General features: G+C 43.8%; 3 protein-coding genes across 3 annotated transcripts in view; 2 read left to right on the top strand and 1 right to left on the bottom strand.

Annotated features, from left to right (window-relative positions):
• The window catches only part of LOC311224369 (uncharacterized protein), an 18,947-nt gene extending 15,797 nt beyond the window's left edge, over positions 1–3,150 (top strand). Inside the window, exon 5 of the mRNA XM_084309336.1 lies at positions 179–3,150. Within this exon, the coding sequence (XP_084165462.1) occupies positions 179–223 (45 nt within the window). The 3' untranslated portion in view covers positions 224–3,150. The remainder of the gene's footprint in view (positions 1–178) is intronic.
• Positions 3,151–14,451: 11,301 nt separating this feature from the next.
• On the bottom strand, positions 14,452–27,981 carry LOC311223645 (uncharacterized protein; the record flags this gene model as incomplete). Its single annotated transcript, XM_084308418.1, has 10 exons — positions 27,952–27,981; positions 27,638–27,795; positions 27,197–27,278; positions 18,808–18,985; positions 18,528–18,601; positions 18,329–18,405; positions 17,685–17,785; positions 17,506–17,594; positions 17,259–17,423; positions 14,452–14,621 (listed from the first exon to the last, which is right to left on the bottom strand). Exons 2-10 carry the CDS (start codon positions 27,791–27,793, stop codon positions 14,452–14,454), a joined length of 1,092 nt encoding a protein of 363 aa, XP_084164544.1. The 5' UTR covers positions 27,794–27,795; positions 27,952–27,981.
• An 8,214-nt stretch (positions 27,982–36,195) lies between these two features.
• Positions 36,196–47,947, top strand: mmachc (metabolism of cobalamin associated C; the record flags this gene model as incomplete). The annotated part of the gene is made up of 5 exons (XM_084308008.1): positions 36,196–36,285; positions 36,948–37,145; positions 37,844–37,996; positions 46,465–46,641; positions 46,910–47,947. The coding sequence occupies 5 exons, from the start codon at positions 36,196–36,198 to the stop codon at positions 47,042–47,044; spliced, it is 753 nt and encodes a 250-aa protein (XP_084164134.1). The 3' UTR covers positions 47,045–47,947.
• Between the last annotated feature and the right edge of the window lie 24,142 nt (positions 47,948–72,089).

Below are 72,089 nucleotides of genomic sequence, written 5' to 3'. Positions count from 1 at the left end.
CTATTTTTAGGGTAGTTGAAGAATGCCTAAAAACTAAGGGATAAAGCCATATTTCCTTAAAAACTGTTTTTGAACAATCTGAAGTATTTCCTGTGTTTCTCGTGTATATTCCTACAGCAATCTTGTAGATTTGAGTTCTTCTGACTACAAGGAAATATTCTTTGTGTGTCTTGTGTAGGACGATATGATGGAGGACACCCCGTTATCCATGTACAGCTACTAATGGACCTACTGGAGCCACCAGACTCGCCCAGAACCTCTGCTTCAGTCCAGGAGCATGTATCAACAGTCCAGCCAAGTCTCTTTTCCTTCAGCTGCACAAAAAAACAAAGAGACCTGTACTAAATTCCAATCAGAAGGGACCACCCCTTACCTTGCACCCTGAATGGGTATAATTCCACTGAAAACGCTCCCAGGTAACACTTCTTTGAACCGAATGCACAATTGTAAGTGCTTTTGATTTCACAAGAGGCTTAGAGGTCACAACTAGAAGCTACAGTAGCTTCTCACCTCCCCTTGTAGTGCTCTACACAGGTCCCTATCGGCTTGATTGGAATTTAGCCCTGGATAGGTGAAAGCAAATTTCTGGAAGGGTTCTTTCTATATTGCTTTCACTTACCCAGTGTCCTGTCGTGGAGATGAAGGAAATGAGACGATTGGAGAAAAAACGCATTGGACAATAGCCTAATGAGATACCAGACATGGTGGGGTCCCCTTGCCAACAGCTTTGCCCCATTGAAGTGTCTCCAATTACGAGGCTATATCAAGTTCCACCCTATTCAACACAGTAGGCTTTATATTGTTTTATACCATGGTCTGGGTGAATACTGAATACTATTTTTCGATTGGCCGGCAGTTGTGCGTTAAAACTGTTTAATACACACAACGTAGTTCGGCTCAAGTTGAATCACCGTTCTTAATTCATCCGCTACCCAACCTGTAACTATAGCGACATTAAAGAGCACAGCTGTCAAAGCGTACTCATTATCTCACACCAATGGCCAGTGCAAAACTTTCACCAAAAATGTGCGATTGCTTACATTTTTATATCGTTGGCAAATGACCATGGTATAAGCGGAATAATCAACTTGTAGGTGTGTGTTCGGTGGTTTTTAGTCACTCTGCGTGGAGGCAAACCACCGTCCGCTGTGCGTCAGGTGGTTATTCGCCTCCACGTCGTGCCTTAAACGCGCACCTACTCGTTGATTATCCCTTACTTACATTCCAACATTATTTATGGGATCACATGCTAGATCTCGACTTTCCCATTGCTCAAGGGCAATTGACCCAGATTTATCATAATGCATGCATTAGTCATCAAGCAGGAAGTGATGTCATCAGCGGAGTCCCGTCACTGGGACTAGGTCCGCACCATCAGCACGCCGGGGATGCCTGTGGCTGGCCGGGGCAGGCGGAATCTGCGCACCGTTTGAAGGTGTGGCAACAGCACAGCTTGTACGTCAGCCACGACCACATAGACCACACAGCACGCCAAGGGAAGGTCGATAATACAGAGCTGATGGCTGATGGGTCATTCAGGCTTACATAAAGGCATATTGTCAACATTACTGTCAACGCAGGCAATTAATTGTCAACTAGAGATGCCACGGCACTTTTCCCTGTTGGCCAACATTGTTGTTTGTTTTTGTCCGCTGAAAATGACGTGCTTGCTGCCGCTCGACAGTTAAACTCCATTCAAGCCCTCGCCCATTACGTATTAAGTGGCACACCGGCGCACCTAAATGGGGCGGACCCAGTGTTCAGGTTGGGGGGAAGGAATCAGCACACCCTGCTAAACACTGATCTATGGTCAGTGTTCTGTTACCCTGACCGTGGTTAATGTTAGGGATGAGGGCACAATGAGCTGATGTTTGACCTGTATCCAAGGCCTGCTCGTCCACAGAGCCCTGTTGCTGGTCTAGTTGGCAGGCCAAAGAACAGAACAGGAGGATTGTGCGATACCTGTCATTACAGAGGAAGTACATGGCAGAATTCCCAATTAGAGAGAGTTAAGGTTGCACTTTATGTTTAAGGTGTGGAAGTAAATTTCTAAATACTGATAGTGAAAAATGTATGTATGTGTGCGTGCGTGTATGTGCGAGTGTTTGTCAGTTTGCATGTATGGTTTTGGGGAGGGTGGGGTCGGGGGTATTTAAGTCTTGAAGGTCCTGCTGGCCTCAGATGTGTACTAAGTGTGTTTCTATGTATCTTTCCTGCGTTCTCTAGGAGAGAGTGCCTTAACGTAGAGTAGGAAAAACGTCCTTTCTGTACTTTATGCATCTTCATTACATTCACATTCAATCCATCAAACCCTTTCAGATTTACCAGTCAATCCCAGTATTACAGTTGTGGGTTCCGTACAGAGCGATGCCCGAGGCCTGCACTCTGTTCTAACTCGTCTCGAGTCTTTACGAAAAGCCCCGGGCATATTCACCAGACAGACCGTCATTCATACGACAGTTTCCAAAACTGAAATTGGCTAGTTTCCTTTCAATACAATTGACCTATGTGATTGGAGGATCAAGAAAAGAGGGCAGGATTTGAGATGGGTCAATTCAGGCATCGTCTTGTGTACTGCAGTTACTATTGTTGAGTGTATGTAAGGGCAACTTTATGGAGCTTCTTTTTTTATTTCCGTTGTTCCAGTGTTTTCCAATGTCCATACATTAGAAATTCTATATAATGGACTGAGCTTTCAGTATCTCAAGTCGACAGGAATTAGCCTACTTGAATGAGTGTTTTGTGAACAGTACAATTGATGACATGCCAGTCCCTCAAACTGTGTATCACTATGCACTTGTATAGAAAATGAGAGGAAGACATGTATAGGACAATGGAATGACTCGCACCCATTAACTATTTAGAGCGTCTTCTATTTGGGAAAGCGCATACTGCAGGCGTCTGGTGATAAATCACAATTTACTTGTGATGATAATCCCTGTTTAACCTTCCTGCGAGTCACAGCCTGTCTTCAAGTCCCAGACTACATTGATGCTAGTGTTAAACAATGTCTCAACGCTGCCCTGTATTTGAGCTCCCTTTCATGAAGTGCCAAAAGTGTCGTGGTCGCAATTTGAGGTGTTGCCGTCTGCTGAGGATCACAGAGATATATATCTCTTGGATGTTTTATGATTAAAAGATATTTTGAAGCCATCATCTGGGGTTTGCTCTCTGATTTATATTACAAGCTATTTTAGTCACTACTGTGTCTTGTAAACATTTATTTTTTGTCACCAGTAAGTTTAAATGCAGCCAGAGCCTTGGGGGTGAGAACTACATAAGCAAATCTCCAGCACTTTCATTTAAACATTTACAGACTTTTTATTGTTGGAGCCAAAACAACAAATTTCTTTGACAGGCCATACAGTGAATCAATGCACCACATTACAAGTGGCAGCACAGTACAATACTTGGCAATTGCAATACCAACAGAAGCAGAAAGGATTCACCCTCACATGGTTATCACTTAACCAGGCAACAATGACAGAATGCATGACGATTTTCTTTGCGAACGTCATGTCAACCACAATGTTTACCATGTGTGTGGGACCAAGGCTTATACAAGGAGCTTGTGTTCGATGGAAGTTTGTTAAAAGACTGTTTTGTGTCTCCTGGAAAGTTTTTTTGTGCCACCGATTATTTACTAATGACAGTCCTCCTCTGTGGCTGAACTTGGGAACCTCTGTGGTTATCCTAGGCTGGAGTAATTACATCCCCCCCCCCCCCGCTCCAGAGCTGTGTGAGAAAGAGTCATCCATGGGGGGTGTCTGTCTGCAAACTGAAATATTCAACAGCCTGACACCAAGGCTGGCACAGAGTGATTCATTTCTGACTCGACAGCACGGGAGACTGAGCGGTCCAGACGGGAGAGTACGACAGTGGATGGGGCTCAGGTGGGTGTGTTGGAGTCGGTTGGTACCACAATATGGGTTTTGGCTCGTTTTTCTCTCATTCGTCTACATTGTCAGCAATATGGACCGGTCCTTCAAACCAATCCCAATTCTGTAGAAGTGCACAGTACAGTGCCATCTAAATGGGATGCTTTGTGTTTTTAAATGACTCGGAAATACTAGTGAGGATGTACAACATTTTAAGAGGTTATATTTTTCTTGAATTTCCCCTAAATATCTTTTAACACTCAAAACATACAGAATAAAACATAGCAGCATAATCTATATTTTACACCTTTATTTGTACACCTTTAAACATACATATATAATAAAAATATAGACTATTAGACACTCAATTATTAAGACTAACATACATACAGACAAACACTCACAGACAGATAAATGTAGACACCCAATTATTCTGTAACAGCATAATCTTAATCTACATCTTCGGTAGATTGAACAATCAAAAGTTTATTACAGTTATCAAAATATACCAGAACTTTGATTTAACTCATGGTTGTCACACAGATCATTTGTTGCTTTGAATGTCTCTGACCGAAAGCTTGCAATAAAAAATATATTTCTTTCCCACAATATTTGTATAAAAGTTATTACATTTCTTTATTTACAACAACATGTAAAAATAATAGACATTGAGAGAGAAAAAAACAAGCAGCTGTCTCAATCATGTGGGACCAGCTTCTCTCTTATATGGTCCCTAAATATACTCCAGATTTTCTCAAACTTGTCAGAGGACCTCATGCTTTCTAGTCAGTCTGAAACCTGAGTGTAACATCCGATATTAAATTATCATTTGTCATTTGTCAAATTATCAAGTCATTTGTCAGTAATATAATAGGTACTCATTCGGTCAATACTTTGCCACAGGATAAGGACAGACTACAAGGACACTGCAGCCAAGAGAAAAGGGTGCATTTCTCACAAGACAGCGTTTCGTTTTTTTTTTTTCTTTCTTATAATTGCTGTCCGTCTCCTCAGACAGACTTTGTTTTCAGGATCTTATCAGTCAGTACATGTGGAGACGGTTACTGTAGATTATTCAGTCAACTTCCATCAGCGATCTCTGTGGCCCTCATTCAGTCTCTAGTAGGCAGAGATGGGAGTAAGTCACGCATGTGCAAGTAACAATCAAGTTTCAAGTCTTAACCAAGTCCCAAGTCAAGTCTGCACCCGTTAGTTGGTCTCTACAACTAGGGATGGGTATCGTAAAGATTTGATCGACTACTTATGAATACCAATACTTATCAAGACATGATGTGAAAATTATTATCAGTACTACATTTATATTAGTTTTAACAAAATAGTTTTGTTGATTAAATTAAATAGATTGACAATACATGATGGGATCAATTGGTATAGATACTGTAAATGTCTGATAGTTGAAAACCTTCACTAACTTAATAGAAAAAGGCTATTAGCATAATATGTAATATGATTATCGCTACCTTTGCAAGCTGCAGTTGTTATATTTCTTTACTGGCTACTCGTCGAGCTTCGCCTATTGAACAGCTCGTTCATACCTAATGTATACATTGAAAGTATTTCTCATGCACCTTACATCTATCTGATAGCTAATCTATTTCATTTCCTGTATAAAAAGATGTAATTTTGTGTTGTGTTCATACGTATATAACCCAGTGGCGTGGCTGTGCTCCTCCTCCCTCGTTCTTTCATTGGAAAGTGTTTGCTCAAACGCGTCACTGCAGTCTGAGAGTTGGAGTAGTAGTTTTTTTTTTTTCTCAAAGCAAATTTTGTTTAGAGATGGCATTGCCACCAAACAAAAAGTCCTTTTCAGGACTCCACCAGCGCTTCCACCGCTCAGCCTCCACCGCTCATCACGGGGGTTCCCTGGACCGGCTGTCATGGCAGGCGGGTAAGCCCTCGCGGCGTGCGGTGCCGAGTTTGAGCCGCCCGGAGGCGGTGGCGGGTCCCTCACGTGTGAGGAGGATCCCTGACCCCGGTGTCCCCGTCAGTCTGGGCAGACCACCCAGCCTAGGTGTGGTCTCTCTGATGGCAGATGACTTGCGGCTCAAACTCTCCGCTCACGCTTGCTCCCGACGTTCGACGGTGAGCGAGAGTAGTGGGTGGTCGAGGGATGAGGAGGTAGAGCACACGGGACCAGATGCCTTCGGTGCCGTGGAAGAGCTGGATCCGGAGGAGGACCCATACGCCTTCCTGAGGCCACCGTCGGTGGAGACGGAGGAGATAGAGGGCCCCTTCTCCAGTGCCTCGCCCGGCGCGTCAGGCTTTACAACCCCGACCCCGCGAGATGTGAGTTTGGAGGAAGAGAGACAGCAAAACAAGCTTCGCTCTCTCTTCCCCAGGCTGATGGCGGCGGCTGCAGCCAACAATGTCCCGTTGCCGGAGCCCCTGCCGATTCCTGTCCCAGATGGCATGTGTAAAGATTGTAGTCTACTATCAATAAGACAGACGGTTAGATCTTTATGCTTGCTTCAGCCAGCTGTTTGTCTGAAGGTTGTACACAGGTGCCCTAATTATATAGCCCTACCAGTAACCACAGTAACAGCTCACATGATGTTATACTACCACTTAGTGGTAGCAGCTATGATAGCACTTATCATTACACCCTCTTTCCAAACAGGTGAGCATAACATCAGTCAAATAAATCACCTTAAAACACTTTGTGTCAACCATACAATAATAGATAACCTTCTCCATCACCAATATAAATAATTCAACACTATTGATACTATTGATTCAACACTTCTCTTTCCAAACAGGCGAGCATAACATTACTCAAAATAAACACCAACCACTTTGTGTCAACCATACAAACCTTCTCTTTCAACACTATCAACAATTCAACAATGTTCTATGAGTCTCTCAGGTGGTTTCTTAGGTCTAGAAGACCGTCTCAATGTATCAGCCATTGGGGAAGGTGAAGGAGGCTCAGTGTGTTGCATGTCTGCCAGTGAAGGAGGCTCAGAAGGAGGCTCCGTGTGTTGCACGTCTGTTGTATCACCACCGTGTTGTGATTGTTCAGATTCAGTGTCCTCGGTTTGCTTCTCTGTGTCCTCCTGAGTCTTCAACAGACTCCTCCTATTTCTCCTAAATAAAGTCCTTGCCTTGTAGATGAAACAAATCAGTGCCCACCTTTTGCCATGGTACAGTGGGAAGATCTGCTACCAGCATTGGCTCTTTGGTTTGTTTGTAGTGATGTTTGAGACATGTTCCACACTTCTGTATCCTTTCCTCAATGTCCGTATTGATGCCTGGCCAATACACTGCTTCTCTTGCTCTCCTTTTGCATTTCTCCATGCCTAGATGTCCCTCATGAATACGACGAAGCATGTCCTGGCGCATGGACTGAGGAATGACAATTCTATTTTGTCTCAGTACCAGTCCATCAGCTACACACAGATCCACACGCACTGGATAGAACTGTGGACAGACTCCCTTTGACCAACCATTTTGGATAAGGTGGACCACTTTCTGCAGCAGCGGGTCCTTTGCAGACTCCTCCACAATGTGCTATAACATGACATCCGAGGCAGGGAGCAATGCAGTCACCATGTCGACGTGCATTTCAACCTCAATTATGCAAGAATGTGTCTATCCAAGAAAAAAGGACAGGGTGTGAGAACAGTGCAAGAAACGGATGACACTGACAGTGATGATGCATTTTTTATTGATATGGTTTCACGTGAGGTAGATGCTGACAGCACACAGCCCTCAGATTTGCGGGATACAGACCATACTGTAAACGCTGTAGGTGATGACAGATGGATTGCGCCACTGATGGTCAATGGGACAATCGTAACCTTTAAAATTGACACAGGGGCTGAAGCTAACTTAATAAATTAAAGTGATCTTAAAGCACTTAGCGAGAAGCCTAGAAAATGCACAGAAAAAGTCACAAAACTGAAGGTGTACAATGGGCAGGCAATAACAACAAAGGGTGGATGTAGACTTAAGGTCACAGCGAAAGACCAGCAGCACAACCTTTTATTTACCATTGTGCCGGATGGTCATGATTCCCTCCTAGGACTAGGAGGCAAAGCGTCTGAGATCAAGCTCAAAGATGATGCTAAGCCTGTAGTGCACGCCCCACGAAGAGTGCCAGCACCTCTCAGAGTTGGCTTGAAAAAAGAGCTGGACAGAATGACACAAATGGGTGTGATTGAGCGAGTGGAGGAGCCCACAGACTGGGTGAATTCCATAACATGTGTTAAGAAAAAAAACACAAATGCTTTACGAGTCTGCCTTGATCCCAAAGATCTGAATGAAAATATTAAGAGAGAACATTATCAGATCCCCAAACAAGAAGAGATACAGAGTGAGATGACAGGTGCACAGTACTTTAGCAAACTAGATGCTTCGCATGGATTTTGGCAGCTGAAGCTGGACCCAGAAAGCAGCAAGTACACTACCTTCAATACACCATTTGGGCGTTACTGTTTCTTAAGGCTCCCGTTTGGCATCAAATCGGCCCCTGAGATCTTCCATAGGGCGATGGAGTCAATAATAGAGGGTCTGGAAGGCACAAGAGTATACATCGATGATTTGGTGGTCTGGGGAAGCACGCGCCAACAACATGATGAAAGACTCGAGAATCAAGAGTAAGAAAGAATGGACTAAAATAAAACCGAGAGAAATGTCTTTTTGGTGTTACAGAGATGACCTTCTTGGTAGACAAACTCTCAGGAGAGGGGGTGGGGCCTGACCAGTCAAAAGTGCAGGCCATACTGGACATGCCACCTCCCACGGACAAAAAAGGTGTCTTGCGAGCCATGGGAATGATCAACTTTCTGGGTAAGTTCATTCCTAATCTTACCTCCAAGACAGCATGCCTCAGAGAGTTGTTGCAGCACAACACAGTGTTTGAGTGGACTGCTCGGCCTGACAAAGAATGGAAAAATATGAAGGAGACTATGACTACTGAGCCAGTCCTCACATTCTTTGATCCTGCAAAACCAACAAAACTCTCCACCGATGCCTCAAAAGACGGCTTGGGGGCTGTGCTGTTGCAATTGAAGGGAGGCAAATGGCAACCTGTAGCATATGCGTCAAGGTCAATGACAGAGACAGAGCAACGCTATGCACAAATCGAAAAAGAGACTTTAGGCTTAGTGTTTGGAACCTCTCGTACGTTTCATTTTTTCTTGACAGGCAGTGCTCATCAAACTTTTGTATGACCTCGTCAAACTTGTCTTTGTCCTCGGGTTCAGCATACACAAAGGTGTTGAAGACTTCTATTGCCTCTGTGCCGGCAACGGTGAGTAGCATGGCTATTTTCCTCTCATCTGCCCTCCTGTCCACTCCAACAGCGGCAAGATACAGCAGGAATCGCTGTTTGAAAGCTCTCCAATTTCCCGTCAGCTTCAATGTGCCGGGCGGTTTAAATGCTTCCATCTTCTTGCGTTGCTTCTTACTTTTACTCCTGGTACCATGTAAAGATCGTAGTCTACTATCAATAAGACGGACGGTTAGATCTTTATGCTTGCTTCAGCCAGCTGTTTATTGTCTGAAGGTTGTACACAGGTGCCCTAATTATATAGCCCTACCAGTAACCATAGTAACAGCTCACATGATGTTATACTACCACTTCGTGGTAGCAGCTATGATAGTGGGACTTTGATTTTATTTTATTTTATTGATGGATTAAAAACACACAACAAGGATCCAAAGGATAACATGAGAAAGAGTAAAATCCTTATTTCCGTCATGGTCCCAGGGCTGTTAGGCCACAACAAAATACACGACAATAACACAACACTCATACATTTAAAACTTTATAAGACTAACCTATCGCTAAAATTGTATACCCCACAATAACTAAAAACTGATTGGAAACCCATTCAAACTATAGGGGGCTATTCTTCTATTCTGTCCATGAGCCACTTCCTGACGCTTCTCTTGAAGCTGTGGAGGCTCAAGCTCTGCTTGATGGGGAGAGGCAGCTTGTTCCAATCCTGGGCTCCAGAGAAAGTAAGGGAGCATTGGCCCAGTTTCGATCGGAAAGAAGCAGGCTTCAGGTTTGCTATGCTTGCTCTAGTTCTGTGGTTGTGGGATTCGTTGACCGGGGTGAAGTAGTTTTGGAGGTATCTAGGGGACCTTTGGTTTATAATATTGTGCACTATGTTCAGTCTGAGCTGGGTAACTCTGGCCTCTATAGGAAGCCAGTTTAGCTCCTGGAAGTGACTCCTCCCTATGTGGGTGCGAGGGCCAAGACCCATTACCACCCTTACTAGCTTATTTTGGGAAACCTGAAGCTTCTTTTTTATGTTCACTGACAGGCCCTCGAACCACGATACGCTACCATAGTCAAAGTGGCAGAGTACTAGGCTATTTGCTAATAGCCTGAGGCTATCTCTGCCAAGGAGGTTGGCTTTCCTAGCTAGGTACCTGGTGCGGGCGTTGACTTTGCCCAGTACTTGGGAGGCCATAGCCTCCCCATCTAGGCTCCCGTCTATCATACAGCCTAGATACTTCGCTTTTTTTTGCTGTTTTAGGGTTACAGCTCCTAGCTGGATATTAAACTCCCGTGCTTTCCTGAGCTTGGGCTTGGAGGCTAATAGTACTGCCTCTGTTTTACCTAGGTGAAGAGAAAGCCTGTTGTCCGAAAGCCACCTGCTGACCCCTGCAATTTCTTCACCTAGCATCTGTTCTAGTGTGTTCTGATCCTTGTGTGAGACTAGCAGGGCTGAGTCGTCTGCAAATAAAAACAAGTTACATGAGCATGCTGCTGACATGTCATTTATGTACAGTAAAAAAAGGACACTTTCTCCGGGAGAACCCACATGGCAGGCCGGACATGCTGTGCCCGGGTTTTCCCCCCATGGACGCCTACATTGCCCGGGGCCAGGTGGTGTCCCACATCAAGGGCCTGACGCGCTCCCACCTGCCTTTTACGCAGGTGGAGGGTCGGGTCCGGGGCTTGTGGACTAGCGTGCCACGGCTGGATAAGCCGCTGGCAGCAGTCCTCTGCCCCGAAATGATGTGGCACCCCAAACAGAAGCCGATGCCGAGGGGGAAATCGGCCCGGCAGCTGGCGGAGTGGGCCTGTCCCAGCTGCAGGGCATAGCCTCTGGGAAATTGATGGCACTGACTACCCTGATACACAGACACCTGTGGTTGGAGCAGTCTTCTCTGAAGGACAGGAGAAGGCTGCCCCTCCTCCTGGCCCCCCTCTCAGAGGACGGCCTATTCGGTTTGTCTATCGAGGAGGTGTCAGTGGCCTGCAGGGAGATTGCTCCTGGGTCGCCATTTCACCAGGCCGGAGACCAGGGAGTGACCCAACCCAAGCGCGTCCCGCAACGCTCCCCACAGCGCCAGCGCTCCCTATGACGCACCCCACAAGGCGGCGCGCAGCATGCCGAAAGATGGGCCCAGTAGCGCGCACCGCTTCCGCGGCGAGCCTAGCGCCTCCGCCTACCCTGTGCTCGGATGGTAAGGTAGGGACCTGCCAGCAGCCGCTGCACGATCCCCGACCCGTCTCGCCAGGGCATTTGCCCCTCAGGGCAAGCAAGGGCGCACCGCACGAGGCGCAAGGAGATGACTGCTGCGGAACCAAGCCTAAACCACCTGTGATTCCCCCTCCCTCCACCCCCCCCACCTGCATATGATTTTTGTTAAATTAAAAAAGACCCTCTTTGGTAGAGCGGCATTTTTTGGTTAAAACAACGTGCAGTCATTTCACTAATGTGTTTAATGTATGCCTCAAACAAAGTGACCTGACAAGGGTGCGTGTAATAAGAGAGAGCCTTGATAGGTGTGCTCGTCACTAAGGGGAATCCCCATACGCGTCGACATCAAGTCAAGTCAAGTCAAGTCAAGAGTTTTAATTGTCACGGCATACAGGTATACAATGAAATGCGGGTGGTCTTGCCCGCAACGATGTGCAATACAGTGGTACATATAATAGAATCAAAAGAAGAAACAACATTGTGCAGTAACAGATAGCAGGTAACATGGAGTGACATCTCGGTATCTGTACATAGTTATTTACAGCGCATGTGTGACATGCTAGTTAGCTTTGGTAGTGCAATACACTGTTCCTGTTATTCTAATTTAAAGTGTCCTTTCCTTTGGCCATAAGTGTGCGTGTGTGCGACATGAGTGTGTGCCCGCTCATGTTAAAGTGTTAAGTGGCTGCTCGTGTGTGAGCGTGCACAGTGTGCGTGTCGTGTGTGTGTTCATGTGTGCTTGTGTGTGGACAGTTCAATGTTCTGAGCACTCAATGTACATTGTTCATGGCTCTGATGGCCTGGGGGAAGAAGCTGAGCCTAAGCCGCTCTGTCCTAGTAGCTGGGATTTGCAGGCGTCTGCCTGACCTCAGCAGCTGAAACAGCTGGCGTATGTACGTACGTGAGGTCCCGCCCTGTCAGGATAAACTGGTTATACTGGTAATTGTCTGACTGCTTAGCTAAAATCCCAGCTCACGCTGTCAAATGGATCTGGCTCTGCGGGATAAACTAACATCATCCCCCTCTCAAAAGAGGTGGATGTAACGTCAGGTGTTTTTTCCCAGGTTCTGTATGCAAATCCCGTGTCAAGGGCCCCTACGGGGGACCGGGTCTCTCCTATCCTCAAATGGGGGAAAAACGATGGGTTGGGGCTTATCTTATCCATACGCCCTACGCCGTTCTGAGGTTTTACGAACCTAGCTCTGTTATCAGAGCCCGCAGCTGAACAGCTAAAGGTTGTAGACTTCCAATCCACATAGGTTCTTTATCTGGGGTGGTTGTAGGGTTTTTAGTTATAGTTCCATGCAACCTTTTTTGCTAAGTGTGCCAATCACACCGCTTGTGGTCGCTCTATGTGCGGTCACATTTTGGGAGAGGTGCATGTAGGTTCCTTGTCCTATGCCAGGAACGTTCAGACGGTATTTTCACATTCGAGTTCAAATGAAACTTCAGCCTTGTTAATCTGAAGACTTCAAACTAGGGATGCCCGATCGATCGGTATCGGCCGATAATCAGTATAAATATGAGATCGGTGAATTCCGATAATGCTTTATTTTCGCCGATCGTGAAAACCAATCGAAGACGTGCGGAAAACATGATCAAATTCTCAGCAGAGTTCTCATTCGCTGACTTCTCTCTCAGGCACACAGCTGCTGCTGCAGCGCACTGCCCCTCCCCCTCCCAGACTCCTCATGTCAACAAGCTCCGCCAATAGTCTGCATGAGCAGCTCCGTTAGCTAGGTAGCTAACGTTAGCTCACGTTAGCTCAGTTTAAATGAAATGACCCAGTAAACTAAATAGTTAATTTTAGTTTAATACATGATGCATTGTCTAACGGTATCTAGCTGGCTAGCTACTGATAGCTCCTGATATCAACAAGCTCCGGCAATAGTCTGCATGAGCAGCTCCGTTAGCTAGGTAGCTAACGTTAGCTCACGTTAGCTCACTGTTTAAACGAAATGACCCAGTAAACTAAATAGTTCACTTTAGAACCATAGTTTAATACATGATGCATTGTCTAACGGTATCTAGCCGGCTAGCAGTAGCTACAGATAGCTCCTGATATCAATGTCTTACAACATAATTGACATTATTCGTTTTTGCAGCTGTTGGCTAATTAGCTATCATGCTTCATAACAACACTGCGAACATCTTATACGTTTCAGACCCTGTTAGTCAGAGTATACACACAGACAGTGGAGCTGTTTGCAGATAGTGAGCATTTTGACTTGTTGCGTGGTGGCGATGTCTCGCAGATAATACACCTACAAGTATAATTATATAATATATATATTTTATTAAATATATATAGAACCAAAAATTATTGGTATCGGCAGTGTATCGGCCGATATGGCTCATAGACGATCGGTATCGGTGGCAAAAAACGTGATCGGGGCATCCCTACTTCAAACCACTGGTCAAACAGCAAGGAGTATCTATGTAATTTCCCCCCAGCACAGTTTAGACTGACAAATCCATACCAGGCGAAACCCACTTTCCGTAATATCTCTCCTTTAATTTAATATTCTGCTCATGAGAGGGGAGAGGAAGAGTGAGAGGGTTGATTCCAGCTCTTCTTCATACTGTAGGTGGGCTGGATAATTTAATCCCACAGATGAAGAACCCTATAAATCGGTTTGATTTGATGTTTTCAGATGAACAGTGTTTTAAAACCTAATTATCTAGAGTATGTTGGAGTGTTGTGTTCATGCAAGGTTAAGTATAAAAGAGGATGAGGTTAAGTACAGAAGAGGTCCTGCACTAAATGTCACCAAATCATGTTTCAAAACACTAACTTTTCATACTCAATATCTAGATAAATGCAAATAGGTTATTTAGCTTAATAAAAACGGTCAAGTCCTGAGTCATGAATACCAAGTCAAAGTCAAGTCAAGTCTTTTATCAACGTTAGCCAAGCAAGTCGCAAGTCCTCAAATTTGCGACTGGATTCAAGTCATGCGACTGGAGTCCCCCCATCTCTGCTAGCAGGTCTGGCCTGGCTGACAAGGCTGACGGAAACTAATTATATGGTTATTTACTGGCAGAGCGAATGGAAAACATCCAAGGTATTGACCGTTTTCCAGTCCAACGAAAGAGCACCTGATGAAAGGTCAGAGGTCGTTTAGGCTGAGGTCAGATCCCAATCCTAAATTCAAATCATCCCCACCATCATCATCGTCGTCGTCAAATTTGTCAAGAAGGTTATCTTCATCATCATCCAGATCACTTCTTCTGGGCCGAGAGCTCAGATGCACCCGTGGGAGCCGTTTTTGGTGAGGAGCTGGCAGGGGTGAAGAACAGAGAGTGTGTTTATGCATGTGTTTTTTTCCGCCTAGCTCAAAGGTTTGGTTTGGAACAGATTCAAATTGCCTCTAAAAACAGCGCAGGAGTGTGTGTGTGTGTGTGTGTGCGTGCAGATATGATCATCAGACGATTAGCCTGGCTGCAAGTGTCCAGATTGCTCTGGGAAACGTTTAGATCAGATTGCCATCACTTATGGGAATGTTGACCTACTGTTACAGTAAGTCTATGGAGATATCACCATACCACCACGCACGCACACATGCACACACACACAGACTCACTCCACACAAGCACAGGAAGTTCCCAGGAAGAGATTGGCCTTGCAGAGATTGTTTGAAAGGAAATGAGAATGTCATTGTTTTCTACACACAAGGACTACAATCCTGTTTGTTTTGTGGTGAACCCAGCTCTTTCCTCTCTCTCCCTCAAAAACATCACATCTCTTCATCTGAAGTCTTTAGAGAAAACCACGTCAACAGCTGTAGCTGCCAGGGTTCAATCACCAACAGACTGGTGCTCCTCCTCAGTGACTCACGCACGTTGAGATGAGTCACTGTGAGAGGAGGCGGGTCCAGATGTGTGGGGGAGTGAGGTGGGCAGCGTGTACTATCCCGACTGACAAACCTCACCGGGTCTCTGTGCCCATCCGGTGCTCCACCCACCACCCTCCTCTGGCGGCTTTTAGAGCGGGTGATCCGTTTGTCAATCCAAGAGGGTTTCTACTAGTGCCGTTATGGCTGTGTGGTGTTAAAAGGGGGTATGTCACCCTTTTTAAGAATTCACACCATGTTATTCCCGTGCCCCGGGAGAGTTCGGTAAATATTTGTGAGCGTTGCACTGCTCACTGTAAGGATCTAGAAGTTAGAGAGAGAACCATCCAAGCTTTAGGAGAGAATGTTGACTGAACTGTCCACAGCACAGGAATAGTAATAATCACTGCTGTCGGGTGAAAACATTGCATCTCCGAAAGGGTTAACTTTTCAGGAATTATGAAAACAACCTCATTTTCTGATTGACACACGTGTCATTATGTTAAATCTATGAATGGATTCACTGGGCCTTAGGGCCTGAAGCTCGTTTCCAACAGAGAACCATGTAAAGATTCATATTAAAACTAGTGATGCTCAATATTGGCTTTTTTACAGATACCGATATACCTATATTGTCCAACTCTTAATTTCCGATACCGATATCAACCGATACCGATATATGCAGGGTTCCCCTCCCCCCCCCCCAAAAAACGGAATAATTTCAGGTAATTAACATTACATATCTCTTGTTGTGGAATTAACACAACATTATGCATACTTTTGACAATAAATAAAATCAGAATTTGTTCTTACTTGCTTGCCTGGGTAAATAAAGGTTATAGATATGTAAAAAATAAATAAAAATAAATAAAAAATATTTAAACCAATATGTAAACCAATATATTCCGATATCACATTTTAATGCCAATATTGGCCGATAATATCGGACATCCCTAATTAAAACATTGCTAAAATTGGAGATACAAGGTTTTCACCAGAGGGCAGTGATACAGTATGTGGTCTTAACACTTTCAGTGCCGGGCCGTGTTTTCCTTTTTACCCCGTTGATGCCACAGTCCACGGCCCATGTAACGTTAATATCGCCTAATAATCTATGTTTTAAATTATGCTATGTGTCTAATCTGCCCATCGCTTATCAAAGAATCATTTTCCAGTCAACATTGGCAAAGCAGATTGTGTTTTTATCGCTTCATTTCCTTTTTATAGCATTTTGAAAACCACTCTGTTTCGAAGAAAAAACAACACATTCCCTGATAATCGCCTTTTACTGGAATATTCCAGAACGTTATCATTTGTCGGTCTATTTATGAATCGCTTTCAAATAAACGCTAGATGGTCGATAGTATATGTGTGCGCACGCACGCTCGTGCCGTGCGCCGATAATCGCTGCTATTATTTCCTCATGGCTTTTACAGTGAAACAGCCATATCACATATAGTGGAAACGCTTATATCTCCATGAAAACGAGTCTGATTATCCTAACACTGATAACATAGATTCCTTACCTGACATCAGATGGTATCCAAATGGTATATTCCAATTCCTGATCACCATTCGAAAAAATCGATAAGTATATTGATCCAACGTGTGTACAGTATAACCCATGCTCGCCACGGCTCAGAGGCTCCAGAATGAACTCTGGTAACTCCGGCTGCATCAGTGGACTGGAAAATGTGGACTGGAATATTTTTTCCCCCCATCCATTTTCATTGAGTCCATTCCAAAAGGGTGATTTACCATCTGGGAGACGATAGGGGGCGCTTTTTTCACATCTGATCGCCGGCGGCCCCTGGATCTCCAACGGTAGGCTTGCGTGATGCAATATGATTTCAGATCGCTAATAAAAAAAAAAAAATAAAAAAATCCAGAGAAAAGCCGTGACGTGGCTTTCAACGTCACAATCGTAAACCCGAGATTAGCCGTGAGTGGCGCTCAAAGTGTTAAGAGACTTTGGCCAAAAACTGGCAGATGAAGACTGGGTGGCATAATGACAGGTGTCAAGAGAAAGCAAGCCATCACAGTAACTAAACTAAACTACTTCAACAAGGGAGATAAGTCCTCACCAGCATCTCCCTCTTCCAGCCATGACAGGTCGTCTGAGCTGACCTCAGCCAGGCTGGGGGTGGGGCTAAAGTCCTCAGAGTCTGAGTCTGGCTCCGCCTCTTGAACTCTGAACCCTTTTGTATGGCTAATGGATACTGGAATTGGCGATATCCCTGGAACTAATGCTGTAAGACCAAAAAAAACAAGAGCGTTAAATATTTTATCATGTTTTGTGTGTGTGTGTGTGTGTGTGTGTGTGTGTCTCACCTGATATCCGTGGTGCCAGTAAAGGTGTGGGTTGCCGTTCTTTGAGAATCAGATTCGTGACTTCATCTTTCAGTTCTGAAACAATCATTCTGTGGACAGAGATCAATTACATTAGTCACACAAACCCAAGCATGTAAACACAAGCAGCCCCACGCACACACCCACCCACCCACACATACCTGATCTGGCGAACCTCTTGTTGTGTGTGCGTGTATTGAGAAACAGTCTTGGTCAGGTCAAGGCTGTGTGTCCTGTAACTGTCTGTAAGCTCCTCCAGGGTCTGGGCACACACACGCACACACACTTGAAATGTTTATTTATGTCCACATGAACAGAAGTACAAGGAGGCCTCATACAAAGGACATAAACACTGCCAGTGCAGTCAGAAATTATGAAATAACAGCCAGGTACAAGGTGCATGGACAGCAGAATCATGGGAAAAGGAAACAACGTCTCCTCCAAATTGAGCGGCTTCCTATAATTGCTGATACTGAGCAGTACCTGGCTAAGTGCTTGGCCTTCCTTTTGGGGAGACCGGCTATTTGTAGGCCCCTCACAACCAACTTGTGCTGCCAAAGATAAAAACTAGGAGTTTACATCTGTAGCCTAGCTGTGAGGTGGTCTGCTGTAGCTGTTGGTATTTCAGCATTTTGGTTAGAAAGGCTTCTTCTAAGCTGTAGTCAAAAGTACAGCCAACCTCAAGAATGGACACACACACACACACACCTACACACACCTACACACACAGAGAGAAAAGGGGGTCTCAAAACAGAACGGCGCCACCAGATTATCCTGAGTGACACACCGCACCACGTGTGTTTACCTTGCAGCTGCGTTCATACTCTCTCCTCGTCTCCCTGGCCTCCGATTGCTGGAGGAACACGTCCTCCTGCTGTCTCCCTGTCGGGGGAGTGGAAAAGGAGTGGTTATGAGCAAGACTTCGCAATAGAGGCCAGCGTTTGGGACATGTACAGTCCTGCTAAATCAATAGGAGCTAAGGGTTTGATGTATGTGTGACTCACTCAGCTGAGCTTTCAGCTGGTCCACCTCCCTCCGCAGGTGCTCCAGCTCCTCTCTACGGAGCTTTGAGCTGAAACTACAAGAACAAAAGGCAGAAATATTGATAACAGATATAACAACACTTGTCACCAATTTTCCCGCACAGACGGCAGAAGGATTTGTGTGGGAAAGTGTCAACAAAACACTCCCTGCAACCTGGAGCGAACCTTTTTGACCTCTATGCTAGAAGTGACAAGTGTGTCTGTGTCAATGACGAGATGGACGGAACCCCCCCATGTTCACCTTTCCTCCGGGTTGCCCAGTGACGTGGCTCTGGTGACTTGTCCCCGAAGACTGTTCAGCTCACGGCCCACCTCTCTCCTCCACTGCTCCATTCTTCTCTCTGCTCCTGGACTCTGCCCTCTCCTCTCTTCTTCCCTCTCTCTCTCCTGTGAGTCTCCGTGCAGCCTGCGAATCTCCTCTGGGAATGAGAGAAAATACTATGTGATGGTGATAAGAGCAGGGGTCACCAACCTGTCGATCACGACAGGTCGATCTTTGGGACATTTCAAGTAGATCTAATTAACCGGCGGCCCGTCGCGCACTCGTTTCCGATCTCTTCTCTCCTTCCTTTCTAAAACACTTGAACATGCTGTATCCAACCAACTCACTGATTATCTCTTACAGAATGACCTCCTAGACCATAATCAGTCAGGCTTCAGGACTGGCCACTCCACAGAAACGGCCCTCATTGCGGTCACAGAGGCACTTCACTTAGCAAAAGCGAAAGGCCTCTCTTCTGTCCTGATTCTCCTAGACCTATCTGCAGCCTTCGACACAGTCAACCATCAGATCCTCCTCGCGTCCCTTGCAGGAATGAGAGTGGCTGGCTCTGTGCTGACATGGCTGACATGCATCAATGACCGCTCCTACCAAGTGTCATGGAGAGGGACCTTGTCTGCCACCCGCCCCCTGCGGACAGGTGTCCCCCAGGGCTCGGTCCTTTGACCCCTTCTCTTCTCCCTCTACACTAAATCTCTGGGTAACATTATCACGTCTCATGCCTTCTCTTATCATTGCTATGCCGATGATACTCAACTCTTCCTCTCCTTCCCTCCCTCAGATATCCACGTCTCTGAGCGGATCTCGGCCTGTCTGTCTGACATCTCCGCCTGGATGACGACCAACCACCTCAAACTGAACCTAAGCAAAACAGAATTGCTTCACCTGCCGGCCAAATCCTCCCCCCTGACCGACCTTTCCATCACAGTCGAACACAGTTGAACTTCTCCACTCATATTGCAGCGACAATCAGAACCTTCCGATTCCTCCTGAGCAACGTCAGAAGGATCCGCCCCTTCCTGACAAAAGAAGCCACCCAACTCCTCGTCCAAACAACAGTCATCTCCCGCCTCGACTACTGCAACGCACTGTTTGCTGGCCTTCCGACCACTGCCACCAAGCCTCTTCAACTCATTCAGAATGCAGCGTCCCGCCTGATCTCAAACCTACCGAAGTCAGCCCATGTCACCCCACTTCTCAGGGACCTGCACTGGCTCCCCATTGCCGCACGAATCCTCTTCAAGGCCCTTGACCTGGCATATCGTGCAGCGAAGGGAACGGCTCCCGCCTACCTCCGGTCAATGGTCTCTTACTACACACCCTCAAGACCCCTACGCTCTGTATCTTCTGGCCGCCTCAGACCTACTCCTATCCGAGCTCTGGGAGGGTCATCAAAGAGAAGTCGCCTATTCTCGGTCCTTGCCTCACAATGGTGGAACGAACTTCCCACCAGTTAGGACAGCCGAAACCCGTCCAATCTTTCGCCGTCGACTAAATATTGAGATAATGAGTATATCCCTTCGACTGTGAACAGGATATGGTCTCCTCGCATCGACTTTGTAGAACAATATAAATATCTTGGAACAGTCATCGACAATAATATGAAATCTGATGCCGATTCTGACAAGTCTGTAAAAAGGGACAGCAGCGTTTGTACTTCCTTAGGATGTAGATAGGGAAATGTTGTAACTGTTTTACAAGTACTAGGATACTAGAGTATCACAAATAACATCTGAACATTAAAAAGGAGAATAATAGCAATTTTTTTGAAATGTATTTCGTTTATGGGGTAAAAAAAAGCCTGCACTGTATTCAAGCCTGTGCATTCATCGAGAATGCGCTTCAAAACCTTTTGGGGAGAGTGCCAAGTAATCTTGCCAGGCAGCTCAACAAGGAAATGAATGGGCCGAGACATTATAGTGAAACTAAAACTTAAAATACATAATAATAATAGGCAGAGCATCATTTTCAGGAAGATGAAAAACGTCTAACCTAGGGCAGGGTGTCCATTGAGTTAACCACCAAAGGGAAGTCAGTGGAGGCAGGGGTTGTTTTACTGCACATTTTGCAGTTACTCTCATGTGAATTTCCAAACTCAAAATGACTAAATATTGTGACCAATATCACCATTTCTACTCACCCAACCGTACACAACATTAAATAATAATAATAATAATCAACTTTATTTGTATCGCCCTTTTCATACAGAAATTGCAGTTCAAAGTGCTTCACAGCAGTAAAAAATACAGGCATATGAGAGCATAAAAATATATATTTTTTAAAGGTAGCAAGGTAAGGTAAATCAGTTTTTCACATTAGGAATAATATCCGTCCCAATAGGCTCTGTTTACGGTTTCATTCAATTTAAAAATAGGCAGTAATAGAAATAATAAAATATATATACAGTATATTTTATTATTTTGTTATTTTGTTGTTAAAGATTAGAGCAAGTTTTTCACATGTAACCGTTGAGGACTGAGGAGTAGGAGCAGTGTTGAGTAGTAGATTAATAGTGGAAAAAAGGATTATGGAGTTTCCAGCGTTTTCTGTAATGATTTTAGAGAAGTAGTCTTTCCTTGTTAAGTGGATGGTTTTGTTATAGGCAGTTAAGATAAGATAAGATATTCCTTTATTGATCCCCTTGGGGAAATTCAGGCATCATAGCAGCATGGGGGGGAGGGGGGGTACAGGTAGTAAAAACAACACAGTATACAGGTAGTAAAAAACAACACAGACAGTGTAAACAATTTGGTCAATATGGTCAATATAATTTACTATCTGACTAGCTGAAGAAATATTCACATTAAAAAAAAAGCATATTTGTAGATATCACAGCAGATAGTGGTTTTTGTTTTCCTCCATTTTCTCTCAGCTGCAGGACATTTCCTTTTTTCTTTGTTGTCAGCATTATAGATCAGCCAGGGGGAGGCTCTGGTCGTCTGCTTTTTCGTTTTTCGTTTAGTTTTATACTTAAATTTTTATTTCCAGTTTTTTGCTTTACAAACAAAACATCCACATACAATAATACAATTGGCGGTCAAAATTATAAACGACAGTACAATAGAATTCGATAGATAAGAACTAAAAGATATAGCTGATATTAGAAAAATGTATATCGAAATCGAATGACAAGTTGACCTAAAATAAATTCACTAAAGGGGAAAAAGAAAAAAAACACAGCTAAACAAAAACAACGAAAAGAGAGAAACAATAAATAAATACAAAAAAATATAAAAAAAGTGACATGGGTTCTTTGGTACCTTCATAGTTTATTTTCGTTTCGTTTTTTCTTCTTGTCTCCTTTTTACTCTCCTGTGATGTCGTTTCTTTTTTTCCTATACTCTTCCCACTTCTCCCATTTTGATTCAAACTTCTCGTCTTGTAGCCTCAGCCTATATGTGATTCTCTCCATTTCCTGTATCCCACCCACTATCTCTGTCCATTGTTCCCCCGTCGGTGCTTCTACTCTATACCACATTTTCGTCAGTGCTTTCTTGGCTGCTACTAGTAATATCTTAATCAAGTATATATCTTTCCCCTGCATTCCTTCCTGTGTTAAGTTCCCTAAATACAATACTTGTCCTGTCTGGGGTATTTCATATCCTACTATTTCATTTATTATCCCTCCTATCTCTTCCCAATAGTTCTTTATTATCTGACATCCCCAGAATATGTGTGTGTGGTTTGCTATTTCCTGTCCACATTTTCTCCAGCATGGTTTCTGTGTTGGTGTATAGTTGCCCTGTATTTCTGGTGTTATAAAAAATCGAATTATGTTTTTCCACCCAAACTCCCTCCATATCCTTGACCCTGTGGTTGTGTGTTGTATCTTACATATGTTATACCATTCTTCTTCTGTTATCTCCGTTTCTAATTCCTTCTCCCACTTTTCCTTTATATATTTGGTTGTGATGTCCTTGCTGTCCATTATTGCCCGATATAGTGCTGATATCCCCCCCCCCTTCCTTCCTTCGTATGCTTTTACCATTATCTTAATTATCCCATTCTGATCTTTGTCTTTGTCTAGTTTTATTTCCTTGTTGTAGTAGTCCCTAATCTGTAAATATCTAAAGTGGTCGCTATTCTCTAGTCCGAATCTTTCTTTCAATTTTTGTAGAGTCTGGATCTCCCCTCCTTCTGTTATTGTACATATTGCTGTTATGCCCCCCCTCTCCCATCTTTTGAACCCATGATCTTCTTTCCCTGGTTTAAATTTGTTGTCGTGCGTTATCCATCTCAGTATCTTGGTTTCTTTTTCTAGCTTGTATTTCTTTACTATCTTGTTCCATATATCTATAGTGAATTTGGTAATTGGGTCTATTAGTTGTTCCTTTCTTCTGTATAGCTCCCTGTCTCCTATTAGTGCCTGCACTTTGAGTCCCTCATTTTTTGTTTCTATGTCTTTCCATTTGGCTTCATAGTTCTCGTTGCACCAACATGTTACTATTATCAGCTGTGCTGCGTAGTAGTAATCTTCTAAACTAGGTATTGCCATTCCTCCTTTCTCCTTTTGTAATTGTAGAGTCACATATCTTATCCTTGGCCTTTTCCCCCCCCCATATGAATCTTGATATCTGTTTATTCCATTCCCTGAACTGGCTTTGTGGTATTAATATAGGTAGAGCCTGAAATAGGTATAGTAACCTTGGTAATATATTCATCTTTATAATTTCGATCCTTGAGCTAAAGTCTAGAGGCATTACTGTCCATCTTTCTAGGTCTCGTTTGATTTTCTGATTAATCTGTGTATAGTTTGCATCGTATAGTCCCTCCACCTCTCTTGTAATATTCACTCCTAGGTATCTGATCCTGTCCATATCCCATTTAATCTTGTATTTGTCTTTGATCTCTGTCGTTGGGGTGTAGTTCAATGTTAAGGTCTGTGTCTTTGTTACGTTAAGTCTATATCCTGAGTAATATCCATATTCTGTCAGTAAGTCCATCAGTGTCGGGAAGCTTGTGTCTGGTTGTCTCATATATACTATCACATCATCTGCGAACAGTCCTAATTTATGTTCTGTTCCCCTTATCTCCACCCCTTTGATGTCCTCGGTCTGTCTAATTAGTTGAGCCAGTGGTTCGATGAATATATCGAAGAGCGTCGGCGAAAGACAACAGCCCTGTCTTGTAGCCCTCTCTAGTTTGATCCGGTCCGTCAGGTTGCCATTTACTTTAATCCTTGCCGTTGGTTCTTGATATAATGCCCTAATTGTTTTCATCACGTTTTTGTCTAGTCCAAATTTCTCTAATACTTTATATAGGAATATCCAGCTTACACTGTCGAATGCTTTTTCTGCATCCAGGCTAACTAGTACTGCACTTCCTCCATCTTTTTGTATCTCCTCTACTATCTGCACTGTCTTTCTAATGTTGTCCTGTGTTTTTCTTCCTTTAATGAATCCGGTCTGGTCTTCGTCTATAATATCTGGCATAAATGTCTCAAATCTTTTGGCTATTATCGATGTATACATCTTGTAATCTACATTAAGTATGGACACTGGTCTGAAGCTACTACATAGTTCCTTATCCTTCCCTTCCTTTGGAATCGTAGTAATTATGGCTTCTTTCCATGAGGGTGGCATTGTTCCTTTTTTCATTGTGTGTCTAAATGCTGCCTCTAATATGGGCCTCAGTTCCTGTCTAAATGTTTTGTAAAATTCCGAAGGGAATCCGTCGCTACCTGGTGACTTATTGTTCTTTGCTTTACTGATCGCATTTCCCACTTCCTGTTCTGTTATCTCTGCATTTAATATTTTGTTCTGTTCCTTTCCTATCGATGGTAAATCTAATTTTTCTAAGAATGTCTCTATCACTTCTACTCCTGCCGCTTTCGGTTGTGTGTATAGTGTCTTATAGTATTCTACAAAAGTCTTCTCTATTTCAGCTGGTTCTCTTAGTAACCTGTTTGTGTTTGTGTCTCTTATTGTGTGTATTGTATTTTGTTTCTGTTGTATTCTGATTCGTCTAGCTAAGAGTCTGGTCGCTCTCGTTCCTCCTTCATAGTATGTCTGTTTCACATATCTAGCCTTTTTCTCAATTTCTGTCAGTAATTCTTTGTTTATCTTTTCTCTAACGTCTTTTACTTCCCTAAGTGTCTCTTGGTTCTTTGAGTTTGTGTTTTTTCTCTAATTCTTTCAGTTTCTTTACTAAGTTCTGGTATGTCTCTATTCTGGCCCTCTTGAGTAGTGCTGCCTTTGCTATCAATTTTCCTCGTATTACTATCATTAATAGATGATAGTGCATCATTGAGATTTTCTACCATTTCATTTAGAGAGCCGTCATGATTGTGTGGTTCATGTAGTCTGATAAGATCGATGAACTTTGATTCAGCCTTTAGGAGCCTCTTTTGAACCGACTTATTTTTTTGTTTTAGTAAGGGTTATTTGAGCATCAAAGAATATACAGTGATGGTCAGAGAGAGGTAATTCAGTTTTTCTTTTTTTGATCTACTTTTTTCTCCCATTTTCAATTTTTCTCCCATCCCAATTTCGTATCGTCCAATTCTACCCTCCCCTGTCTCGAACGCTGTTAGGCCATGCCTCCCACAAGCCGACTGCAATGTGGACAAAGCCTTACATCACGTGTCCCCTCCGGTACTCGAGGAAGCAGCCGTTGCATCTTTTCACCTGCAAATATGAGAGCTCTATCATTGAAGTGGACTCTGGCATACGGAGCCCTTTAGCGTCCCGCATGGCTGGCACTGAAAGTGTTAAGGTAGCCTAAATATTAAAGGCAACCAACTTGTGTCTAACCACGCCCAACTTGCGGCTAGCCGCGGCGACGCGGCAGCAGCAGAGCGGAGCGGCAGCTCTGCTCTGCCGCTCCGGAGCTCATTATATGCCAGTAACCGCACCTTATTCAGTATCCAGAAATAGCTCAATTGGCAAAGCTGCATGGCTGTGGATCCTACGGCTCGTTGCTGGCTAGTTCGATTCCCTTCAATTTTTTTTTTTTTTTTTTTTTTTAACATGCATTCACATTCTTTCGCCGTTAAGTTTAGGCATAACTTTAAGCATTGTTTCGGAGTTGGTTAAGGTTAGGCATTGTTTCGGAGTTGCTTAAGGTTAGAAGGGTTAAGTTTAGGCGCTGTTAAGGAGCTGGTTAAGGTTAGAGTTTGACTTAGAGAATGGCAATATTTTTTAACGTGCATTCATTTCGCCGGTTAAGTTTAGGCATTGTTTCGGAGTTGGTTAAGGTTAGGCATTGTTTCGGAGTTGCTTAAGGTTAGAAGGGTTAAGTTTAGGCGCTGTTAAGGAGCTGGTTAAGGTTAGAGTTTGACTTAGAGAATGGCAATAGACAGCCTATTTCAGCGCTGCAGCGCGAGGCAATAGACAGCCTATTTCCGCGCTGCCGCTCTCTCGCGCTGCCGTGGTCACATGGGCGTATTGGCCAATCAGAGAAACGCTAAACACAAGTTGGTTGCCTAAAATATTCACGCGTTAAGGTAAGATGTGAATGCAAATGAGGTATGAATGTAGTGCAAATCTCTTTAATAAATAGATTTATTTTAGAGATATTTATGTAGTCTCGTCAAAGTTTGACATTTTGACCATTGATTATAGCGCCACCATCTGGCCAATTGGTGTGATATTTGTTGTGAGACATTGGCACACCAACACATTTCTCTATGGTGTGATCTTAGTGAATAGTGCCACCGTGAGGCAAAATTAAAAAAGCTATGCACACCTATAAATAAACTTTACTTACCTCTTCCCTATCAAGGAGGTAACATGTGCGTCACGTTTGGTATATAAATCAGACAGGGCTCACGAGTAACACGTCGCTTCAGATTGCAGTCATATGGTGTAGCCTAGCAACTTTCAGAACTACACAAGGAAACACGTTGGACCCCAGATGCCACACAGCAAGTTTCATGAGAATTGGGTGGACAACTTAGGAGTAATAGGGGGGAAAAATTAAAAGATTTATTAAAAAATCTGAATGGCAGAAAGATAGCTGTATATGTGTACAAGTCTTGTGTCAATCTAACGTTGTGAAAGTTATGGCTTTCAAAGATTGACATTTTGACCTTTGATTACAGCGCCACCATCTGGCCGATTGGTGTGATATTTGTTATGATGCATTGGCACACCAATGTCTAATGTGGCAAATTTCATGTGTCTGTCGTGTACAAGACCGACCGATTTATACAAGCTGCTTGGTCGTAGCTAAAAACTAAAGGAAAAGTAGAAGAGTACTTGGCTCCCTACTTTCCTTTGGATTTGATGACTCATTCTTTTCACCTAGTTAACAAAAAGTGGTGTCAGGTCTTGTGTGTTTGTGTGAGGGCATTGTGACCCACTAGAGACAGAGATAAAATGTCACGGCACACATCAGGGGGCGTCATTACCTTGTAGTGTGTGGATGAGGCGCTGCTGAGACAGCCTGTCTCTGTCCATGTCATGGAACCTTTTGGCAAGAGACTCAATTGTCTAGGGGAGACAATGGGAGAATACTTGACATTCTGTTGCTGCCACAATAGGTAATAATAGAATAAAACAAATAAATTCATAGATCTCTTTCTGCCACACACACACACACGTCTCCGTTTTATGCCAAACTGTGCAATATTACACCTACTGTAGACCTCAGTATATTTTTACTGTATATTCTATTCCATTTTTATTCTATTTTATTCTACTCTTATCTTAGGCAATTTGATTTGTTTTGTTATTCTTATTCGTGACCTGTTCTGTCTAAATGTTTAATGTTGAGCGATTTGCAGTGTGAAATTTCCCTCTGGATAATAAAAGTATTTCTATTCTATTCTATTCTATTCTCACACACACACCTGATTCTGTATCTGGAGTTGCGACTGGACAGCAGCCAGGTCTGTCCACTGCACGCCAGGATTGTGAGATGAGGAGGGTTGCTGGGGGAGGGCGGCTCGAGGAAGAGTAGAAGGGTCTAAATCTGAATCATGACAAATCTCCCTCACTGGAAACATATCTAAAAGAAAATGTACAGTACAAAAGGTTAATTTAAAAACTAGTTAAGGAGATGGGAAAACAGTAAAATATCATTGATTATTTCACACTTATCTTGTTCTCTCTGAGGACTAGGGGGCCTGAAGTTAGACCAAAATGGGTGACAGAAACAGCTTACCCCCTCTTCCTTTACTGAACTTCCCCGGTGTAGTCAGCCTCTCCTATAGAAACATTAGAACCATTCAAACTCACAGGGTACTTTTTTTTTTTTTTTTTTTCCCTCCATTTTTCCTCCGATTTTCTCCCATCCCAATGTTAGTCGTATGCCAATTCCCAGTCCCTTCCTGGTCGCTGCGCACTTACCCCCCACAGTCAGATCATCTGGGAGAGTGGAGGCTACCACGTGCTTCCTCCGACACACGTCCAGCCAATCACCGCTTCTTTTCACCTGGCAGCGCGGATTCTCATCGAGAGGGCGTAGCGTGTGGGAGGACCACACTATCCCCCTCAAGTCCTATCCGCGCTTAGCAGGCGCCCCGACCGAACTGTAGGAGTCGCTGTTTACAATGACCCGGACCCACCCCGCCAGCTTCTCCCACCCTCCAATACAGCCAATTGTATTGGTGCAGACGGCCAGCCAAGCTGGTGACAACCCCGGAGCTGTGAGCTGGATTCGAACAGGCGAATCCAGCTCACAGCTCCGGGGTTGGTGACGAACGCAATCTCCGCTCGGCCACCTAACCGCCCCTCTCACAGGGTACTTCTAAACTCTAGCTTTATGTAATTTTCCCTTTAATCTAAATGTGGAGAGATGTGATTGGTCTCTCATTAGTTGGAACCAAATAGAAACGTTCCTGTCCGCACGGCTGGAATGGTAAACTGGCTTACCGGGCATTTTCCCGGTGGGCCGACGCACCTTGGGGCCGATATAATTTGATTTATAAAAAATAAAATAAAATAAAAACGACCGGCCCATAAAGCAGGGACAGCGGCCCATTGGTTTATTTTCTATACTGACACTTGGCTGGCCCAATCACATCTTACTAAGCCCCACCCCCTCCCTTGCTGTCCTCTCTGTTTCTCGTGTCAATCAGATCAGATGCCACTCAGGCTCAGGGCCGAGGGACAGAGTGAGAAGGGGGAGGAGAGTGTAGCGGTAAGCAGGGAGTACAGTAGTATTGTTTTGCTTTGTTTTGTTTGGCTTTGGCAATGTAAACGTATGTTTCCCATGTCAATAAAGCCCCTTTGAATTGAATAGTACCTGCATGATTAATAGGGACTCACAGGGAGGTAGTGTGTGTGCCATGCCATGATGACGATGATGATGATTAATTCAATTAATGTCGATAATAATATGATAACATACTCGTAACGCTACCATAAAGTGAGGCCGTCAACTACTGCTGGTGATCTCTCAGTCAGTCAATGTCAAATAGCGCAGCATAAGCTATTAGCATTGTTTTTGTAGCTAGCATAGTTCCCTAATGCAGTCGCAACTCTGGCTGACTATTCTAACGTTAACTAGCTAACGTTATTTTGTCAGCATTGCATTGCTGTGAGTGACCTAGGTCCATATCGTATCATCATAATATTAAAATCATTAAGACAAGGGTTCCCTTGATAAAGATGCACGAAAAGGCTGTACCTGTAGCTCAACTGCAACTGCAAAAATGTATGCCTACTTATGTATTTAAGCATTACATCACGCGCAGGAGTGGTTTGTGAAAAATAAACCATAGGGCCCTAGGCATGGTTTATTTTACACAAATCACGACTGCAAGTGGTGTAATGTTTTTATACAACTGCCACATTCATCCAACCTTATTGCTATACAATAAACACACATTAATCGAAGATTTATTGAAAAAAACATCCGCCACAAAAAGTAGTTCCCACAACAACAAAAAGGAGAAATTGCCTCCATGTGGAAGCAGCTCGGAAGTGCATCCAACCAACTAACACATCCAACTGTCTTTCAACTAAGACATCCAACCAACTAACACATGCAACTGTCTTGCAACTAAGACATCCAACCAACTAACACATCCAACTGTCTTTCAACTAAGACATCCAACCAACTAACACATCCAACTTTTCTTTAGTTTTTAATTAAGCATTACATCATGCGCAGGAGTGGTTTGTGAACAATAAACCATGCCTAGGGGTGGTTGTTAGGCCTGAGGCGCAGCCGAGGGTCGTTAGACCCCCCTAGGCATGGTTTATTTTTCACAAATCACGACTGCAAGTGGTGTAATGCTTTTATACAACTGCCACATTCATCCAACCTTATTGCTATACAATAAACACACATTAATTGAAGATTTATTGAAAAAACCATCCGCCAGAAAAAGTAGTTCCCAAAAAAGAAAAAAAGAGAAGTTGCCTCCATGTGGAAGCAGCTCGGAAGTGCATTCAACTGTTCTCAGTAGGACATCCAACCAACTAACACATCCAACTGTCTTTCAACTAAGACATCCAACCAACTAACACATCCAACTGTCTTTCAACTAAGGCATCCAACCAACCAACACATCCAACTGTCTTTCAACTAAGGCATCCAACCAACCAACACATCCAACTGTCTTTCAACTAAGGCATCCAACCAACTAACACATCCAACTGCCTTTCAACTAAGACATCCAACCAACTAACACATCCAACTTTTCTTTAGTTTTTAATTATGAAGTTAGTGGTTGTTATTGGAATGATTGATTGATTGATTAATTGATTGATTGATTGAAAATTGTATTACCAGATGCAGAATTGGTACAATACAGTACGGCTCAATACACACAATTGTTAAGGGGATGCAGACCTACTTTTTTTATTTTTATTTTTTTACTTTTTTTTTTAGCATTTATCGCTTTTTCTTGGTCAAGCATGACCGACAGTTGCAGGGTGAAATGGGAGAGAGAGCAGGGGAAGACATTTGGTAAATGACGGCGGGTCCGGGAATCGAACTCGGGGTCAGCCTGATCCGCGACGCAGCGCGGTACTCCGCGACGCAGCACGGTACATGGTGTGCTACTGGAGCGCCCCGCAGACCTACTTTCTATAGAACTTCATTCTTAGATGCTTCTATTGAAAGTAGGTAAAAAAAAATAATTGCAATTAATCAATCAATCAATTCACGCGATTTTTATTTTGTTCTACAATGACTCATGACCCATCAATTACATCATCCAACATTGTTTAAGCAACTAAGACATTGTGTGTGTGTGTGTGTGTGTGTGTGTGTGTGTGTGTGTGTGTGTGTGTGTGTGTGTGTGTGTGTATGCGACCGAGTGAGTGTGTCTGGAAGCCAGACAGTGTGAGAGATTGAGCTCTGGCAAGGAAGGGGAAGGAAAAAAATGCAAATTAATCAATCAATCAATCAATCAATTCACGCGATTTTTATTTTGTTCTACAATGACTCATGATCCATCAATTACATCATCCAACATTGTTTAAAGGACTAAGACATTCGCCGTGACAGAATCGCTTTATATTTAGTCGTTATGACGCTATCAACATTATCCATTTGTTAAAGATTATTGTCCGCCATCTTGTTTTTCCGAAAAATCCACACGGCGGAGTGATGTGATTCGGTTGTGGGCGGGTCCTGGGACCAGGAGCGTGGATTGTGCCAGATACATACGTGTAAATGGACTGTTTCAGCCAATCAGAATCGAGAAATTTGCATGCCGTTGTATAATTATGAAGTTATCGGTTGTTATTGGAATGATTGATTGATTGAAAATTGTATTACCAGATGCAGAATGGGTACAATACAGTACGGCTCAATACACACAATTGTTAAGGGGATGCAGACCTACTTTCTATAGAACTTCATTCTTAGATGCTTCTATAGAAAGTAGGTAAAACAAATTAAAAAGTTTTCTTCGCCCTATTTTTTTAAACCTACTTTAGAGGGCCTAAACTTAACCAGTTGGAAACCAGGCGTACAGTAATAAAATTAGCAATCAACCAATCAATCAATTCAATAGGCCATGCTCACTTAAAATAGCGCAACACCCAGCTCTCTCTCAGTCTGCCTCTCCTCCGCCGTTGCAGACAGGAGTGTGTGTGCGTGTGTGTGTGTGTGCGCGTGTGTGTGTGTGTGTGTGGTTGTGTGGGTGGGTGGGTGGGTGTGCCAGACAGTGTGAGAGTGAGCTCTGCAGTCAGGGGGAAGGAAGAAAAATTGCAAATAATCAATCAATCAATCCGCGATTTTTCTTTTGTTCCACAATGACTCATGATGACCCATATATTACACAATCCAACATTGTGTAAGAGACTAAGACATTCGCTGTGACAGAATCGGGTTTTATTTAGTCGTTATGATGCTATCAACATTATCCATTTGTAAAGATTATTGTCCGCCATCTTGTTTTTTTTCGAAAAACTCGGACGCGGAGTGACAGTGATTGTGGGTGGGTCCTGGGACCAAGAGCGTGGATCATGACAGATACATACGTGTAAATTGACTGTTTCAGCCAATCAGAATAGAGAAATTTGCATGCCGTTGTATAATAGCCTACAGGGAAAAAACACAGGCAGCTGGGTTTATTTTCAGCCAGGTATGGTGGTAACTATTAGGATATATATGGTATGGATTACTTACTGTTATTACCATCTGTGGTAGCTCTCCACCTATATACACAAATTGTTTTTTTTGCTGCTGTGCTGTCCATTGAGCATGCACCTTCACGTGGTAGGCACATTAACTGTAGGTCAAACTCCCCAAACAAACAAGCACACCATTGATTTAATTGCCATATAAATCACATACAAAGATGATCTAACTATTACTCCTCTCTGAACATGAATATAAAACAAAAAGGTGATCTATTAACTGTGTAAACCTTATGCAATATTCATAATTGATATTTGGATACTTGAAATCTGTATGAACTGAGTAGTTAGTATCAAATGAAATAAGATGGAACAGCTTCATGCATGAATTGAATAAACAACTATTTGCTCATATGGTATTGTTTACATTGTACAGCTTTTTGCACATCTTTGTCAGGGAATTCCAACAATTCTGGACATGAATGCACCAGTTAATTGTAAACCAGTTAATGTCTAGTCAAGCCAGGTTGTGGAGGAGAGAGACAGGGAGGAACAGGCTGTAGACTACTTTGCCCATCCTGAGCCTGCTATGTTATAGGTGTTTTACATCACCACCCAAAACAAGATTCAGCCAAGAGCGAGTGAGCACACTGGTCCACTTGCACTGGTACACTTGTCCATGGCACTTACTACCCAGCTTTGGAGTGGTTTGGAGGAATAGTACAGTAGGTACGCATATTTAAGGTCCCGCAGGGATGGTGTACTGGTGGGTGGTGTCCGACCGATTATGGTGGGCTCACAGACAGTAGACTGTGTTGTGGTTGAGTAATTCACTCCTCTTTTGGTCTATTTACAGTTACTGATTGTGAAGTGTTGAAACACAGGAGTGTAGAAACTTGTGGGCCAAAATTGCCAGGGCTGATTTTGTTGTCCCATGCAGTCCACCCCTGTTCCTGTGGTTCCCTCTCTGTCTGTGCTGCACTATTCATAGTATTATTTAAATTGCATCATAGCGGACATCTTGGCATTTTAGGTGATTTTTTATCAAATAGCAGGTGCCATTAAATTACAACCATGGTAGGAAATGGATGCATAACACATATTTAATAAGCTAATAGTAAATTAGGGGGGGCATGCTATCTAAAACAATGTATTAATTTAGTAAATTAATTAATAAACAATGTATTAATTGTTTATATAAAAATAAAGGTGATAGTGTGTTGACACAGTAAAGACAAGACAAAGTTATTTCTGTCGACTTTTAACTCACCCTCATCTTGGCCACACTGCCATCTGCTGCTGACAGGATGGAACTCAACTGATTGTCCCAGTTCATCTTATGATCTACAGTACAGGGGGGAAAACATAATTGCCCCAGTCAGGCAGGTGTTCCGTTTGCATCGGATCATCCGATTCGGATGTACACGAGTTGGTCAGCCAATATCACGTTACATCAAAGACTGAGTTGGGTATTGAATATACAGTAACTCTATAGAGTTATGTGGTTTTGCGGATGTTAACGATAGCTGATTAAGTAACAAGCTCTCCGACACTTAACGTCAAGAGATGAAATTTCAGCACGCCAGCTGAGCTAATGTTGCAGCGACGACTGTTTTTCGAGGGACATGTCATGGGGTGTATATGACCAGTGATCAAATTGTTTTATCGCATAACTTGATTGACAATAACAGTACAGCTCAATACACACAATTGTTAAGGGGATGCAGACCAGAGAAAGACTTTCGTCTTGTTTACATGATCAGGGTCCCCCATTTTCAATTCATCATTCATCAACGACGTTTAGCCCCTTTCGTGACTTTCGGTTTGCAAGCCTGTGGCTTTTGTGACCGGAGTCACTTGCCCACCCGCCCCGATCACCCAGTAGCGAAACGACCAAGCGTCGTCAAGGGGCTCGCGGTGTGTCAAGAATACATCAGATCTGAATTTCAAAGATACCCAGCGTACAATATGGGTCTAACACAGCTTCACAATGGGGTCTGGAAGCTCGGAGTTGCTAATAAACAGTTTAAAACATTGTTACTCGACAACTGGCCCCTGTAAATATCCTAACCCAACCCCCTCCAATGTACAGTCATTTACCTAGTATGGTTTTGTCAATAGTCCAATGTACAATTTTGTTTGTTTGTACAGAGTCTCCCCCCCCTCAATGTACAGTTTTGCTTGTTTATACAGTGTGCCCCCCCCCCCCCCCCCCCAACCACCTCCAATGTAAATTACCCAGTATGGTTGTCAATATCCCAGTGTACCCAACCCCCCCCACCCAACCTCCTCCAATGTACAGTTTCTACGTCAAATGTATATACTCCCTTTTCTTGACTCCTTCTGTATCACAAACAGTACTGTATTTGCAAATCTGGTATGTCATAAATGTATAGATGTAGCAGTACTGACTATCTGTATGTCATGTATGTCATATATGTCCTGATGAATTGAAAATGGGGGACCCTGGTGGAAACAAGACGAAAGTCTTTCTCTGGTCTGCATCCCCTTAACAATTGTGTGTATTGAGCTGTACTGTATTGTACCCATTCTGCAATCTGTTAATAAAGTTTTCAATCAATCAATCAATCAGTGGTATTTACAGACCGAACGTCCATCTCCGCCGTTGGTGTCACAGCGCATGCGCACCATGCCGCGTTCACGTTACTGGGAAGAAGCGGAAGAACCAGTTTCCGACTGGGAAAAACCATTCACGTCAGCCTCCTAGTGGTAATTCCTACTAGGACATATGGGATTCTTTTATAGACCCCATATCTCCCACTTCGCGTCACGAATTGCGGATGTATGGATGTGGGCGTTTCATCCATAGATATATATAGAGTCAAAGCGTGAAGGCTTCCTAGTTGTAGCAACCACTATGGTAGCAACGAGATGTCCTCTGGTTCTTCCGCTTCTTCCCAGTAACGTGAACGCGGCATGGTGCGCATGCGCTGTGACACCAACGGCGGAGATGGACGTTTGGTCTGTAAATACCACTCGTCGAGTAACAATGTTTTAAACTGTTTATTAGCAACTCCGAGCTTCCAGACCCCATCGTGAAGCTGTGTTAGACCCATATTGTACGCTGGGTATCTTTGAAATTCAGATCTGATGTATTCTTGACACACCGCGAGCCCCTTGACGACGCTTGGTCGTTTCGCTACTGGGTGATCGGGGCGGGTGGGCAAGTGACTCCGGTCACAAAAGCCACAGGCTTGCAAACCGAAAGTCACGAAAGGGGCTACAACGACGTTATGACTCCAGCAAAACAAATGCTACGGTAATTAACATTAGTTAGCACTATAAACTGCTGAGAAGTGATAGTTTGTCTAGCTAGTTACAGTAGCTAACACTTGTCTGAGGTCAAGCAAGTCTGCGAGCTGCTAACCAAAGCAAATGTCCTAACGTTAACTAACTGCTAACGTCACTTACCCAAAGGCTGTTATTTTATACGTTGGTTGGTGGTGGTGACTAGTTATGATGAGATTATAAATCTAGTACCGAGTGGCCAAAACAAGATATATTGTGTTTAGCAAAAGAGCAGGGAGAAAAACAACAACAGCTACTTACCGATTACCGTGCGATCTACTTTTAAATCCAGGAGCCCAAAACCCAACGACGTAATTGCGTCGCACGTCGCCGCGCTGGGTATCTGGATGATGTAGTCAATCATTTCTTATCATTTCTTAAAGAATCGTCTCGTAAAATGTCTTTCCCAGAATATTTTTTCTTGATCATTTCCACGCATTGTAGCTAATGTGTTGACAACCATAATGTTCAGACGTTAACAAGGAAAATGTGTCTAGAAAACGCCTGACAGTGGATGATAGAACACAGTTTCCCACAATCCACCACTTTGCATTCAGTAATGGCGTCTCCCTGTGTGAAAGTGGAGAGTGTGACAGGAGTTCTAAATGACTCTTTATCAAAGCTCGGGTTTGAAGTGTATCCTCTCAAGGTATGGTCGCAGACTCTAAACACGTGTAACGTTATGTAGCTTTGGATAAAAGCGTGATAGCAAGAAGACCCACAGCACAATCAGTGACAACAGATACGTTCATGTCAACGTCTGCCTAGGTTTACACAGCAGGTCAAATAGACCTGTGGCTGTGTTTCTACTTTGCTTTGATTGACATTAGCCTACTCTGTAAATATCTGTAGACATTCTCTAGACATCTATATCTGCCAGTCTGTGAATTGACAATCTAGAGATATATTTATATTTAGTAATTTTTATATACTTATTTTGACTGTTCTTATGTGTGTGATCAATCATGTTGATGTAACGGAGGTCCGTGAGTAATATCCCCAGTCACGATAAACGCGTGTGTTGTTGTACTTGTGAAGTGACTGTGGCAGTAAGCGGGCTGCGAGTTAAACTCACTTCCCCATAACAGGGTTAATAGACACATAGATACGGTACCCAGGAGTGAATTCACCTCTTAGTGCAGCGGTCTATGTCGTCGCCCACGGCGTGGGAGACGGAGACCCGTGTTCGAATCTCCCTTGGGGCATCGACAAGTTACACAACGCAAGAGGAGTACCATACGATCGGTCACACACTGACAATGCCCTAATTGCCCCCCAGGGATTGATAAAGTTATTACCTCTTGTCCACAGATTGGCTGGTACAATGCAGTGCTGTCTCCATCTCTCCATCTGGCCTGCCCAGGGGACACCCTGGCTGTCGTGGTGCTCAGCACCCCTGCCATGTTTGAACATGTCTTCCTACCTTTCATGGAAAACAAGGGCTGCAAGGGGGTGTCTGACCCCATCGACCAGTGCATCAAAGACTGCATCAGCTCTACTGTATCACAGGTAAGGTGTGGTTGGTGATTGTCATCCCAGGTCAGGGTCCTTGCTGTTGGCCCAGCTGCAAATAATAATAATACCATATATATATATATTTATTAAAAAAAAAAAAAAAAAAAAAAAAAAAAAAAAAGCCTACTAGTATAATTATCTTAAATAAAAATCGATTATCAACTAAATATGTTTTTTTCCCTACTCTAGTTTAGATTAGGGTTAGGCATTGAGTCTCCAGCGAGTGTTAAAGGAACATACCAACATTATGGGAAATACGTTTACTTTTTTCCCCAGAGTCGGACAAGAAGATATAACAATTTCCCCTCTGTGCGTTCAGTAGAAAGCTATCCGGCTGCACGCTAGCCTATCTTAGCACAAATTAATGGAAGCAGATACGAACCACTAGCCTAGCTTAAACCTCCGGCAGAGGTGTTTTTGGCCAACATCTAGCTAGTGGTCCGTATCCGCTTCCATTAATTTGTGCAAAGCTAGGCTAGCTTGCAGCCCGATAGCTTTCTAGTGAATGAGGAAATTGGTATCTAATCTATCTTATTGTCTGACTCTGGATAAGACGGTATGTGCATTTCCCATAATGTTGACGTGTTCATGGCTTTGCAGCTTGGCCAGCAAGTGACGAACCACATGTCACTTAGATTAGATTAGATCAGATCTAATTGCATTGTTCCCCCTTTCTCTTCCGCTTCCTGTAGTGTTTCCCAGGACTGAAGGTTGATGTGAGTTATGACTACGAAATGCTACCCAGCAGGAAGCCTAAGTTTCTGGCCCAGACTGCTGCCCATGTGTCCGGAGCAACATACTACTACCGACAGGATGATGTCACAGATCACCCCTGGGGAGAGAAGGTAAGCCAGGCTAAGCCACTGGTCCCATTGACCATATTCAAGTGGGAACAGGGTGGTAAGGAACCCAACCTGAGCATGACATAAAAGCGGAATGGCTACCATGTGTGTATCTGAGGGGTACAATTCCCTGACTGTATTGATAAGTATGGTATCATTAAACCACTACCGCTTTATGTACTTTAATTACTGGCCATACAGTACACGATATCTAAGTATGATGAACACTTTCCCACATATGAAATCAGGTCCACACAAAGGTAATAGTCAAATATTTAATATATAGCAAAGGGTACATATAATAGTTACTTATTACATTTATGATTTGAATGCACTTGTAAGGCAAATGAGTATTCGTAGGCAAATCAACACTGAATGTCCAATCTCTGGTTACGCAGGAAGCAAGTATACAACCTGGCTCTTAGGGAATTATAACGATGGCACTTAATGATTATAGCGGGATATACTGTAAAGGGTCCTGCCGGTTGTAAGCCAGTAGGGGGGGTAGGAGAGCCGTCGGCTGTATCCCGTCTGGTCAACGATTTCTAGGGAGAATTCAGGTACAGAACACAGTGCCCGTAGAATCTTGATCCACAGATGAATACACTTGGGCTCTCTTGTAGACGGTAGCTGTAGCTGTAGGTCCACAACGAAGAAGAAGCGAGGCGACCTCAGTCTGGTCTGAGCGCCGTCTCACCTTGGCTCCTCTCGGGGTAAATCCAACACTCACCGGTGTTGGCGATTATCCGCTCCACAAATCAAAGCACCAAAGCAAATAGATATTCCATGCCGTATAGGGCTCAGCAGTCGTCGGGGTAGGTAATCCAATGTGCAGGTCCACTCGGTCCTCGCCTAGAACTCCTCGGATGAAAGCACCACGTGTGGTCTGCCCAACCTGGTTAAGACTCTAGATAACACGAGGAAGCGATGGGGGTGCTGCTCACTTTAGAACTCTAACCGCACGATGCACCATACATAATAGACTATTATTACTTAATAGAAATACGGTGCCAAACTCTGGCAATTCAGCTATTAATTCGCACGAGGTCTCACTGCTATTCTAAGGCCAAACAGGCCGTACTACACCGCACGCGGTATCGTGGGGTGAGGCTTCACGTCTTGTTACTTAGTTGGGTAGAAGGGTAAAGGACTAAGAGGAATTCTACATTTCTTGCGCCATATTTATATGCACGTGGACAAGTAGTGCCGCTCTGCTTTCGGTAGCCGTATTCCTGCGCGGAGCTGGGGCTAGTAAGGGCATGTCTCGTCGGTACCTTTGAACTTGAACGCCAGGGGCCGGTCCCTGGCGCCTGGTCCTTTTGTCCAATAAGAGAATGAACTATTATGGGCTGTAGTAGAATAAAGGGATATTCCGTGTATATGTACAAGGAATATACAAGGGATATCAAACGATATACAAATACTATTAAATATATATCCATAAATAAATATATATATTCGGTTTAATCTGATCCTTCACAACAATGTGAATAGGGTCAATACTGAGCTTCACCACTTGAAGATGATTGAATGAGTGGATAAAACCATTAGGACAATTATATATGTCAACGGTCACTTGGAGTGTTGATATGGGGGGAACAGTCTATTCTTATTTCTGACCTGATATTACGTCTAGTGTAAAAATTTTAGTTACCTAGACTAGATACAGGTATCCAGATGGCGTCTCTCGCAGGGGGAACAAATCTAGAAGAACTAAGGTTGTGTTGAACTTTAAGGCGCCAGAAAGGGAGATAACCAAAGGAGAGGGTGATAACAAATGGGCATATTATGCCAGGGAGATAGAGAATCATGGGCCCTCATTTATCAATGTTGTGTAGAAAGTGTTCTATTTCCGTTCCTACGCACGGAATTTAGAATGTGTGTACGCACAGAAATATCGGGATTTATCAACCGTGCGTACACGGGTCCTATGCACACTCTGTATTTAAGCATTACATCACACGCAGGAGTGGTTTGTGAAAAATAAACCATGCCTAGGGGTGGTCGTTAGACCCCCCTAGGCATGGTTTATTTTTCACAAATCACGACTGCAAGTGGTGTAATGCTTTTATACAACTGCCACATTCATCCAACCTTATTGCTATACAATAAACACACATTAATCGAAGATTTATTGAAAAAAACATCCGCCACAAAAAGTAGTTCCCACAACAACAAAAAAGAGAAATTGCCTCCATGTGGAAGCAGCTCGGAAGTGCATCCAACCAACTAACACATCCAACTGTCTTTCAACTAAGACATCCAACCAACTAACACATCCAACTGTCTTGCAACTAAGACATCCAACCAACTAACACATCCAACTGTCTTTCAACTAAGACATCCAACCAACTAACACATCCAACTGTCTTGCAACTAAAGGCCTCTGCATGCTACAGAAACTTCAGAGCAACTGCAACACAACATCGGCGCGATTTCAGCGCGGTTGTTTTAGAGGGTCTTGTAGACTGTGTTGCTTGGACGTTGCGTACATGTCCCCAGAATCTAATCTGAACAACCGTTGCGTTGATATTGCGTAGCAGTGATTGGTTGGTTAGCGAATGGGGGCGGGGCTGTCATAGAATAATATTAGTCCCGCAGAGAATGTCCTCCATTGTTGAAGCCAGCGTTGATGCTAAATAATTAGCGTCACATAGCTCGCCTTTTTCTGAAAACCCAAGCACATATTGTTCCATAGCATACGCCTTCAGTTGATCATGACAAATCCTCTCTTACCTTGACGATTAAAAAGCCTCCATAATTTAGTAAATAAAGCTGTAGCCAGCCAGCTAGCATTGGGTCTATTCAAAATGCTATCCACATTAGCTACATAGCTAACCAAGTAAATACAATGGTATCCGTCCTGAGGTAACGTTAAATACAACGTTTGCTAGTCGAAATGACTGGACACACACAGGGACAAGTTAAACATCAATCAATTAATTTATTCCAATAGGTAGTTTGAGCTGCATGCATGTGAGCCGAGGTCCTCTCCATTGGAAACTAATGATGTTACGGTAACGTTAGCTCGAAAAGCACAGAAAGTTAAGCTGCTAGCAACAGACACTATAACACTTCCGGTCGGGGGTTTTCAAAATAAAAGAGCGACGTCTAAAATCACCGGAAATACGTTTATTTTGTACATTATCTATTGTTAACACGAACCTAAACTAACTTTAGTTAAACTAACTTTGCGCGTCGATGTTGCAGAAGCATAAAGGCAGAGTGTCTAAAACACCGTTGCTTTGTCGATGTTGTGTTGCAGTTGCTTTGAAGTTTCTGTAGCATGCAGAGGCCTTAAGACATCCAACCAACTAACACATCCACCTTTTCTTGTCTATACCGAACACTGTGACCTCATTTTCTTCTTCTAAATTCATGCTATATTATGTTATTATGTTATTTGATACTATCTTGTCTAGCACAGTCTCTGGAGCGTAACAGTAAGAAGCATTTTGTATGAAAGTATTCTGTACTTCTGTATGACAACTATTAAAGAACTTGAACTTGAACTCTTTAGTTTTTAATTATGAAGTTAGCGGTTGTTATTGGAATGATTGATTGATTGAAAATGTTATTACCAGATGCAGAATGGGTACAATGCAGTACGGCTCAATACACACAATTGTTAAGGGGATGCAGACCTACTTTCTATAGAACTTCATTCTTAGATGCTTCTATAGAAAGTAGGTAAAACAAATTAAAAAGTTTTCTTTGCCCTATAGGGAAAAAAAGTTTTCTTCGCCCTATTTTTTTATTTATTTTTTTAAACCTACTTTAGAGGGCCTAAACTTAACCAGTTGGAAACCAGGCGTACAGTAATAAAATTAGCAATCAATCAATCAATTCAATAGGCCATGCTTACTTAAAACAGCGCAGCACTCAGCTGCTTATATGTCTCTCAGTCTGACTCTCCTCCGCCATTGCTGACAGGAGTGTGTGTGCGCGTGCGTGCGCGCGCGCCAGACAGTGTGAGAGAGTGAGCTCTGCAGTCAGGGGCAAGGAAGACATTTTTTTTTTAAATTGCAAATAATCAATCAATCAATCCACGATTTTTCTTTTGTTCCACAATGACTCATGACCCATAGATTACACAATCCAACATTGTGTAAGAGACTAAGACATTCGCCGTGACAGAGTTATTATTTAGTCGTTATGACGCTATCAACATATCCATTTGTAAAGATTATTGTCCGCCATCTTGTTTTTTTTTTAAACTCGCACGCAGAGTGATAGTGATTCGGTTGTGGGCGGGTCCTGGGACCAAGAGCGAATTGTGACAGATACATACGTGTAAATTGACTGTTTCAGCCAATCAGAATCGAGATATTTGCATGCCGTTGTATAATGATAAATACCATTTGTTCTTACCGTCAATGCTCGTGCATGATTATCCATATATGGTAATGAAACACCCCCCATGGGATGTGAAATAATGGACTAACCCGAGCGAACTCTGAGAAACTCCACGAGCGAGATTGTTCACGGAGGCGCTGTCGAACCAAGAAGACACAACCCGTGTTATGGGAGAAATAAAAGGTGGACTTGTACACGGTGATGTCAGATATCAACGACTTCCTAAGACCATTGCTGCAATTCTGCCTGGACAGCTCAAAATACTAATAAAGACCGTTAACCACTGTTTGGCGTTGGTGTGTCATCATAACCATGCTGGAATATGAATGCCTTTATCAGTTTCGTTTGATTGGCTACCGGGTATAATATGATTTGTAGAGGCATACAATCTATTTTGTTGTCGGTATTAGGTAGCCTATATGAATTACATATAATAGCAGCCATAGCCTACATTATGCAACAGTAACTTGCGCATATATAATAGCACATGGCACAGCCCTGCGGAGCCTGCACAGTAAACTAACTTGATCGTTCATCTAGCTGTATCTTTACGCTTGTGAAAACATTAAATAATATGTATAGGCTATAGGCCGTCGTTTTGCATTAATAGCCTATTATTCTCAAATGGCATTTAATGGCTATCCGCTGTGGGCTAAATCTCCTCGCTGACGGACCAGTATACCTTATATCATATCATATTCCTATATGTCTCCCAGGAATCGTGGGGCTCTGGGGAATAAAGGTTGGGAAGACCCTGCTATTATAGCCTATCCTCTATAATGTTTTATACAACGGCATGCAAATTTCTCGATTCTGATGATTGCGATCAGTCCACGCTTGCTGGCCCAGGACCCGCCCACAACCGAATCACATCACATCAATCCGCCGGATCACAAGAAGGTGGACAATAATCTTTACAAATGGATATGTTGATGGCGACTAAACGACTAAATATCAAGCGATTCTGTCACAGCGAATGTCTTAGTCGTTTAAACAATGTTGGATGATGTAATTGATGGGTCTTGAATCATTCTGTAACAAAAGAAAAATCGCGGATTGATTGATTAATTAATTTTCAATTTCTTTTTCAATTTCTTTTTCCTTTCGACTGTCAGCGCTCGCTCTAGTCTCCACCCACCGCCACACACCCCCACACACACGCACGCACGCACGCACGCACGCACGCGCACACACACACGCACACACACACACTCTGCCTGCAACGCGGGGGATAGTCAGACTGAGAGAGAGCTGGGTGCTGCGCTGTTCTAAGTGAGCATGGCCTATTGAGTTGATTGATTGATTGCTAATTTTATTACTGTACGCTTGGTTTCCAACTGGTTAAGTTTAGGCCCTCTACAGTAGGTTTAAAAAAATAAATAAAAGAATAGGGCGAAGAAAACGTTTTTTTCCTATAGGGCAAAGAAAACGTTTTAATTTGTTTTACCTACTTTCTATAGAAGCATCTAAGAATGAAGTTCTATGGAAAGTAGGTCTGCATTCCCTTAACAATTGTGTGTATTGAGCTGTACTGTATTGTACCCATTCTGCATCTGGTAATAAAATTTTCAATCAATCATTCCAATAATACACAGTTGGATGTGTTAGTTGGTTGGATGCACTTCAAGCTGCTTCCACATGAGGCAACTTCTCTCAATCATTCCAATAATACACAGTTGGATGTGTTAGTTGGTTGGATGCACTTCCGATCTGCTTCCACATGGAGGCAAATTGTCTTTTTTGTAGTTGTGGGAACTACTTTTTCTGGCGGATGGTTTTTTCAATAAATCTTCGATTAATGTGTGTTTATTGTATAGAAATAAGGTTGGATGAATGTGGCAGTTGTATAAAAGCTTTACACCACTTGCAGTCGTGATTTGTGAACAATAAACCATGCCTAGGGGGGTCTAACGACCATCGGCTGCGCCTCGGGCCTAACGACCACCCCTAGGCATGGTTTATTGTTCACAAACCACTCCTGCGCGTGATGTAATGCTTAAATAGGCTATTTCATTTACAGTTTACTCTATCAGCCTACCCAGCATGTAATACGTTCTTTGTTAGAACTCAACTCGTTATTATTTTGTGCATAGATTGCAGAAATACGGGAACGTTTTGATTTATATTTAAAAGGCTTTGACATTGTAAAACGAAATAAGTGGAATTTCGAAGTTATGTAAGCAGAATACAAGTCATATCACCCACAGTGTACACGATATATGCTACCTGTATATCCAGAGCATGTATGCTTTTCATTCATTTAAGACACATTTATTGCAAGGGTTTTGTAATACACATAAACTCAACAAATAACCTCTGTTCTCGTTGCAATACGTTTTTAATTCTTTCTTATACAGTAGGAAGGGGGAAGAACACTATATTGTGCGTGTTCATATGACTTGTATTCTGCTTACACCTTCGAAATTCCACTTATTTCGTTTAACAATGGCAAAGCCTTTTAAATATAATCAAAACGTTCCCGTATTTCTGCAATCTATGCGCAAAATAATAACAAGTTGAGTTACGCGGAGCGCAGTCAGTACACCCCATATATTCCGATAACGCTATATATAAACCATGCTGCATTCATTCAGAAGGAAAGACCTATTATTCCAAATGCTATTTATAGGGTTTTGACCATAATTACACTACGGTTGCTATTTTACAATTAACTATAATGAATTACGGGGGTCATACAGAACACGTCAGTCAAACTAATGAACGAAAGCTTATTTCTGCGTTGAAACTAATGCATGAAACTGATGAAAGCATATGCCGTCCGTCTGCAGTATCCATATTCTACCGCCGGGCGCCAGGTACGCATGCCCTGAGCTGTGCGTAAATATTAGAGCTGGGCCGTTAACGGCGTTAACGTGCTGCGTTAACGCTATACTAGTATCGCGCGATAATATAATTAACGCATTCATCTAATTTTTTTTTTTTTTTTTTTTTTTTTAATCATTTTTTTTTTTTACCTTAATTACCCAGGGTAGGTTCGCTGAGCACAGATGCTCTTTTTCAGGAACGCCCTGCTTCACATTCACACAGTTCCATTCACACCTGGGAGCTGCCCAGTACAACCACAGTTGACACCATTGGCCACTGAGCAACTCCACTGGAGCAGTTGATTCAAGCCATGTCACATAGTTCAAGTTTGAAATGATTCTTTCTGTTTTGCTCCTGAGAGTGCTAGATACTGTACTGTACTGGTAATATTATTTATTTGTGTTAACTTCTGAATAAAACAACTTATTAAACACAAGTACATCTTATTGAACATTATTTTGATATTTCATTACCAATTATCATAGCAAAACAGCTTTTTCAAACAGTCTGTAATGCATTTTGGAAACGGGAGATGGGCTCATGGTGTAATGGGCCACCTGGCCTGAGAAACATAAGGAGGAAAGAAAAAGTAAGGACTTACTTCTGGTCATTATTTGGGTAGAACACACATATTTTGAATGCCTTCGGCATTTTTTTTTATTTTTTTTTTAGCCATTTTAATCTAGATTAAATCCAGGATTGCAGATAGATTAATCTAGATTAAAAAAATTAATCTATGCCCACCTCTAGTAAATATACGCACAAAGTCAAGCACACGTTCAAATTGATAAGTCCCACACTTTGCTTAGAAATGATTGTACGCATACGCACGGGTTACGCACATATCTGTGCGTACGCAACGTTGATAAATGAGGGCCATGGTCTCTTTGGTATTTCAGCTTGGAGGAGAGAGGGCTTCTTCTGTCTCCTTCTTCGGTATTCGGCGCACACAGAGAGAACCTGAGAGCAACCTAATTGTAACTATTTAGCTGTTTATGCCAATAAACCTATGTTATAAAGATAATATCGGGAGCCTGTGTTGTATATTATAGCAAGGAGAGATTTCATTCAAGTGACTTTACTTTGACATCCAACAACACAATGCAGAGTCTATCCTGAAGGAAGACAGGATAACTAACATTAATTGTTTGTTTGCTTGCTTGTTTGTTCTGATTTGTTTCTACCTTGGCTAACTGGCCCACAATGTTGTGTATTCATGGTTTGCTATACTAATACTTAGTTTAGTACTTACCCATACATGTCTATCTCTATCTCTCTTCCATCTACAGAAGATGTTTGGAGTGTGTGTGCATCCTCGGTATGGAGGCTGGTTTGCCATCAGAGCTCTGTTGGTGTTTGATGGTGTGGAGGTGGGCTCTGAGCTGGTGCGGCATGCTCCTCCTGACTGTGTGCCTTCCAGAGAGGACAGGATACTGCTGCTAGAGAGCTTCAACCTTCGCTGGCGGGTACAGTAGTCCTACAGTATATGCTAAGATACTCAATGAACAGTGAAAGCCCGAGAAGGTTTGCCGAGCACACATGCTCTTTTCAAACCGGCAACCTGTGGCCCCAATCCAATAACATGTGAAGAAGATAGTGCATTATTGTTTATTTACAATGTAATGGATGCTGTATTCTGTGTTGTACACTTTCTGTTGCCTTTACATTCTGAGCACCTGAGTGAAAGTCAGGTGTTCCCAATGGTAAAAAAAAAGTGTGTCTGTGCGCACGCAGGAATGGAGCTACAGAGATATCATCCCTGCAGTCCAAACCTACTCCCAGAAGCAGATGGATTACTTCTCCACCGCTCCGGCCAAGCGATTAGACCTGCTGAGGTCCTGGGGCTTCCTGTCTGAGGAAGACAGCTGACCTGAAACTGACACACGGAGCCTAGTGAACGGACATACTGATTGACAGTCTCAGTGTCGGGCCCTCCTCCCTGGGGTTGGACAATCTGCTGCTTGTTGCTCTTTTAAGGAAAGACTGATTTTAAGATGGATTTAAATCCGGCTGCTGACCAGGTATTTATAGAGACACAAGATGGGAGACCATCCAGATCTCATTGGATTAACGGCACAAATTAAAAAGCATCGTTGCCACTGAAACTAAACCTTGAGTCAATCTTCAGTAAGTTCACCTGAACAACCATGATGTCTTCTACTGCTGTTTACCAAAGTCAGATTTTACTACATTTGCCTGACTATAAGAAGCTGCTGAGAGTTTAAATGTGAAGTAAGCTGTTGGTGTTGGTAAAATAACATATTTATAATACATTTATATTATTTAAATAATAATTTAAATATCTGTTGAACAGGTAAGAATGTAATTGATGGTGTTGAGCAACTTTGCACTAGTGGGGAAAGATACTTGAAGTTAAGTGAGGAAAGCTACTGGACTCTGTTGTGAAAAGCATAGGTGAATACACTGTTTGCTAACAAATGAAAACAATCGTATGAAGTAGGGCAGGACGATTAATTGAGTTTCAATTAAAATTATGATTTTGGCTTCCGACAACCATGAAAATTAGATAATTGAGATAAAACTATTATTGTGCCGCATGTCATGTTGCTCTCATTTTGTCTTCACGTTGTAAATGCAGCGCACCCTTCCTTCTTTTAAAATATCTTTGGTAACTTGTAGAATATGACAAAGGCAGCCTTTGGAAACACTTTGGTTTGGAACAAGCTAAAATACTGTTACATGGTCGTGGCTGCACCACAATGAAACACCAGTGTTTAAGTTCAATAAACGCATATGATGTTTTCAAATCAATGTCTAGTCGTGTTTAATCATTGTGATTTCAGTATCGATCAAAATAATCAGGATTATGATTTTTTTTTTTTATAGAGTAGCCCTAATATGAAGAGAGTGTTATTAGTACTTGCCCCCTTGATGTTATTGGAACAAAATGTCTACTACTTATTTTTCATTAGCATGTATATTTAATTTTTATTTAACCTTTATTTATCCAGGCAAGCAATTAAGAACAAATTCGTATATACAAAAGCAGCCTGTCCAAAAAGCAAAGGCCTTTTGTGGGAAGGGGGGGTGGGAGGCTGTAACAAAAACAAGGTTATGTACATGCATACAAGTAAATAAAATACAAAATGACAGTAGCAATAGTATACAAGGACAGCAATAAATAAGGGAGAGAGAAGGAAAGCGAGAGGGGAAAAAGAAAGGAAGAGTGAGAACCAGAGGGTGAGCGAGAACCAGAGAGAGATGAAAGGGGGAGAGGGAGGGAGGTAGGTGAGGGGGCTTAGGGGGAGGAGAGAATAGTCTGAGGGCTATGCGTGCGATTGGGAGGCAGTCAGCAGGTGCAACAGTCGGTTAAGATATGTTGCAGATTTTGTTTAAAAGCAGTGAGCGAGTGAGTTTAAGGGTGTTTTGTAATAAGTTGCTGGACCTTAGGTTGTAGTTAGAAGTGGAGATGTGCAGAAGGGAGGAGAGGTAGAGAGGTGTTTTACCAAGTATGGTTTTGTAAATTATTTGAAGCCAGTGAAGAAGCCTTCTGGTGTGAAGACAAGATATGTCCAGTCCACCAGGTTATAAAGGTCACAATGGTGAGTGGTGAAGGGTGCACTAGTGGCAAAACGGATATATATATATGGTGATTATGTTCTTACTCGCCTTAATAAAATGGTCTGTCAAATTCTATTTTATTTCTATTCAATTTTACAATATGAATATATACACACTTACCATACTAGCACTTGACACACAAGCATGAAAACCCACAGGTCGATTTCAGAACACTTTCATAGTATGCTCTGAACTATGATTTTAAAAGACACAAACTGTACTGATTTGAAAAGACACTCCCCAACAGTACTAATTTGAAAAGACACCAACTGTACTGATTTGAAAAGACACTCCAACAGTACTAATTACTGCAGTTCAGATGTGAAAGGTGGACTGAAATAAACTACTCAAGTACTGTAGAAGTATTTTACTTAAGTTGGCGACGTGAAAGTACTTTTTAGCATACAATAAAATTAGGCACGCATATACAGTGTATATCGGTGTAAGTCTATGAAGGTATGAATAGTTAATTTTTATTCTGCCTCAGATACATTACTGTACTACCATATTGGTGTGCATACTCCCATGCCCCTCTCTCTCACACCCACTCCCTTCTTTTAAAGCCTTTTGTCCTATTGGTTCACCTCTCTGCTGTTTACCTGACACCTGTACCTACTGTTGCATTATAGATGTGACAGCACCTCGGCCTCAGTGTGGTGAGAGACTGACTAGTCCTCAACTGTGGCTAACCCTCCCCTCACTGCATCAACAGCCCACACTACAACCTCTTGACCCCCAGGGTAGATGAGCCAACAGCCCACACTACAACCTCTTGACCCCCAGGGTAGATGAGCCAACAGCCCACACTACAACCTCTTGACCCCCAGGGTAGATGAGCCTCCCCTGGAGGGATGCTTGAACAGGTACTGTATGCTCACTTTACATGGAGAAGCCTTGTGATACAGTGGCCTAAAGTTCCAAATGCACCTCTTGGTGCAGAAGGATGAATGCCGCCATGTGTTTATCTTTTGTAATTCTACCACTAGGAGTCAGAATGGCGTGGCTCAAAACTGACATCAAAGTGCATTTCAATCTTTACACAACTGTACATACACTCCTTAAGTGTGCTTCCCCACCAGCTCTATACGTTATGCAGTTATGGATCAGGAAGAATATCTCTACAACAAATATATTCCCCAATGATATATGGATACGTTGACATTTTTCACAGTTCTGCTTCAAGGCTTTTGATGATTTCGAATCATGTAATCTAGAAAATGGGAGGGGGATTGTCTTAATCTTGACTGCTTGAAAGTATGAAAGTCCTTGGATTTCACCTGCTAATTGATTCATGGATTTTTATATATTATTTTAGCTTTTTACTATTGGCTATTAAATTGGGAAAAAACTGATAAATCACAATATATTGCAAAAAGGATTCTCAATAAGTATAGCAGAACATTACGAATCACAATGCTATGGTAACATTGTATCCAGAGCTTTCTACTCATTCTCACCCCTACATGCAGTCATATAAATAATTAAGCTGTCTACTTGCCAAATTCTCTTTATTCTCAGTGTATTGAGTTTATTGGCCATGGGATCGGCTGTCCCTTGTGTTTTGCTGAATTGCTGTGCTATTCTAGAGGTTAAGGGAGCTGCTGAGGACCTGTGCATCAGCAATTCTGCACTTGAACTTCAATAGAATTCAACTTACACAACTCAACCTCTAGATGGCATTACACTCTTCTTGATAGTGCAGGGATTGGCGTTGCACCCCTTGTCCTTCAAAGACCTGCCAAATTCAGCACTTCACTATAAAAAGGTATAATAGGTATACTAAGTAGACATTTAATTTAGTCTTAAGTTAGTGTTTAATTTTCTCTCTGTACATCCCTTCAAATCCTTGCATGTCCCCACTGTCCATCTCTCATCACACTCCCAACTGCAGAATGTTCAAAGTTTCCCCATTGTGTCATCATCTCTGTTTCAAACTTTCCACTCCTTGTGAACCCAAAAGCCCCCCCATCTCTTTCTCTCCCTCTGCATCCCTATCCTTCCCCCCTCTCTTTCTCTCTCTCCCTCTGCATCCCTATCCTCCCTCCCTCTCTTTCTCTCTCTCCCGCTGCATCCCTATATCCTTCCTCCCTCTCTTTCTCTCTCTCTCTCTCTGCATCCCTATCCTTCCTCCCTCTCTTTCTCTCTCTCTCTCTCCCTCTGCATTCCTATCCTTCCTCCCTCTCTTTTTCTCTCCCCCTGCATCCCTATCCTCCCTCTCTTTCTTTCTCTCTCTCTCTCCCCCTGCATCCCTATCCTCCCTCCCTCTCTTTCTCTCTCTCTCCCCCTCTGTTCTGTCTCTCTGTACTGAATCAGCAGTTCAGAGCACTGTGCCGCAGGCCTGCAGAGAGCGAGACCACTGGAGTTAATTATACTCCCACAGATACTCTTTATCCCCCCTCTCCCTCTCTCTGTCCCATCTTCTCTCTATCCCATCCCCTCCCGTTCTCTCTCTCTCTCTCTCTCTCTCTCTCTCTCTCTCTCTCTCTCTCTCTCTCTTTCTCTCTCTTTCTCTCTCTCTCTACTGTATACACATCCATACAATTCAGCCCTGCATATAACTCACATCCCACCCTAAGCCACTCCAGTTGCTTCCATATTTATGCTCATATTACACATGCATGTGAGTGCACACACACACACACAGATATGCACACTCACACAAATTAATGTTCATCTGAAATGCGCCTGCATTTCATTTCAACACATTTCTTCATTTAAGCAGTGCAGTCAAATAGAACATGGGCAATTTTGACCACTGACAAGACTAAATATTATCTGTAAAGATATTATATTGTTTCTGAATGCATTTACTGAGGCACATTTGGAAGAGGCAGATTAGCCAATAGATATTAATAATAGGGGAGTGATTTAGCATACAAGTCTTTTTCTTTCTTTTTTTCTTCCTTCCTTTCTTTCTTGCTTTTTGCCTAGTCTAGAAGTTCAACCCCTAACTGACCAGGTCCTGCTAAAATATTGAATACTTTTAATGACATCCTTATATTCCTACACAACCTGCTTGCCTAAGGTACAGCAAGGTAAAGGGCCATGTCTGATGTGATCTGGACAGATACAGTAGCAGAGTGAGTAGAGCACGTCTAGCAGCCTCCCCACACTTCTCATGATATGAAGGTGTAATCTCTGTTGCTATGGGCAAACTTTATGAAAAAGTGGGCTGGCCCTCTCTTTCTCAGAGGCACAGTTACCACTGGTACTTGTTCATCTTCAAAGCCATTAGTGGTAAACACCCTCCTTATCATCCTTGCTGGATTGGAGTCTTGGTGCTTATCATCATGCTTGGTGCTGCTCAAGAAGGCCCAGGGGAGGATGTTCTTCCTCCGACCGTTAAACAAATGTAAACTGCCGAGGACCATGATGGCCCAATTCTACACGGCCATCATTGAGTCCATCCTTACCCACTCCATCATCTCCTGGTTCCCCGCTGCAGCGGCAGAAGATCTCGCCACGCTGCAGCGGGTGATTCGCTCCGCGGAGAGGGTGATCGGCTGGGCCCTGCCCTCCCTCAGGTCCCTGCACGACTCCAGGGCGCTGAAGAGGGCGAGGAAGATCATGGCCGACCCATCCCACCCCGGTCACAGCCTCTTCACCCTGCTCCCCTCTGGGAGAAGGCTGAGGATCCCAAAGGCTGTGAAAGCTCGTCACAGACTGAGCTTCTTCCCCTCAGCCGCCAGGCTGATCAATGCCTCAGGTCCCCCCCCCCCCCTCTGCCCCCAAGTGACACTGGCACAATGACACTGACTGCACTGCACTAGTCCGTACTGGAACTCTGCACTCTTCACTTTATATATATGTATTTTATTGATTAATCCTCCACTGCACTGTTTCGTTTCTTGTCATGTGTCTGTGTTGGTGTTGTTTACTGTGAAAAAAGAAAAGAAAATGCATACACTGTATTGCTGCAACAATTACCAATGTGTTTTTACACAAATGGCTCAATAAAGGAATCTGAATCTGAATCAGACCAGATGCAACAGCTGGCTTACTCTTAGGGTTACACAAGCGGATCTGGGCAAGACAGCATTTTTTATTGATGCCCCCAACACATGGAACGCTCTTCAACACACCCTAAAGTTAGAGGTCATCCCATCTGCTTCTGCTTTTAAACATCTGGTGTTAAATCTGTTTGTCAAATTGCAATTGTTTTTAGTTTCTTCTATTCTTTTTATATTTTCATTGTGTTGCTCATGTGTGTGTCAACTCGTCGTCATTGTAAATGAGGGAAACCTCAATGTCCTTCGAGTTAAAATAAAGGTTACAAACAAAACATCTCAGTGGCTGACAGGCAGCACCCGCTTGCAGTTGGGTCATCCTCTGTGGCGGATATATAGCCAGCCTTGCGAGTCTCAGCTTGTGATTGGTTGAAATCAGCCAGGAGATGGATTGCTCGGGGAGGCCCGTCAGGGGTGAGGAAGAGCGAGAGGGAGGGAGGGGACACTGCATAGGAGCAGGAACAGAGGGTAGAGGTGATGGAGGAGTGTGATAGTGCTGATTAGACTGCTGGCCGGCTTACAGTCTTTCTCTGACCTGCCTTCCCTCCTGGTCTCTCCCTCCTCTTTGCCCCCTCAGTACCCCTGGTCCTGGTTAAGAACGTGCCTCCAGCGTGTAGTTTGAGGCAGATCACAAATCACAGTTTACGAATGCCGTCTTGGTTTCCTTGTGTTTTCTACGCCATAGGAAGTCCGTTTGATGCTGCGCACAGTGATCTCTCCACCTCTGATAAACCCACACATACTGCAGCTGTAGTGTAGACAGCGCCGTGCCAAACCTTGTGGTTTCAGTAAATGCTGCATTGAACAGTCAAACGGAGATTGAGCCAGAGAAAGACCTATAAATCCTGGAGAAGTTGGCAGAGGGCTGCGGATCATGAAAGAAAATGAGTTTAGAAGAGGGTTGTTAAAAGAAGCGCGGACATCTCCTGAGTGCTGCTCTCTGGGATACACAAGAAACCAGGGATAGACACATGTGTATGCTTTATGTATGTGTATACAGTTTGTGTACTAAATATTTTTTGGCATAAAACGGAGGTGTGTGTGTGAGTGAGAGAGAGAGGGGGGGGTGCAAAGAGATAGTAGGGGAGGGAAATACAGATAAAGAGAGAGGCACAGATCGATAGAGAGGAAGAGATGGGGAGAGACAGAGGGGAAAAGAGAGAGGGAGATGAGTGGTGTTCCATGACTAGTGGATCAGTAAAGTTGTGTTAAACACCCACAGAGAACAGTGAACAAGAAGAGGGGGAAAGGCCAGCAGCATAGCAGCGACAGAGTAGGCTTAGGAGGGGAGGAGAAGAGGGAGGGAGGGGGCATTGAGAGGGAGGGCGGGATTATTAGAGGAGAATAGGGGTGGAGGGGGGGAAGAGAGGGATAGAGAGATCAACTGTCAAAAGGAGACTTTTCGCCTTCACTGTATGGACGTGAGTGAGGAATTATGTGCAGAAGTATGTGCAAATCTCTCTCTCTTTCTCTCTCTCTCTCTCTCTCTCTCTCTCTCTCTCTCATGCTTATTCTGACAACAGAGCCTATCTCCCTCTAGAGGATAACAGGCATAACCACTGTCTGTGTGTGTGTGTGTGTGTGTGTGTGTGTGTGTGTGTGTGTGCTTCTGGGGGTTACAGCTTTAAACCGTCTACTTATCAGTTTCCTGGATTAGCATAATCAACCAGTCCAAAAGCTTAGAATCCCCTCCCTGTTGTAGCGGCCAATGGAGAGGCTGGTGGACAGAAGATGAGGGTCTGGGGTCTGGAGAGGAGGATGGAGAGATGGAGGGATGGAGAGGAGGATGGAGAGATGGAGGGATGGAGAGGAGAATGGATAGATGGAAGGATGGAGAGGAGGATGGATAGATGGAGGGATGGAGAGATGGAGGGATGGAGAGGAGGATGGATAGATGGAGGGATGAAGAGGAGGATGGATAGATGGAGGGATGGAGAGGAGGATGGATAGATGGAGGGATGGAGAGGAGGATGGATAGATGGAGGGATGGAGAGGAGGATGGATAGAGAGGAGGGATGGAGAGGAGGATGGATAGATGGAGGGAGGGATGGATAGATGGAGGGAGGGAGGGATGGAGAGGAGGATGGATAGATGGAGGGATGGAGAGGAGGATGGATAGATGGAGGGATAGAGAGGAGGATGGATAGATGGAGGGATGGAGAGGAGTATGGATAGATGGAGGGATGGAGATGAGGATGGAGAGATGGAGGGATGGAGAGGAGGATGGAGAGATGGAGGGATGGAGAGGAGGATGGATAGATGGAGGGATGGAGAGGAGGATGGATAGATGGAGGGATGGAGAGGAGGATGGATAGATGGAGGGATGGAGAGGGGGATGGAGAGATGGAGAGGAGGATGGATAGATGGAGGGATGGAGAGGAGGATGGAGAGATGGAGGGATGGATAGATGGAGGGATGGAGAGGAGGATGGATAGATGGAGGGATGGAGAGGAGGATGTAGGTATGGATGGATAGATGGAGGGATGGAGAGATGGAGGGATGGAGAGGAGGATGGATAGATGGAGGGATGGAGAGGAGGATGGAGAGACGGAGGGATGGAGAGGAGGATGGATAAATGGAGGGATGGAGAGGAGGATGGATAGATGGAGGGATGGAGAGGAGGATGGATAGATGGAGGGATGGAGAGGAGGATGGATAGATGGAGGGATGGAGAGGAGGATGGATAGATGGAGGGATGGAGAGGAGGATGGATAGATGGAGGGAAGTGGTGGTGAGGACTGTCCGATTATCTCATTATCAGACTCAGCAAGGCGATTAAACTGGAAATCCCTCCACTCTCAACTGAACACACACACACACACGCACACGCACATACAAACGCACACACACACACACTCATCTGATGTATTGAATAAGTTATATTTAGCATGGAGTATAGCCTCTCTCTCTCTCACACACACACAAACACGTTGCAATATTTGCCATCCATTTAGTGTGCTAGACAGAAAGACACACACAGTCGGCCACTAAATATCTGCCCACATGCACACAGGAAGCTCCCATTCCCACGATTAGCAAACACGAGGCAATGTGCATGAAGTAATGACAGGGCAGTGTAATGACTACTGTAGTTAGATGATGTAGCCTACTGAGAAACGTAACGTGCGACCCACGACAACAACCAATAACAACCAATAAACTGTATCTGATGACTCACACATACTGTACAAAACAATCTGCATAGGGGGGAAGCATGTATGGTTATATATGGTTATACCAGTCTTACAAATTGAGTAGAACCAAAAAATATATATCTGACAACTCAAACATCAGCATCAGAATAAGAATCAGAATCAGAATAAAAAAGGTCTTTATTGCCAAGTAGTTTACACATACAGTACAAGGAATTTGATTTGGTCGTTATTTGGACATTAATGGACAGACAATTACGGTAGAATCAAATGAAATGTAATATAAGCTAAATTAAAACAGAAGTACAATAGAATAGAATATAATTATAAAAAGAAAATTATTATAGAATTGTAAAAAATACAATATATAAAAAATAAAGATATACAAATTATAATTATAAATTAAAACATATGACAAGTACACAGATGTTTCACACTGTTGATACTGGAACCGTCTCCCGGGACGACTACATCCACCTGACTCCTGGTCGTCTCTAGCCTTGGCCACATCATCAAAGGCTAGCGTTGATGTCAAACGGGAGGGATTAGCCCAGGTTGAGGGTCCCCTGGCATAATCCCAACATCGCAGATAACTTTTGCTCCTGTACATGGTATTGTACATTAACTCTTTGTGATGCATAGTGGGAGCCACAGCACCGTGGTAGAATCCTGCTTATCTTAACATCCCTTCCAAAACAAAAAACACTGATTTATTTATGGTTTGAACATGGTTTGTATGAGGACTGGAAACAAATGCCGGCCACTAAATACGTGTACTTTTTAGCCACTTTAACTTCCACTGTTTGGAAGTCGTTTTCTATTCTAAAAATCAGTTTGATGGGAAAACATTCAAGAATCAAGAATCAAGAGGTTTATTTGTCACATACATACCAGGGCATACAGTGAAATGTGGGTGGTCATGCCCACATCGATTGTGCAATAATACAATAGACATAGAATAATACAATAATAAAATAGTCATAGCAAAAAAAACAGGTAAGACATAAGATGTGCATGATAAAATAGACTAAATGCTAAATACCTGAGAGGGCACTGGTTCCTATGTACACTACTATACAATATACAATTTTAGCTCCGTCATTATTATACTTAATGTATCTAAACTATATTATACAAGAGCCACATCTGTTCTTTCCTTAACGTGACTTTTTATATACCTCATTCCTTTAAAGTGACTTTTTCCATTATTTAAAGTGACATTTTGTTTAAAGTGATAGTTTAAAGCGGTTGCAGCGTGTGTGTGTGTGTGTGTGTGTGTGTGTGTGTGTGTGTGTGTGTGTGTGTGTGTGTGCGTGCTCATGTGTGCGTGCTCATGTGTACTTGTGAGTGGAGAGTTCAGTGTTCTGATGGCCTGGGGGAAGAAGCTGAGCCGGAGTCTCTCTGTTCTCATAGCGTGTGTACGTAGGCGCTTGCCTGACCGCAGCAGCTTGAACAGGCTGTTGTTGGGGTGGTGAGGACGTTCATTATTCTGCAGGGTCTGGATTTGCACCTCCTGTTATATAAGTCCTGCAGGGGTGGTAGTGCAATACCCGTAGTGCCTTCCTGTCCTGTGCCGTGCTGTTTCCAAACCAGGCAGTGATGTCCTGTCAGAATGCTCTCTACAGCCCCGGAATAGAAGGAGTGGAGTATCTTCCCCGATACTCTGAACTTCCTTAACTATCTCAGGTGATAGAGGCACTGTTTCACCTTTTTCACCACAGAATCTGTGTGTTGACCATGTCAGGTCCTCTGTGATGTGAACTCCCAGGTACTTGAAACTGCTCACCCTGTCAACGATAGCCCCATTTATCCACAGTGGCGTGTGTGTTCCCTGCTGTATTCTCCTAAAATCGACGATCAGCTCTTGGTTTTACCAATGTTCAGGAGTAGGCTGTTATCCCGGCACCAGCGTGCCAGTTCATCAACCTCCTCCCGATAGGCCTTCTCGTCATTGTTAGAGATCAGCCCCACCACCACATGTCATCCGCAAACTTCACTATGGAGTTGGAGCTTAACCTGGCCACACAGTCATGTGTGTACAGTGAATACAGCAGGGGGCTCAGAACGCAGCCCTGGGAGGACCCGATACTCAGGGTGATTTTGCTGGAGGTATGACCCCCCACCCTGACCGCCTGGGGCCTGTCACATAGAAAGTCCAGGATCCAGGCGCTCATGGCGGAGCTCAGACCCAGATCGATCAGCTTGTCAACCAGTCTGGTGGGGACTATGGTGTTGAAAACTGAACTATAGTCAATGAACAGCAATCTCGCATAGCCCCCCTTCTGTCTGTCAAGGTGAGATAGGGTGTTGTGTAGTACTTTGGAGACCACGTCGTCAGTGGACCTGTTTGTCCTATATGCAAACTGCAGTGGGTCCATGTTACTATGGAGAGAGTCCTTGACCAGCCTCTCAAAGCATTTCATGACCACAGACCGGTGAGTGCCACCGGTCTGTAGTCATTTAGGCCTGCTGGAGAGGAGTTTTTTGGTACAGGGATTATAGTGGACACTTTGAAGGAGGCAGGGACCACGGATTCAGCCAGGGATAGATTGAATATGGATGTAAACATTGGGGCCAGCTGATTTGCACAGGACTGGATTGTGAAGGAATTGGGAATTCTGGAATACACCAGCCACTCTAGCTAGTGTATTAAAAATGGTAGTTTCCCAGCCTGGATTATAGAACATCTTCTAAGCCTAGGTTGGCACAATTGATTGTTAGGCCTCAGGTGGTATAACATACAGGTGTTTCTACAGCACTCCACGGGCCCCAGGAATGATAAACAGTGTGATTCTGTAGGACACTGAGAAGAGCTCAGCATCAGGGTTGAGATGCCATGAGGTCATTCTCTGGTGGCTGATGCTGACCTCATCCAAGGTCTGTAGAGCCCCAGGAGGTAGATGTCAGCCCTGTGTTCCATCCTCTGGGCTTCCAACATGTCTCCAGCCTTGGCTGCTGCTACCTTGCTAGGCTGCGACAGGGAGACGTTACTGAAGATACCTACATCCACGAGTCAATAGATTAATCTATATGCAAGACATAATGTTCTATCTGCCATTATTACATTCAATTAACATGCCAACATTATGGAAAATGTGCTTACCACCTTCTCCGAAGTCAGAAAAGACAATATACAAATGTCCTCTCTGTGCATTCAGTAGAATAGGCTACTACTGTATCCGGCTGCATGTTAGCCTATAGCTTAGCACAATTAATGGAAGCGGATGTGTAGCGGCTAGCCTAGGCGTTGACCAACACCTCCTCCAGAGTTTTACGCTAGGCTAGTATGCAACTGGATAGCTTTCTACTGAACACACAGAGAGGAAATTGGTATCCATCTTCTTGTCTGACTCTGGAGACGACGGCGTGTGCCTTGAAACCTGATGGCTTAATAGTTTTTTACAATAACATAGACTATAATAAAGATTGCATTGAGGCCAAAGGTGTTGGTTGAATAGATCCACCAAAAGCCTGAACTTACCAATATAGAGGCATGTTCATTGTGTGTAAAATACCAAAGTTAGCTTACAGTTTATATAGTAACTAGAGGGAGGACGTGTTAGTGTTTCCTGCCTCTGAGTGAACACTTGCTGCATGATTGTGATTAGCGCCATCATTCACAGGCCTCTTAGCGGTGCCAGGGTATGGAGCCATACATGGGACCATGTGGGTAATTTATAACTGAGCATAAACTACACTACGTCACAACTGCCAATAAACTCTAAATCCGCAGCTCGGTGCCTTACTCAATCCAGCTCAGCCTACATTCAATCCAGTAGTTAGGAACACAATTCATATCCATCTCTTTCCTGGAGTCTATCCATCTTTAGCTTTTCACTGCTTCCTGTCCTCCTCCTTACCACATTAATTTCCTCCACCTGTGTCCAATCAGAAGAGTCGATTTGAAGAGAGGACAGTGTCTGGACAGAATGTCCTCGGACACTAACACTCTTAACTCAATGGAGGCCAAACCCGAGATAAATTGGGTTAACTTGCCATGCGTTGGGCACAGTTTGTGGGGTATCACTCTGGAATGGTCTGGATGCGAATATAAAATTAAGCAAAAATATCAATACATTTAAAGGTAGCTATAAACAAGCACTTATGGACACATATAAGATAGAGGAGCTTGAGCAGTAATGTGACTGCATATTATTTTTTCTCATTTGGATATTTGGATATATAAAAAAATGTACTTTTATTTTATTTTTTATTTGTTATATTATTTTTATTTTTATTAAATTATAATGTCAAATATTGTAAGGAAGGGGCAGGGCTTGATAAGTTGTTTTACTTCCCCCTGTTCCTTCTCGAACACTTATTGTATGGAAATAGTCTTTGACTATTTACCTTTTTGTTTTTTAAACTTGTTTTATGTTTCTATGTTCGAGACAAATAAAAATCAAATCAAATCAGACCCGAGATTTTTCGGGTTTTGGTCGTTTATTCCTTTATTCGATATTTGTATTCATTATTCATCCAGTACATACAGGGACTTTGGTGTTACCATAGGGAATGAGTCTGAGGTCGCCAAAGTGCAATACCGGCCGCATCCAGCTAGATGGCGGTATCGAGCACCCTTTGTGACCTTGTATCTTGGCCTGTGGAACGGCCAAATGTCTCCGGTTTCACTTTTCCTTGTGGGCGAGGCGAGCGGTTCTCCCGGTTCCATTGAAGCGCGTCAAATATCCCCAATCCATATGTTGTGTGGTGGGTTATGTCGTGGACCAAATGGACATTGGATGTACCAGATGGCAATCAAACAATTGGAATATTATTTTTGGAATACTCCCGATCACAGGTAAGGACTATCTGACGTAAATTTTAGCTTGATCCTGCAATGTTATTATACCGATCCAGCTGATCAGCGTTTTTAGTGTTCAATACTGTTAAGGATTGGTGTTGGTGGAGGACCCAAATGCAGAACAGGACGAGGAGAAGGCAATAGGCAAAACGAGACGTGGAGCCAGGGGTGTAGTAGTAAAAATATAGCTTTACTCTTAACCTGTTAAGCCTGTAGGTCCCCCAATTGGGGGACCCTGATTTTCTTTATCATAAATCGATCAATATTACCATAACTACATATATTGCATATGCACTTGCCTGACACCCTGCCAGGTACGCATGTAGCTCCTCACAGGACCATCACTGGGGCGTATCCTCCTCTCAGGGTCAAGCAGGTCCATCAGCACACACACACAGACACACACACACCCCCACCCGTGACATTTCACCCTATTTTGATGGCCGTCCCGGTCATCACAGCTGGACCAAGCGGATGGGTGGTTTGCCCAGGTTGCTGCGCCTGGATCGTTGAGGCGGTATCACCTCCGGGGGGGTTACAGCATGCTCTGCTTCGGCCCGTGCATTTCCTAGGGCGCTCCCTCCTTCCCTGGGATCGACAGGTACCTCTGCCTCCTCAGGGCCCTCTTCCACTCTATTCAGCTCAAGGCCTGCTCCTTCTAGCTGTGCAGGTATCCTTGGTTCCTCCACGGGTCTTGGTACAACGGGGCCAAGATGAAGCTCTGGAACCGGGGGGACGTAGCCACCCTGGGCGGTAGGAAACGGCGGTAGGAAGGGGAAGTTGGGATCCTGGGCTCCTGTGGTTGCCCCACCTTCCGCCGGTCCCTCCAGTAAGTCATCTGGATGGGGAGGCATTCCTGCCGGGCAGGGGCGGAGATTGTTACGATGCAAGGCATGACCAGGGCCCTCTCGTCCTTCAGGCCGGACCAGATACACGGGTTGGTCGGGTCGTTGTTGCCCGATGACTACATGGGGTCTTGGTACCCACCGTGGTGCCAACTTCCCATGGGCACGCCGACGAAAGTTCCTTACCAAGACCCGCTCCCCCGGCAGCAATGGTACTGCCCATGCTCCTTTGTTATAGCGAGTACGGTCCCACCTCTGTCTCTTGGCAACATTCGCTTGTACACGCTCGTAGGCCTTAGTCAGTGTCTGGTGGTGGCTGTGAACCCATCCCTCCAGGGTGGCTCTCTGTTGCGGGGGCGAGACATCGTGTATCAAGTCCACTGGTAACCTGGCATGTCGACCAAACACAACAAAATGAGGAGTCATACCGGTACTAGCATGTATGGCATTATACATTTACATTTACATTTAGTCATTTAGCTGACGCTTTTATCCAAAGCGACTTACAAGTTCTGTACGACAAGCCATCAGGAAGAGCACAACTCTATCAGCTGAGTAACAATGTTCATCAAAGTGTTGAGTGCTACAGTGTAGGTTAGTTTATTAGGACAAGTGCATGACAGTATGGTTAGTTAGGGTTAGATTTTTTTTTTTTTTTTTTTTTTTTTAATTCAGATAATGGTTGAAGAAGTGAGTCTTTAGTCGACGGCGAAAGATTGGACGTGTTTCGGCTGTCCTAACTGGGGTGGGTAGTTCATTCCACCATTGTGGGGCAAGGACTGAGAATAGGCGACTTCTCTTTGATGACCCTCCCGGAGCTTGGATAGGAGTAGGTCTGAGGCGGCCAGAAGATGCAGAGCGTAGGGGTCTTGAGGGTGTGTAGTTAGAGACCATTGACCGGAGGTAGGCGGGAGCAGTTCCCTTTGCCGCACGGTATGCTAGGTCAAGGGCCTTGAAGCGGATTCGTGCAGCAATGGGGAGCCAGTGCAGGTCCCTAAGAAGTGGGGTGACATGGGCCGACTTCGGTAGGTTTGAGATCAGGCGGGCCGCTGCGTTCTGAATGAGTTGAAGAGGCTTAGTGGCAGTGGCCGGGAGGCCAGCGAGCAGTGCGTTGCAGTAGTCGAGGCGGGAGATGACTGTTGATTGGACGAGGAGTTGGGTGGCTTCTTTTGTCAGGAAGGGGCGTATCCTTCTGACGTTGCTCAGGAGGAATCGGCAGGTTCTGGTTGTCGCTGCGATGTGAGCAGAGAAGTTCAACTGGTCGTCGAGGACAACACCAAGGTTCTTGGCGGTCGGGGACGCGGTCACAGCTGCATTCTCGACTGTGATGGAAAGGTCGGTCAGGGAGGAGGATTTGGCCGGCAGGTGGAGCAATTCTGTTTTGCTTAGGTTCAGTTTGAGGTGGTTGGTCGTCATCCAGGCGGAGATGTCGGACAGACAGGCCGAGATCCGCTCAGAGACGTGGATATCTGAGGGAGGGAAGGAGAGGAAGAGTTGAGTATCGTCGGCATAACAGTGGTAGGAGAAGCCATGAGACGTGATAATGTTACCCAGTGATTTAGTGTAGAGGGAGAAGAGAAGGGGTCCTAAAACCGAGCCCTGGGGGACACCCGTCCGCAGGGGGCGGGTGGCCGACAGGGTCCCTCTCCATGACACTTGGTAGGAGCGGTCATTGAGGTATGATGACAACCATGTCAGCGCAGAGCCAGCCACTCCCATTCCTGCGAGGGCCGCGAGGAGGATCTGGTGGTTGACTGTGTCGAAGGCTGCAGATAGATCTAGGAGAATCAGGACAGAGGAGAGGCCTTTCGCTTTTGCTAAGTGAAGTGCCTCTGTGACCGCAATGAGGGCTGTCTCTGTGGAGTGACCAGTCCTGAAGCCTGACTGATTAGGGTCTAGGAGGTCATTCTGTAAGAGATAAGCAGTAAGTTGGTTGGATACAGCACGTTCAAGTGTTTATAAGTGCATTATTGTAGGCTTGGACTAGGTATGGAAGCTGATGGTGCCAGTGTGGTTGGGTGTCTGGGTCGAGGGAGCCCAGCAGAGAGAGCAGCGTCTGATTAAAGCGCTCACAGGCCCCATTGCCCTGAGGGTGGTATGGAGTCATGCGGCTCTTCACGCACCCGTACACATCACACAACTGCTGACTCAAAAGCAGCTCCTTGATCCGTCAAAAACCACTCTGGACACCCAAAGGGCTGGATCAGTGTCGTCCATAGCGCCTTGACCGTACTGGCCGCCGTCTGATCATTGGTGGGAACGGCAAAGGCGTAGCGAGAGAACAGGTCGGTCATCACCAGGATGTAGCGGTAGACATCGGCCGGCCGACCTAATGATAAGTAGTCCAGGCCCACCACCTCAAGTGGGTAACTACTCCTGATGGAGCTCAGGGGCGCCCGTTGTTCTGGTCCTGCCTTGCTTACTGCACATGTACTGCACAGTACCTCAATGCCGCCGATGGTGAAATCCAGAACCACGTAGCCCACAAACGGAATCTGTAGTCCATTGGCAGCTCGCAGGGTCAGCCACGGTAGTTCTCCGGCTCCCTGGAGCCTCTCACCACCGAAATGGCGCTGAAAGAATGATTGGCCAAACAGAGTCACCTGTGAACCCGTGTCCAGCACACAGGGTATTTTCTTGCCCCAAATCAGGACCTCCACTTCTGGACAGTGCCCCACCACTGTCGGTCTCTGCAGGGCCTCCATCATACCTCCTGGACCGGTCACTTGCCCTGTAGTGACCGGGACCGCTGAAAATCCGGAAGAGGCGCCGTCCTATGCGTGCAGTACCTCTCGATATGGCCTGCCTCCCCGCAGTTCCTGCAGATGGGCCGGCCCTGCTCATCCCACTGGTAGTTACAAGGCTCCCGGTTGTCAGGGCACTGGCGTGGCCTGGCAGAAGGTCTAGCTGGAGGGCCTGGCTGTGCCCACCTCTGTGCGGGCTCGGGTCCACGTCCAGAGCTCTGCATCTGGCTCCGTATTTCCTCTGCGAGGGTGCTCCCCAGCAGTGCTACCTGGTCACGTAGTTCTTTCTGTAGTTCCATACGTAGTGAGTCTTTAAGCTGTTGCAGGCCGCTCGGGGGTAATACTTCTATGCCGGGAGGTGGGATAGCTTGGGAAGCTCGGGTTTGGCAAGCCGCCACCTCTTCGGTAGAGGCTCTTTCTTCTCGCTCGATGGAGCTCGCTTCCTGCCGAACCTCCTCAAAGGTTGCCTCGGGGTTTCGTCTCAGGTGACGTAGGAGCTCACGATTAATGGGGCCTTCCTGCAGGCCTTTAGCAAACTGCGCCCGCAGTCTCTTGTTTTCCTTTCCTGCATTATCTGGGTCACTGATTCGCCATGTGTAATGGCACTCTCGAAGTCGCAGGGTGAACTCCTCTATCCCTTCCTTCTCAGCCTGCCTACAGTTGAAAAACCCCTCTTGAAGGGTATCGGAAGGTCCCCATACTTCAGGGTTAATGCCCTGATTACTTTAATAGCTGATGGGAAGAGCATGGCCTCTTTATGTGCGGGGCCATCAAGGGAGCTAAACGGGAAGTTTATTCCCTGTTGGGGTGGTAAAGTTTGTGCTCGCAAAAAGGCCTCCACTTGAGCTAGCCACTGACTGAATTTATTGGTCCCCTTTTCTCCACTAAATTTAGGAACCCAATGTGACCCCAAGTACCAGGGCATCATTACTTCTTTTTTTTAACAATATATTTATTGGGTTTTAGTTTGCAAATTACAACATGTATATCAGCAGAGCAGTATTCAGCAAACATTTTCACCCCGTTCTCCCTCCCCTAACCCCACCCCACACAAAATAATAATTAACTTCAAAAACAGGTTCACATAGGAAGGATACAGATTTAAATAAAAAATAAACATAAATAAATAATAATACAACCAAAATGTTTTACACATTAAGTAAAGGGTGTTTCTTGTCGTTTTTACACAATAATAAGAGTTGTCCCACAGTACTCCCCCTAATCCCGTTCTTGTTGAAGCAAGTTCCCAACATTCGTATTATGCTTTAAGAAGTACACAAATGGTCCCCAGGCATTATCAAAAATGTTTTGTTTACGTCTAACAATATACACCATCTTTTCCATTGACATATTTGAAGCCATTTCTTTAATCCACATACCAATTCTTGGTCCATCAAAAATTTTCCAATTAAGAGCTATTACACGTTTTGCTTGTAATATGCACATATCTATAAATCTAAACTCTTTGCGTTGTAGATGTGGGGTGGTAGGATATAAACCAAGAATAAAAAGCTTGGGATTCAATGGCAACTTATTTGATAAGATTTGATCGATCAGATCAATAACATCTTGCCAGAAGGTTTTCACTTTCACACATTCCCATATGCAGTGGAACCAGGGCATCATTACTGCTAGTAACCCAGTTTCTATAGGATTGGGGAAATCCTATCGACTATGCCAAAAGAATGTCACCAGAACCCCAATGGAAAGTACCCCAGTCTACAGCTAGGAGGTGCATACCAGATTTCCCCAAGACCACAAGCAAGACAAGGAGAGAATGTTTGAGATACAATAGGTAACACTTTATTACAAAATATGATATATAGCACATGAATTCATAAGTTTATTTAAATAGCAATTTACTAGACTAACTAAAATACCATGCCCTTAGGCCAGGGGTCAGCAACCTTTACTATCAAAAGAGCCACTTTTCCCCCGTCCCACAAAATAAAATGCTCAGGGAGCCGCACAACCTATTTACCCTTAAAACAGTTTGCTCGCATTCTGATATGTTTATATTCCTTTTACTCACGGCGTGCAGCGTTGCAATAATGTATCTCTTGGTTGAGGCTCCACTCGTTCAACAACAGGGTGAACACAGCAGTAGGCAGCAGGAAAGGTTTCCACTGGGAAAAAGCACAAAGAAAGAGTTGCGTGTCCCAGTATTCCCGCAGCTCAGCGTCCTCCGGTGTCGACCTCCCGACTCTCATTCTGCTGCTGTCAAGAACGCATTTCCCCTTTGACCATCTCCCGGGGCTTCATGGCACCGCCCCTACACGCCCGCCAGCCAATCCACTGCTCCCTCCAGCGGCACACGCCTGCAACGTAAGAGAGGGAACTCCCATGGGTAGATCCCACGCTCAATGAATACACACACCTGCTACCGTTCTGCACTTGCCTGATATCAATTACTCCAGCGCATATCACCACATCAGTAGGACGGCTCCTCTCCTCCCACTGGAACACCATGGACTTCATCTGATAAGGGAAGAATGGACAGCATAGCACGGCACGGCTATAGGAAATGACCATAACTACATATATTGCATATGCACTTGCCTGACACCCTGCCAGGTACGCATGTAGATCCTCACAGGACCTTCACTGGGGCGTGTCCTCCTCTCAGGGTCAAGCAGGTCCATCAGCACACACACACACAGACACACACACACACCCCCACCCGTGACACATGTGTACCTTAGTGGTGTAGTGTATCTTGGCCCATTGCAAGTTTGTCTACTCTAAGCCATCCTAGGTTGTCAAAGTGGGCAGCGGTGATTTGATTTTATTAGGGATCCCCATTAGCTGGTGCGATAGCAACCATAGGTTGGTTCTAGGAGTAAGGTCAAGCAGTAGTCTGACCAGTTTGTTTTGTGATGTTTGTAATCTTGTTTTTAGCGCCTTTGAGGTGCTTTGATACCATAAGGTGCAAGCATAGTCGTAGTACCCTTGAATGAGAGCTCCTGCCAGAGTCTTCAGGGTATTCTTGTTTACCAGAGAGGAGATCCGGTACAAGAATCTAGTTTGTTGATTGACTTTTTTGATTACATTGGATGCCATTTTGTCACAGGAAAGATTTGCCTCTAGGATGGAACCCAGGTATGTAATTTCATCTTTCATTGTGACAATGATTCCTGAAGAGAGTGACACCAGGGCAGAAAGGGTGAGGAGTTAACGGGATAGTTCAGATTTTGGACTGCTAGCCCTATTTGCTCTTTGCCAACAATGTTGCTGATTGGTAGAGTCCTTTCTCAGCACAATCCATACTGTTCCTCATACTATCTCCGGCTATGTAGCCACAAACCAATGCAATATCAATGGGGTCAAGCTTGACTGATATATAATGAATATTTCAGTCAGCTTTTATAGACAATAGCTTTGCATTGGTTTGTGGCCTATATGAATTGAAAATGGGGGACCCTGATGGAAACAAGACAACGTCTTTCTCAGGTCTGCATCCCGTTAACAATTGTATGTATTGAGCCGTACTGTATTGTACCCATTCTGCAATCTGTTAAATAAAGTTTTCATTCATTCATTCATTCATTAATTCATTCATTCATTCATTCATTCATTCATTCATTCATTCATGGCTAACTAGTGATGGTTAAAATGACGAACAGCATGGATTGTGCTGAGAAAGGACTCTACCAATCAACAACATCGTTGGTAAGTAGAAAATAGGGCTACGGTTTTTGGAGCCTATATATATATGGCTTATGAAAATCCTTTCCAAATGTCTTTACATGGCAATGTGGGCCGAGGGTTGACCTGTGACCTGCTCCACTGTGTCGGTCCTTCTACATCTATTTCGTAGTTATTTTTCAATGAGTAGACTCTTTAACCTGAAGGTAAACCCTGCGGATGAATCATGGTCATTGATTGATTGATTGATTGAAAACTTTATTAGAGAGAGAGGATCGCATCCTCCCGGTCATCATCACAGGACGTCCACCACTCCGGTCATCACCACGAGACATCCACTCACAGGGAGACGGGGACAGGCGTTAGACAGTTTGCGTGTTTGTGATGGGCAGACATAGCAATATATACATGTAGTAAGCATATATGTGAATAGAATACAAGTACTTAACCTTGTACTTGATATGCAGTATGTATCAAAATTCCCAACCTGCAATATTAAAGATGCTGGTTGGTACAATTTTCTAAAGATTGAGGTTGTACACATAAAACAGTTCAGTGGATAGTATAATGACAAAAATAATAGACCCACACACTTTTGATCAAGATGGTTAATCAATCAAAACACTACACAATCCCCTTAATTTGGAATAATGTCAAAACATTTACAAATCAATAAGTTACTCATTAACCTTTTTATTTTCCATTTAAAAACAAAATAGAATACCATTACCTACTGTATAACCCTAATCCCCTCACCATATATATCCCAACCCCAGTCCACACCCTCATTCACCACCACACTTTCCAGGCAACACTGATGTTTTTTTTTTGTAATCTCTTTTTATTAGTATCATCGCATTACAACAGGTTGCAGTATGAGGGGCGACATTGTAAGGTGTGCTCACGCTCTACAACAAGTTGTCCATGATTGGACTATTCCCATTTCTTCCCCCCCCCCCCTTTGCTATCCCTTATAAAGTTAATGTATTAAGTTTGTTTAAAGTAAAGCATACACCCACCCGCCCCGACAAGAAACAACAATAATAATAATAATAATAACAACGGATGTATACACTTACGTACATACATGCATACACACATACAAAAATAAATTAAAAAATAATAATACATTTAAAATTGTATTGTATTAATTAACACATTCGGGGCCATTGGGCTGAGTCTAATTAATCGCAAGAGGACCGGGGAATGTAAACAAACGTGCGGCTGTTTGTACAGCTAAATCTATCTATTTATAGTATTGCTATCTGTCCATTCTCGTTGTCAATTGAGTCCATAAACCGTCCCTTCAAAATGGCTTAAAGAAAAAATTATTCATCAATGGGTTCTCATTTTATAGCGCCGTGAATATAAGCGTTATACGGGATTTGGGACTAGTATATTTTCTGGAAGGCTAGATATAGAGCTAATAGCTGCTAACGTTATATCCAATGGCATTTCCGTTTTACAGATGCTACAGAAATAACTCAAATTGCATATGATCGACACAATCCCAAAGCATGTATGCATGAAAGGGGGGGGGGGGGCGGGGGACGTTGTTTAATATTATTGATTACCAATAACCGTGTTCGTCTAACTAGCCACATAGGCCGATCGCCTGGATGGCTATCAAAACAATGCCCGATCGGGCTGTAATTTACGTGAAAAAGATCTTACCATGAGCCGGTTGGATCCCTCCGAGCATTTCCCCGTTATCGATCGCCATCTGGTAGATCGATATGTCCATTGGCTGATGAAAAATCCCCTTATTGCATAGTGAAATCCGCAATTCAAAACGTATCCCGTGCAACAGACAATAGCTATCGCTTCAGAGGAGTAGAAAACGACATTAGAGATCCAAAAAAAGAAAGACAACTTCTGCCACAGGGAACACTCTATCATCGCGATAGCGCCCCTAAGAGGATCTGGCCGGTATTGCATGTTGGCGAATCCAAAGAGTAGGGTAAATCTGCAGTGCCGCTCTGCGACCTTGAATAGGTTATTAAAATGGAATAAAAGCAATAACAACTTCCCACGGATATATCCGTGCTTCTGTCCACAACACATGGATTCGAAACACGGATTTCTCCATTGTCCGTCCCCAATGTGTTAACAGATTGCAGAATGGGTACAATACAGTACGGCTCAATACACACAATTGTTAAGGGGATGCAGACCAGAGAAAGACGTTTGTCTTGTTTACATCAGGGTTCCCCATTTTCAATTCATAATTAGCAATTAGCACCGTGCAATCCATTCTTTGTGGATCCCGCCCTCAGTGTCCTCTGCTGACATCGCTGTGTCAGTAACATAATGTGTTTGGTTATTTTCAACACGTCTTTAACTCTTTTGGTCCGACGGAGGCATTGACGCTTAGTGTAACTGAGGGGTACAATTCCCTGACTGTATTGATAAGTATGGTATCATTAAACCACTACCGCTTTATGTACTTTAATTACTGGCCATACAGTACATGATATATAAATATAATGAACACTTCCCACAATGAACCGGTTCTACACAAAGTTGTCTTTAAGTATTTATTGCAGCAAAAGGTACATAATACTTGTCTATTATACTTTGAATGCACTTGTAAGGCAAAGGAATGTGCGTAGGCAAATCAACAATGAATGTCCATTCTCTGGTTACGCCGGAGGTAATTATACAACCTGAATCTTAGGGAATTATATCTATGGTACACTAGTAATATATAGCGGGAGATACTGGAAGGGTCCCCCTGGTTGTAAGCCAGCAGGGGTAGAGGATCTGTCGGTAGTGGAGAGTCTGGTCAACGATGACTAAGGAGACTCCAAGTACAGGAGACGGTGCAATAGCCTCTTGATCCACAGACGAATACAGCTGTTCTCCGTAGACTGTAGCTCCACAGTGAAGAAAGCTAGCCGGCCTCAGGCTCTCTGAGGCGCGGACTCGACTTGGCTCCTCACAGGGTAAATCCAACACGCGTAGGCGTCGGCGATTCTCCGCTCCATAAATCACAGGACCAAAGCAAATATAATCCAGCCGCAAAGGGCTATGTAGTCGTCGGGTAGATTAATCCAGTGTACATGTCCACACGGTTCTCGTCTAGGTCTCCTCGGGTGAAAGCGCCATGAAAGCAGCCCAGCCTGGATAAGAACTCTAGCTGGTACGAGGAAGCGTTGGTGATGCTGGTCACTGTAGAACTTTAGCCGCACGATACACTATACACAAATAGACTATTACTGACTTAATAGAAATATGTCGCACTCGACGGTATAGCGCCAAACTCTGACAATTCAGTTATTAATTCGCACGCGGTCTCAATGCTCTATTCTGGGGCCAAACAGGCCATACTTCACCGCACGGAGTATCGTGGGTGAGGCTTCAACTTATTGGGTAACTCTTAGACTAAGCGCTTCTGTATTCACCTGCGCCATATTTATATGCACGGTGAACAAACTAGTGCCAACGACATTTCTGTCTCGTATCCCTGGGCAAGGCCGGGCATGCACAGACATGTCTTGACGGTGACTTTGAACCTGACTCCGGAGGCATGGCTCTGGCGCCTGTGGACCGCTGTCCAATAGGAGAATGAAATATTATGGTCTGTAGTAGGCTAAAGGGATATTCCGTGTATATGTACAAGGAATATACAAGGGATATCAAACGATATACAAATACTATGCAATATATATCAATCAATAAATATATATATTCGGTTTAATCTGATCCTTTGTAACACTTAGAGTGTACCAGACATATTCAGTGGACATTTTTCAAATGTTTCTCTTGAGCTAATTCTGTCTCTGTCTCTTTTAAATCTAGGCCCTCCTACCCCCCATAGAGATAGAGGTTAGCTTGTTGTGGTGTGCTGTTGGGCTGACATGGGAGATTATTCTGACTGTGTAATCATTGCTCTCTGTGGGAGTGAGTGACTCAACTTGTTAGATTTATTAATTCTTATTATTATCATTATTGTTATTATTATTATTATTATTATTATTATTATTATTATTATTATTATTATTATTATTATTATTATTATTATTATTATTATTATTATTATTATTATTATTATTATTATTATTATTATTATTATTATTATTATTATTATTATTATTATTATTATTATTATTATTATTATTATTATATATGTGTT

Source organism: Notolepis coatsorum (genome assembly GCF_963971535.1).
Source record: "Notolepis coatsorum genome assembly, chromosome: 2".
Lineage (NCBI taxonomy): Eukaryota > Metazoa > Chordata > Actinopteri > Aulopiformes > Paralepididae > Notolepis > Notolepis coatsorum.
The sequence above is the reverse complement of the archived record's forward strand: the minus strand, read 5'-3'. Positions and strand labels throughout refer to the sequence as shown.